This window comes from Anomaloglossus baeobatrachus, chromosome 7 (genome assembly GCF_048569485.1).
Source record: "Anomaloglossus baeobatrachus isolate aAnoBae1 chromosome 7, aAnoBae1.hap1, whole genome shotgun sequence".
In the NCBI taxonomy this organism is placed as follows: Eukaryota; Metazoa; Chordata; class Amphibia; order Anura; family Aromobatidae; genus Anomaloglossus; species Anomaloglossus baeobatrachus.
In genome coordinates this window covers 307,297,849-307,369,937 of record NC_134359.1, presented here as the reverse complement: position 1 = coordinate 307,369,937, position 72,089 = coordinate 307,297,849, and the positions used below count along the sequence as shown (strand labels likewise).

The 72,089-nt window shown below is 46.9% G+C and overlaps 2 protein-coding genes across 2 annotated transcripts; both read right to left on the bottom strand.

The window, feature by feature from the left end:
- Positions 1-25,003: 25,003 nt before the first annotated feature.
- Positions 25,004-25,879, bottom strand: LOC142246840 (taste receptor type 2 member 8-like). Its single transcript, XM_075319890.1, has one exon. It carries the CDS (start codon positions 25,877-25,879, stop codon positions 25,004-25,006), a length of 876 nt encoding a protein of 291 aa, XP_075176005.1.
- Positions 25,880-28,664: 2,785 nt separating this feature from the next.
- LOC142245716 (uncharacterized) lies at positions 28,665-48,802 on the bottom strand. Its single transcript, XM_075318662.1, has 10 exons — positions 48,759-48,802; positions 42,033-42,074; positions 41,871-41,933; positions 41,494-41,782; positions 41,124-41,342; positions 40,971-41,005; positions 39,927-39,956; positions 32,080-32,115; positions 31,484-31,522; positions 28,665-31,200 (listed from the first exon to the last, which is right to left on the bottom strand). Exons 2-10 carry the CDS (start codon positions 42,051-42,053, stop codon positions 31,186-31,188), a joined length of 747 nt encoding a protein of 248 aa, XP_075174777.1. The 5' UTR covers positions 42,054-42,074; positions 48,759-48,802; the 3' UTR covers positions 28,665-31,185.
- Between the last annotated feature and the right edge of the window lie 23,287 nt (positions 48,803-72,089).

The window sequence follows — 72,089 nt, the reverse complement described above, 5'->3', positions numbered from 1 at the left end:
CGAGGAGTTCACAGGCCTGGAGGCGGGAAAAGACAGCAGATTGTAGTAGGCAGTGAAAGTGAGAGGAGTGAAACACTGTCAGTGTCTGGGTTGGAGCCCAGGCACATTCAGCAAGGTCGGCAGACGGTGGTGGCCGTCTGCAGGAGTTGGTGGAGGTCAGCGGAACCGTAGGACCGGGGTCGGGCGGTTGCCTACCGGTACCGAACCGGGGAGCAGATTGAAGCCAAGCAGCAAGTCAGGGTACTCAGACCCCGATCAGGCTAGGAGCCACCGTAAAGGTCAAATTATCTGATTGCGGTCTGGACCTCAGGGGTTTATTCCCACCTAAGTCCCGTCAGAAGGCAACAGCCCAACCCGTCCGGATAAGTGCCACCACCAAGGGCCAGAGATCCAAGGGCCAGCGCCTGCGTGCAAACGGGCTCTCCCGTACACGCCGGGGAGCGGACTACCCGTGGGAAGCCATAGGAGTCAAATACACTTACACAGGTGCAGGAAAATGACAGCCACCATCAACCCGTCCGGGGAGAGTGAGAACACAGCAGACGGCTGTGGGCCCCGTCCATCCAGCCGTTTGGTTTACCAGAGACTCTGTCCTTCTGTGTCTGAGTGAGTACAACAGTGCCATCCGGCACCGCGCTGCACCGCAACGTTGCACCCGCGCCCACGCTGCCTCCCCGCCTCGGCACCTGCACCTATACCTCCTCCCTACCTCCCCAACAGGGGCCCTGGGACCAACAGCCCCTACCCACGGAGGGGTCAACACCTCAGCTGCTCTCCGCCATCGCGCCCGGGATCCCCCGTCACCAGCAGCGGTGGTGCCCACCATCACCACAACCCGTGGGTGGCGTCACGACCGACATCCCCCAAATACCCACCACAAACCTCCCCTTTTCACTCGTGGGCGAGGAGGCGCTGCTCGAGCCCCGGGTCCAGCCCCGTGCTCGAGCCACCGAGGATCAGAAGCATCAGACCCGAGCGCCATCGATTCCAGACGAGCGGCGTTCCGAACCCCTCCGCCCGCGACAGATACGGAGATCATCTGATATTAATGTGACCGCTCCACCATTGTGGCTCATATGATAAGAGAAGATTCAATCTCATCCATGAGTGGGTCTAACCAGTAAAAATGCCAGGGTCTTATAAGAAAATAAAGAAATGTAGTTCTCATGTAGCAGATGACGTGGTCGTGGATGGACAGAACATTCTTCAACTGCTCAAGAGCCAAATGCAGACATCTTGATCCCCCTTCCCTCCCCTACGCCCCCTCTCACACAGACTTCACCCTATACTCCCTCTCTCACACAGACTGTTCCCTCCCATATGCTCCTGTGGCACCCCAGTGGTCATGGGAGCCGCAGTGGCGTTGTTTTCCTCACCAGAGGGCAATGCTATGACTGGAAGAAGCGGGGAAATCTCTATGTCAGGTACAATCACACACTTCCTAACTCAGGCCAGAAGGGGAAGCTCAAGTCCTGGTTAGGACGAGCTTCCCTGTGCATTCTGGGCTGGGGAGGGGTTAGACAGGGAGACAGGAAGAGAGACCTCAGAACACGAGAGGCGAGAGAAGAGAAACGTCACTGTAATAGAGCTGTTGTGCAAGCTTTCCAGGACCGAGCACAAGAATCAGGACACCAGGGTCCCCGACTGTCGGGTGCTAACGGCCCAGCAGTAAACCCAGACAGCAGGAGATTCCACATCTCCTGGCTCACCAGAGACTCCCAAGGCGAAGTAGCACAATAGAGCCCGGGCCGCAGAAATACAAGCGGGCCCCTTATCCGGCTCGTGCTGCCCGCCACAAGGGGCAAGACAAATTGCATCTAAGAAGAGGGATGCTGTGCTGCTTCAGGCCACAGTGACCCATGCACAGAGTTCACTAAGAAAGGCCTCCAACGTACCTGGCAAAGAGAGATTCCCCACTGCTACAAGGCTGACCGGACCACTGTAACTTTGGGACCATAAAGACCGACCAGTAAAAGGTAAAAGAAACTACTGGCCTGTGTTTCCAGTTACTGTCGGCGTTCTCAGTCCTGCACCCCAGCACACACCACCATAGACTGCCACCACCATCATCCTCCCTGGGGCCTAGCTCTACCTGTGGGGAGCTGAACCATCCCAGCTGCGACACCATCTGCCCCATAGGACAGCACCCGCAGCGGCGGCTAATCCCTGGCTGCACACTAAAGGTGGCATCACGAGACAACTACTCTCAACTTCCTCAACCCCTTCATCCCTATCTCCCCACCATCATCGCATCTTCCATCCCTTTGTGGACACCTCGGTGTCACGAAACCGGGCAGGGCCACCCGTGACATCCCCTGACCCTCACCAACCCGTAATATTCCCAAGACCCCGTGGGGTGTTCCACTCTCTCCTCACACAGACTGCCCTACAGTCATATGAAAAAGTTTGGGCACCCCTATTAATGTTAACCTTTTTTCTTTAGAACAATTTGGGTTTTTGCTATTTCAGTTTCATATATCTAATAACTGATGGACTGAGTAATATTTCTGGATTGAAATGAGGTTTATTGTACTAACAGAAAATGTGCAATCCTCTTTTAAACAAAATTTGACAGGTGCAAAAGTATGGGCACCTCAACATAAAAGTGACATTAATATTTTGTAGATCCTCCTTTTGCAGAAATCCCAGCCTCTAGTCGATTCCTGTAGCTTTTAATGAGTTCCTGGATAAGGGATGAAGGTAGATTTGACCATTCCTGTTTATAAAACAATTCCAGTTCAGTTAAGTTTGATGGTCGCCGAGCATGGACAGCCGCTTCACATCATCCCACAGATGTTCAATGATATTCAGGTCTGGGGACTGGGATGGCCATTCCAGAACATTGTAATTGTTCCTCTGCATGAATGCCTGAGTAGATTTGGAGCGGTGTTTTGGATCATTGTCTTGCTGAAATATCCATCCCCTGCGTAACTTCAACTTCGTCACTGATTCCTGCACATTATTGTCAAGAATCTGCTGATACTGAGTTGAATCCATGCGACCCTCAACTTTAACAAGATTCCCGGTGCCGGCATTGGCCACACAGCCCCAAAGCATGATGGAACCTCCAGCAAATTTTACTGTGGGTAGCAAGTGCTTTTCTTGGAATTCCGTGTTTTTTTGCCTCCATGCATAACGCCTTTTTGTATTACCAAACAACTCAATCTTTGTTTCATCAGTCCACAGGACCTTCTTCCAGAATGTAACTGGCTTGTCCAAATGTGCTTTTGCATACCTCAGGCAACTGTTTGTGGCGTGCTTGCAGAAACGGCTTCTTTCTCATCACTCTCCCATACAGCTTCTCCTTGTACAACGTGCGCTGTATTATTGACCGATGCACATTGACACCATCTGCAGCAAGATGATGCTGCAGGTCTTTGGAGGTGGTCTGTGGATTGTCCTTGACTGTTCTCACCATTCTTATTCTCTGCCTTTCTGATATTTTTCTTGGCCTGCCACTTCTGGGCGTAACAAGAACTGTACCTGTGTTCTTCCATTTCCTTACTATGTTCCTCACAGTGGAAACTGACAGGTTAAATCTCTGAGACAACTTTTTGTACCTTCCCCTGAACAACTATGTTGAATAATCTTTATTTTCAGATCATTTGAGAGTTGTTTTGAGGAGCCCATGATGCCACTCTTCATAGGAGATTCAAATAGGAGAACAACTTGCAAGTGGCCACCTTAAATACCTTTTCTCATGATTGGATACACCTGCCTATGAAGCTCAAAGCTCAATGAGGTTACAAAACCAATTTAGTGCTTCAGTAAGTCAGTAAAAAGTAGTTCAGAGTGTTCAAATTAAGAAATTGATAAGGGATATATTCCACAGAGGAATATAATTAGAAAATAAAGCAATTCCTCCCGTACTTGGAGGGTGTGTGGAATGGTCTCTGTTAATGATCACAGAGACAAAAGCAGTGAGTGGGAAATGGCACCTACCTAGGTCCGTTCCTCTAGCGGTGCCAGGAGACGGACAGCAGCGTAAGCCGCACAAAGCTCCTACCTGCGTTCGCTCCACTAGTGTGCGAGGACACGAACCACTAGATATGGCACCTGTCTAGGTCCGCTCCGCTAGTGGTGCAAAAGAGACGAACAGCAGCGTAAGCCGAACAAAGCTCCTACCTGCGTTCGCTCCACTAGTGTGCGAGGACACGAACCACTAGATATGGCACCTGCCTAGGTCCGCTCTTCTAGTGGTGCAAAAGAGACGGGCAGCAGCGTAAGCCGCACAAAGCTCCTACCTGCGTTCGCTCCACTAGTGTGCGAGGACACGAACCACTAGATATGGCACCTGCCTAGGTCCGCTCTTCTAGTGGTGCAAAAGAGACGAACAGCAGCGTAAGCCGCACAAAGCTCCTACCTGCGTTCGCTCCACTAGTGTGCGAGGATACGAACAACTGCCAGACGCAGTGTAAGGAACGTTACCCTAGCGGCAACGTCCACCTACGAGTAGAATCACAAGGCCCAGCCGGACCATGTGCCTCAGGCACCTGCCTATGTCCGCTCCACTAAGATGTAAGGATACTGACCGCAGTCGAAGCTGTAAGGTATAAGAACGCTACCCTGCCGGTAGCGCTCACCTAGCATAGATAGAGAGATGCCTAGAGAGACGTGCACAGAGCGTCTACTCTCATGCATGAACCAAGAGGACTGAGCGCCGGGCGGCATGCGTCAGGGTCTTACATAGACTCTGTGCCTCATCCAAGATGGAGGACACCAGAGCCAATCCGCTGCCAGAATGACAGCAATGACGTCATGCTGGCCTATCACCGAGCAAAGCGTCACAAGCACATGACCAGCGACCAATCGGTATAGAAGGTGTCAGAGACATGTGACCACGTGTCACAAGCACATGACCAGCGGCCAATCAGCTTAGAAAGTGTCAGAGACATGTGACCTCGTGTCAGCGATGATGTCACCCGCACATGTGCAATGGCTCCAAGATAGGACTTAGTCTCCAGCACTTGCACATGTGCAGTAGGAAGAAATCCGAACATAGTCTCCAGTGCTCGCACATGTGCAGTAGCAAGAAAGCTGAACATAGTCTCCAGTGCCACAGCAACCGTAACAGTACCTCCCCCTCAAGGGCCCCCCTCCCGGCGACGCAGGTAATCGGCAACTAAGTCGGGAGCATGGACAGCCTCCTCAGGCTCCCAAGAGCGATGTTCCGGGCCGTAACCCTCCCAATCTATCAAGAAGAACCTGCGCCCTCTAACCATCTTAGAACCAACTATGGCTCGTACCTCATAGCTAGAGCGAGAGGAATCAGAGGCAGGAGAGTGCACTTCACGAGCGTGAGGTAAAATAGCCGGCTTTAACAGTGAAACATGGAATTTTTCATGGATCCTAAGATGGACGGGTAACTTCAATTGGTAGACTACAGGATTTACCTGTCGAAGAACCTCATAAGGACCCAGGAAGCGAGGAGCAAATTTGACAGAGCTCACTCTAAGTTTCACGTGTTTTGCAGAGAACCACACAAAGTCCCCCGGAGAAAGGACAGGAGCCGGGCGACGAAACCGATCGGACACCGTCTTCATACGGTCCTTAGCTGCTTGGATCGACTCTTGAGTCCGATCCCAAACCTCTCTGGCATTAGTTGCCCAGTCGGCTACAAGAGGAGGAGGTGCAGCAGCGGGAAACGGTACCGGTAACCTAGGGTGTTGCCCATTATTGAGTACGAACGGTGTTTGCCCAGTGGCCTCAGCCACCGAATTGTTAAGGGCGAATTCTGCCCAGGGTAGGAGGGAGGACCAGTTATCGTGGTTCTCAGCAACAAAGTGTCAAAGGTATATAATCATGGATTGATTGGTACACTCAACCAAACCATTGGTCTCCGGATGGTATGCCGAAGAAAAATTCAACTCAATTTGCAGAAGGCTACAAAGATCTCGCCAGAAACAGGAAGCAAATTGCGGACCTCTATCACAAATGATACGATCTGGCATAACGTGAAGCCTAAAGACATGCTTGAGGAATAGTTTAGCTAGTACCCTGGAAGATGGGATTCTCGATAACGGTACGAGATGAACCATCCGGGAGAAATGGTCCGTAATGACCCACACAAATCTATGTCCCTGTGAACACGGAAGATCACCCACAAAGTCCATGCCTATCACCTCCCATGGTCTATCTGGCACTGGTAAAGAATGCAAGAGCCCAGCCGGTCTCTGCCGTAACGGGCGGTTGCGAGCACACGAGTAGCAGGAACCGACATATCTCTTGACGTGGCTGGCTAAGTGTGGCCACCAATACCACCTCTCGAGTAACTCTCGTGTCCGCCTAATACCAAAATGCCCACCCACCTTTGAGGTGTGGGCCCACGACAGTATATCATTCTGTCGATCAGGCGGAACAAAGGTATTGCCCGGTGGGATTTGGTCTAACGTCACAGGGGAGAGCGTATGAAAAACCCTGGAGGGAAGGATAAGACAAGGTTCGTCAATCTCTTCCTGGGTAGAAACCATAGAGCGAGACAGGGCGTCTGCCTTGTTATTCTTACTCCCAGACAAATAGTTGATGGAGAAGTGAAAGCGGGAGAAAAACAAGGACCAGCGGGCTTGGCGAGGATTCAGACGCTGAGTGGTTTGTAAGTACGTCAGATTCTTATAGTCTGTATAGACCTGGAAAGGATGTTTCGCTCCTTCCAGCAAGTGACGCCACTCCTCCAAGGCTAATCTCAGGGCGAGCAGTTCCCTATCCCCAATGGTATAGTTTCTCTCTGCCGGTGAAAAGGTTTTAGCAAAGAAGAAACACGGCCTTTTTCTACCTGCACCGTTCTTTTGATACAAGACCGCACCAGCACCCACTGAAGAGGCATCAACCTCCAAGAGGAAGGGCTTAATCTCATCGGGTCTTTGAAGAACGGGAGCAGTTGAAAAGTGTCTTTTTACTGCCTCAAAAGCCTGGGATGTCTCAGTAGACCAGACTTTTGGATTAGCACCTTTCTTAGTCAAGGCCACCAAAGGGGCCACCAAAGTAGAGAAATGGGGTATGAACTGCCTGTAATAATTTATGAATCCTAAGAATCGTTGCACCGCCTTCAAGGAAAGCAGAGTGAAGGCAGATAGCCGTAACGTACATGACTGAGGCAGTGATAGATCCAGGAAAGGGTTAAGGAATAAGGGATGGGGTTTTTACCTAAGGAATGTGGTGGGGGGTCAGCGAGCAGGAGGAGAGATGGGGGGCAGGGGCCATATAAGAAATAGGTCCCATGTTAAGGTGTCATTCCTTTGTCCTGGACTCAAAGACTGAACCAGCAGTATGGATGCCTTGCTGAAGACTGTTCAGACTGCGGCTTTGACGTGTAGGCCCGAATGGATTCAGGCCCAGCTAGACGAATTGCTGAAGAATGCCCGGGATACAGCATCTGTCCCTTCTGAACTTTCTGAACATCAAACTCTAAGAAGATCAAGACCTCCTGAGAGACTAACTTCTGAAATGGCCAATAGGACTCACAATAGGATCATAAGTCCTTCTGTTACTTCTAGGAAAAGAGCAAAGCGCAGCACGGCCTCTGATCCTGCTTACAAACCAGGAAGGAAACTACAGTACAAGAATAACAAGGGACAGAGAAAAGAGCCAGATCATCTAACCAGAGAGACGCCAAGAAGTGCAAGGAGAAAGTCCAGCTCTACTGAGGTGCCAGCCAGAGAAGCAGCCACACAAGCTACAACTGACGTGACGACAGCCCACCATGAATCCTTAGAACTTCCTCAACAATCTTTGCATCATTCTAGAGGACATCATACGCCCTCACCCCAGGAACTGAACCAACACGGGGGGATGGGCTTAGGACACACAACATTTCCGGATCCGGGTTCTCATTACACGAGGAGTGGTAGGAATCCAAAAAGACAACTGCGCAAAAGTACTTTAACCAGACAAAGACTTCATCGGCCGGCTCAGGATGTGAGTCAGGCAATAAATCTACAGCTACAAGACTCAGAAGAGATTCCAGACAATGACTATGACACAGATAACGACTCCCCACTGGAGGGCAGCAGCACGCAGCACTTCAATAATGAAGGGGCTGTAGAGACTATAACTAATACGTCACGGACGGCTGGTCAACCTAGGACGCAGCCAGGTATTGGTGAGAACACTTTTTCTTGTCCTATATCTAGTGTAACAACACCTGTAATGAGTCCAGTGGGCGCAGTTGGGGGTGCAGTTCCCGGCAATGTAGGATGGGATCTTAATTCAGTAGTACAGCAATTAGTGTCAGGGGTTAAGGAGGCTTTGAGTCAGTCTAGCTTACCCATAACTTCTTCTCCTATTGCTGCATGGTGTGGGAATGGTCGCCGGACATCGGAGGTGGTAAGTCAGGCGTGTGCTGACCCAGAGACACAGGAGGACGCAGTAATTTCACAAGGGGTTACATTATCTGATGCAGCAAAAGGAGAATTATATGTATGTTTTGAGGGTCCTCTAGGAATTCATTTGAAACAGGAGGTTAGGGAGAAGATTTGGGCCGACGAATATGTGGAAATATTTTCATTATTGCCCTTAGAAAAATATAACTTGGATAGAGTTAGGTTTGATGAGAGAAAAAGAGAGGAACAAGAAGGACGCTATCGTCTCATCCCCCAAACATTTGCCAATTGGTTCCAGGCTTTTGCCATATTAGCAAGTGTAATAGGCCAAAAAACTCCTGAACATTGCTCTGCCTTATTTTGTTACATGAATTCTATCGGGGAGGCGCACCGTGTGTATGGAGGTTTAGCATGGCTGCGCTATGATGAGCAGTTTCGCCAACGAAAGGCTGGTCGCCAAGGGATTCGTTGGGATCACAAAGATATTGGTTTATGGATGCGTCTCATGACAGCGCCACGTGGGGTTAATCAGCCCTTTCAGGGCTATGTCGGCAGATCATCAGCAATCGGATTGTCGGCAGCAAACAGAAAAGGTTGCTGCTGGCAGTTCAATGATAGCCAGTGCAGATTCGGAAACACATGCAGGTACAGACATGAATGCACCTTCTGTAGTGGAAACCATAGCCTATCAAAATGCTTTAAACGAAATAAAACCCCAACAGCAGAGATTAACCAAAAAGGGGGAAACCCCAATTAGACTCGGGGAGATGGTGGGCTATCTAAGCAGGTACCCAGATAGAAAAGCAGCACAATTGCTGGGGGAGGGCTTCTCAGAAGGTTTTAAGATCCCATCTACTTCAGGCCCATTAACCTGTTCTCGTAACCTTGCTTCAGCTTATACATATTCTCACATTGTCTCCACAAAACTAAACAAAGAAATTGACCTGGGCCGCATGGCAGGCCCATTCACCAAAATGCCAATAGAAAACTTAAGAGTCTCTCCATTGGGAGTGGTCCCAAAGAAGGAACCCAATAAGTTTAGGCTGATCCATCATCTGTCCTTCCCTCATGGAAGCTCAGTTAATGATGGAATCGATCAGGAACTTTGCACAGTCTCGTATACTTCATTTGATACAGCGATTGCATGGGTACAGAAGTACGGCAGAGGAGCTTTAATGGCAAAAACAGACATTGAAGCTGCCTTTAGACTCCTACCAGTCCATCCAGAAAGCTTCCATCTCTTGGGTTGTCAGTGGCAGGGAAGGTTTTATGTAGACTTGTGTTTACCGATGGGCTGCTCCATCTCATGCTCCTTGTTTGAATCATTTAGCACATTTTTGGAGTGGGTAGTAAAGAAGGAAGCCGGCGTGCGTTCTGTCCTGCATTATCTAGATGATTTCCTATGTATAGGTCCACCAAAGTCATTTGTTTGTGCTTCATTATTGTCAGCGATTCAGTCGGTTTTTAAGCGTTTCGGAGTACCGTTAGCATCAGATAAAACAGAAGGCCCGTCTACACTTATCAAGTTTTTAGGAATTTTGATTGACAGTGAAGCAATGGAGTGCAGATTACCGGATGACAAGGTCAGTGATCTGCTGGAGGCAGTCAGAGAAGCTAGATCTCACGTAAGATCAGATTAAAGGATCTACAATCGCTGTTAGGAAAAATGAACTTTGCGTGTCGCATTATTCCAATGGGTAGAGTTTTTTGTAGGCGCCTAGCTGCAGCTACCTCAGGCATAACCTTTCCACATCACTTTGCGCGGCTGGCTAGAACATTAAAGGACGATCTGGCGGTATGGGAACAGTTCTTAATGGAGTTTAATGGGAGGTCATTGTGGATCAGACCACCGGTTTCAAATTTTGATCTAGACATCCACACTGATGCAGCGGGGTCAACTGGTTTTGGTGCATATTGTTCTGGACAGTGGTGTGCAGATAGGTGGCCAGAGAGTTGGAGAAACAATGGGTTAACACGAAACTTAGTACTCCTTGAATTGTTCCCCATAGTGGTTGCTTGTGAAATTTGGTGCAATATTTTCCAAAACCGAAAAGTGAGATTTCATTGTGATAACTTGGGAGTTGTAGAAGTCATCAACAAACAATCAGCTTCTTCCCTGCCTGTTGTTACGTTGCTGCGTCATCTAGTGCTGCGCTGTTTAAAGTCAAATTGTCAGATTACAGCTGTGCATGTCCCCGGTGTTTGCAATTCTGTGGCTGATGCTCGGGCTCGTTTTCAGTGGGACAGATTCCGTTCGTTAGCCCCGATGGCAGAGGTACAAGGCAAGAAGTGTCCGGATTTTCTGTGGTCACTGCCAGTGACACCGCATACGCTCTGATAGAACGGTCTGTGGGTGTAAGCACATGGCAGAGGTACCAGTCAGCATGGAGGGAATGGGAAGACTTGTGTGCTCTAGTGGCACATGATGCCAGTGTACATGACAATGTTTCCTTGTTGTTATTTTACATTAGCAGGGCCTTTGTGGATGGTACTTCATTGTCCAGTATTGATAGTAAAATGTCTGGATTAGCTTTTTGGTTTAAGTTGCACGACTTCACTGATTACACAAAGCATTTTTTAGTTAAGCAGGCCCTAAAGGGTTACAGGAAAAGTTGTAAGAAGACCAGAGATAAACGGCGTCCGATTTCTTTCCAGTTATTGCAGCAGATACTGAGTGTACTAGGCTGAGTCTGGAGCAGTCCGTTTGAAGTGTTACTCTTTAGTTGTGCATTCACACTGGCCTTCTTTGGAGCTTTTAGAATCAGCGAGTTAGTGTCGAGTAGCTCCATCAGACGTGGGGGTCTACAAGCTGAGGACATGCATCAGTACACAGACAGAGGGGGTCTACAAGCCGAGGACGTGCATCAGTACACAGACAGAGGGGGTCTACAAGCTGAGGACATGCATTAGTACACAGACAGAGGGGGTCTACAAGCCGAGGACGTGCATCAGTACACAGACAGAGGGGGTCTACAAGCCGAGGACATGCATCAGTACACAGACAGACGGGGTCTACAAGCTGAGGACATGCATCAGTACACAGACAGAGGGGGTCTATAAGCCGAGGACGTGCATCAGTACACAGACAGAGGGGGTCTACAAGCCGAGGACATGCATCAGTACACAGACAGAGGGGGTCTACAAGCTGAGGACATGCATCAGTACACAGACAGACTGGGTCTACAAGCTGAGGACATGCATCAGTACACAGACAGAGGGGGTCTACAAGCTGAGGACATGCATCAGTACACAGACAGAGGGGGTCTACAAGCTGAGGACATGCATCAGTACACAGACAGATGGGTCTACAAGCTGAGGACATGCATCAGTACACAGACAGATGGGTCTACAAGCTGAGGACATGCATCAGTACACAGACAGATGGGTCTACAAGCTGAGGACATGCATCAGTACACAGACAGACTGGGTCTACAAGCCGAGGACATGCATCAGTACACAGACAGAGGGGGTCTACAAGCTGAGGACGTGCATCAGTACACAGACAGAGGGGGTCTACAAGCTGAGGACATGCATCAGTACACAGACAGACGGGGTCTACAAGCTGAGGACATGCATCAGTACACAGACAGATGGGTCTACAAGCTGAGGACATGCATCAGTACACAGACAGAGGGGGTCTACAAGCTGAGGACATGCATCAGTACACAGACAGACGGGGTCTACAAGCTGAGGACATGCATCAGTACACAGACAGAGGGGGTCTACAAGCTGAGGACATGCATCAGTACACAGACAGATGGGTCTACAAGCTGAGGACATGCATCAGTACACAGACAGATGGGTCTACAAGCTGAGGACATGCATCAGTACACAGACAGACGGGGTCTACAAGCCGAGGACATGCATCAGTACACAGACAGAGGGGGTCTACAAGCCGAGGACGTGCATCAGTACACAGACAGAGGGGGTCTACAAGCTGAGGACGTGCATCAGTACACAGACAGACGGGGTCTACAAGCTGAGGACGTGCATCAGTACACAGACAGAGGGGGTCTACAAGCCGAGGACATGCATCAGTACACAGACAGATGGGGTCTACAAGCTGAGGACATGCATCAGTACACAGACAGAGGGGGTCTACAAGCTGAGGACGTGCATCAGTACACAGACAGAGGGGGTCTACAAGCCGAGGACGTGCATCAGTACACAGACAGAGGGGGTCTACAAGCCGAGGACATGCATCAGTACACAGACAGATGGGGTCTACAAGCTGAGGACATGCATCAGTACACAGACAGAGGGGGTCTACAAGCCTGAGGACATGCATCAGTACACAGACAGATTGGAATGTTTTCTGGCAAAGTCAAAAACTGATCAACAGGGTAGAGGAAAATGGATCACATTGTTTCCTTTAAGCGGTTCCAGGGCCTGCCCGGTCATCTGTTTTAGAAACTATGTCTCAATAAGGCCAAATATCCAAGGTTCATTACTAATTCATGAGGATTGTAAGTCATTGTCACAATTTCAATCCACAGCAGTTCTTAAAAAATGCCTGACAATATTGGGAGAGTCTCCAAATGCATTCACTTCACACTCATTTAGGATAGGAGCAGCCACAGAAGCTGCTAGATGGGGCTTAGAGCCTGACATAGTTAAAAAAATCGGGAGATGGGAATCGAGCAGATTTAAGAGTTACATTAGATTACATTTATTATAAATGGCGTACATGTATATATATGTGTACATTGTGGTAATCCTATAGTAGTTGTGTCTTCATTTAGATAATTGTGTGATAATTGTGTTTTTGTTTTTTGTTTTAGCTGAACAGCAATGCCTGGTTTGGATCATGGGACATTCAATTGTTTTTTGGGGGGCCTTACGTGCAGCAGTCAGGCCTAATGGCAAACAGTTGGGGTTGCCCAGTTCCTTGGCACGGGTGACATGGATAGGAAAGAGGGGAATGCAGTGGCATCAGCTGTTGAAAGAAATCCAGTATCATGTGGAGTTCTACCGCCCCCCGGACGTCTTACTTATCCATTTAGGTGGTAATGATTTAGCAATAAGAACATCAAGACATTTAGTTAGGAACATAAAGCTTGATATGTTGAATTTATGGAGGTCTTACCCAGAAACAGTGGTGGTCTGGTCGGATATAGTAGCTAGACAAATGTGGAGAACAGCGCGATCAGTGGCTCGCATCAATAATACAAGGATAAAGGTTAATAAAAAAATAACAAAATTTGTGTTGGAAAACGGAGGGGTGGCCATACGTCACCAGATGCTGGAAAATACAAAGGAACAATTTTGGAGAGATGATAAGGTACATCTTAATGACATTGGCATTGATATATGGATGTTGGGAATACAAGAAGGAGTAGAACGAGCCATTAAGTTGTGGAGGAACTCACTCTTGTAAGGTGTCACAAGAGCGAGTCTTGGCGGGATGTGGTTGTTTAAACCCCCTCTTTGTTGGTTGGAGAATTATGTTTTTAATGGGGTCCCTGGGCCAGAGCTCAGCGGACAGTGGAATATGGGTCCCTGGGGAGGAGCTCAGTGGACAGTGGAATAGATGGGTCCCTGGGGAGGAGCTCAGCGGACACAAGGAAAATGATCAAGGGGTATACCCAGATTCCCCCTTGAGCTAGGTGTACACGGCGGAGGGGGATATGGGGCTGGGATTTATAACAACCACATCTCTGGGCCGATAATCTTGTTTTTCTTGTTGATGTTTTTTCTTATAAAATATAAAGGGCTGCTGTGGCCAAAATTTTAATCCATGTCACGCAGTGTGTGGTGTCTTATTTATTAGGTTACCAGGAGCGCAATTCACTAGTCCATCAGTCAAGCAGAGTGAAGGCAGATAGCCGTAACGTACATGACTGAGGCAGTGATAGATCCAGGAAAGGGTTAAGGAATAAGGGATGGGGTTTTTACCTAAGGAATGTGGTGGGGGGTCAGCGAGCAGGAGGAGAGATGGGGGGCAGGGGCCATATAAGAAATAGGTCCCATGTTAAGGTGTCATTCCTTTGTCCTGGACTCAAAGACTGAACCAGCAGTTGTCCCACCCACCCTCTCTATAATAAAGGGAAATGTATCAATATCAGGACATTGCAACACTGTCAATATTCTAACAATGTTTTGGTATTCAACATCATCGGTATTTTATCAACATTATTAGTATTGTATCAATTGTTATCAGTAATGTATCCAAATTGACAATGTCATATCAACATATTAATATTGTATTAACATTTTAATATTGTATGTTACAGCAGCATTTGGCGGCGGGATGTGGTTGTTTAAACCCCCTCTTTGTTGGTTGGAGAATTATGTTTTTAATGGGGTCCCTGGGCCAGAGCTCAGCGGACAGTGGAATATGGGTCCCTGGGGAGGAGCTCAGCGGACACAAGGAAAATGATCAAGGGGTATACCCAGATTCCCCCTTGAGCTAGGTGTACACGGCGGAGGGGGATATGGGGCTGGGATTTATAACAACCACATCTCTGGGCCGATAATCTTGTTTTTCTTGTTGATGTTTTTTCTTATAAAAAATAAAGGGCTGCTGTGGCCAAAATTTTAATCCATGTCACGCAGTGTGTGGTGTCTTATTTATTAGGTTACCAGGAGCGCAATTCACTAGTCCATCAGTCATGAGGTTCGGACCATTCCAGGACAACAGAGAGCTTTGCAGGATCCATAGCCAGACCCTCTTGTGAGATAATGTAGCCCAAAAAAGGCAATGAGGACTGCTCGAATACACACTTTTCGAGTTTAGCAAACAAGGAGTGCTCCCTTAAACGGGAAAGGACACGAACGACATCCTGGCGATGAGTCTCCAGATCAGGAGAAAAAATCAGGATGTCGTCCAGATACACCACGACGGAGGATAACAGTAAATCCCTGAACACATCGTTTACGAAGTCCTGAAATACTGCGGGTGCATTACATAAACCAAAAGGCATGACGAGGTATTCATAGTGACCGTCTCGGGTGTTAAAAGCGGTCTTCTATTTGTCACCCTCTCGAATTCGTACCAAGTTATACGCACACCGCAGATCCAACTTCGTAAAAACCTGAGCTCCACTCAGTCTGTCAAAGAGCTCCGAAATTAAAGGTAACGGGTATTTGTTCTTTATTGTGATTGCGTTGAGACCCCTGTAATCTATGCAGGGACGCAAATCACCCTCTTTCTTCCGAACAAAGAAAAACCCAGCTCCCGCGGGAGAGACAGACTTACGAATGAACCCCTTCTCTAAACTCTCTCTTATATAGGTCGACATGGCCTCCGACTCAGGTATCGACAGGGGGTAAACCCTGCTCTTAGGTGGAACCGAACCTGGGATAAGGTCTATGGCACAGTCATACGGCCTATGGGGTGGAAGAACCTCAGCACCCTGTTTGGAGAACACGTCAGCGAAATCCAGATAGGGTGTAGGTATGGGAGAGAGATCAGTTGATGCAACCGCAACGACCTTAGGTGGTAAGGGAAGACATCGGGACTGACATTTCGAACCCCAACTAATAATGCTGTCAGACTCCCAGTCAATGTGAGGAGCATGAGTCCGAAGCCATGGAAGACCCAGAAGGACGTCGTCTATACCCTCAGGTAAAACAAGAAAAGAAATCTCCTCTATGTGACCCTGAGACAGGGAAAGGTGCAAGGGAACTGTCCTCAATGTAATGGAGTCAGACAACATAGTTCCATTAACAACACGGACAGGAATAGGCGCCTCTAACATGATAGAGGGAATATTGTGTCTCTTTACAAATCCTGAGGACACAAAAGTCCCGTCAGCTTCGGAATCCACAAAAGCCATAATAGGCCATGTATTCTCAGATAACGAGAGCTGACCTGGGATACAACACTTAGAGGGTGCAGAAGACGTCTCTAGTAACCCCCCTCTAATGGTTACTAGGCCTGGGAGTTTCCCTAACGGCTAGGACACTTGTTGGCATAGTGCCCAGCCAGACGACATACGTAACATATAGGAGGACCAGACTTGCGTAGTCTGGAGGACGTATGACCTAACTCCATAGGAGTGGGAGATGTTTCAGATAGATGCTGAGGAAGATGGTGGGGGACCCTCAACAACTGGAATAGCCCGATGCTTAGAGCGTGAGGAAGAGACCTCGAGTCTACGTTCCTCACGCCCTAAGCATTCACTCGGCGTTCATTGATCCTCGTTGCTACTGTGATCAAGTCCTCCAGAGAAGCAGGGACCTCACGAGTAGCAAGGGCATCCTTGACATAGCCTGCCAACCCTCTCCAGAAGATAGGAATCAACACCTTCTCTGGCCAATCTAGTTCTGCCACCAGAGTTCTAAAAGCAATGGCATAAGAACTAGTGGATAACGAACCCTGAGATAGATCTAACAGTCTCAGGGCCGCATCATGGGTAACCTGCGGACCCATGAATACCGCTTTAAGAGCTTCAAGAAAGTCCTGATGTCTCAGAGTAACCACATCAGAGCGCTAACATAAGGGAGTCGCCTATTCTAAGGCTTTGTCCTGAAGTAAGGAGATGATAAAGCCTACTCTGGACCTCTCCGTAGAGAAGCGAGAAGAGTTGACCTCTAGGTGTATCTGACACCGACTAATGAAACCACGACATGATCTGGCATCGCCAGAATATCTGTTTGCAAGTCGAGGATGATGTCCAGATGTCACCATGGTCTGAGGTTTATCCTCTATACTCTTGAGCCGTGACTCAAGTACTTGTATGTAACGGTGTAACTGCTGATATTCTGCCATAACTGCCAGACCCTTGGCTCAGTCCTAATGTTACGGGGGGCTGTCTGATAATAACTGAAAGGAGTATCAGACAGTCAGGGTCCACCGTGCAAAGACTTTGCTGCAGACTATGGCAGAGGATAAGGGGTATATAAGGGTACCACTGTAAAAAATAATAGCACAAGTGCAGAGTGCAATACCTCTGTTATACTCACAGAGGAATATAATTAGAAAATAAAGCAATTCCTCCCTTACTTGGAGGGTGTGTGGAATGGTCTCTGTTAAAGATCAGAGAGACAAAAGCAGTGAGTGTGAAATGGCACCTACCTAGGTCCGTTCCTCTAGTGGTGCCAGGAGACGGACAGCAGCGTAAGCCGCACAAAGCTCCTACCTGCGTTCGCTCCACTAGTGTGCGAGGACACGAACCACTAGATATGGCACCTGCCTAGGTCCGCTCTTCTAGTGGTGCAAAAGAGACGAACAGCAGCGTAAGCCGCACAAAGCTCCTACCTGCGTTCGCTCCACTAGTGTGCGAGGACACGAACCACTAGATATGGCACCTGCCTAGGTCCGCTCTTCTAGTGGTGCAAAAGAGACGGACAGCAGCGTAAGCCGCACAAAGCTCCTACCTCTGTTCGCTCCACTAGTGTGCGAGGATACGAACAACTGCCAGACGCAGTATAAGGAACGTTACCCTAGCGGCAACGTCCACCTACGAGTAGAATCACAAGGCCCAGCCGAACCATGTGCTTCGGGCACCTGCCTATGTCCGCTCCACTAAGATGTAAGGATATGGACCGCAACCGAAGCTGTAAGGTACAAGAACGCTACCCTGCCGGTAGCGCTCACCTAACATAGACAGAGAGATGCCTGGAGGAACGTGCACAGAGCGTCTACTCTCATGCATGAACCAAGAGGACTGAGCGCCGGGCGGCATGCGTCAGGGTCTTATATAGACTCTGTGCCTTATCCAAGATGGAGGACACCAGAGCCAATCCGCTGCCAGAATGACAGCAATGACGTCATGCTGGCCTATCACCGAGCAAAGCGTCACAAGTACATGACCAGCGACCAATCGGTATAGAAGGTGTCAGAGACATGTGACCACGTGTCAAAAGCACATGACCAGCGGCCAATCAGCTTAGAAGGTGTCAGAGACATGTGACCTCGTGTCAGCGATGATGTCACCCGCACATGTGCAATGGCTCCAAGATAGAACTTAGTCTCCAGCGCTTGCACATGTGCAGTAGTAAGAAATCTGGACATAGACTCCAGTGCTCGCACATGTGCAGTAGCAAGAAAGCTGAACATAGTCTCCAGTGCCACAGCAACTGTAACAATAATCCCCCTCTCACACAGACTGCTCCTTATAATTCCCCTCTCACACACACTGCCCCCTATAATCCCCCTCTCACACAGACTGCCCCCTATAATCCCCCCCTCTCACACAGACTGCTCCCTATAATCCCCCCTCTCACACAGACTGCTCCCTATAATCCCCCCTCTCACACAGACTGATTCCCCTCCATCTCTCACAGACTGCTCCACGTGGCCCTCAATCTCTCACAGACTGCTCCACGTGGCCCTCCATCTCTTACAGACTGCTCCACGTGGTCCTCCATCTCTCACAGACTGCTCCACATGGCCCTCCATCTCTCACAGACTGCTCCACGTGGCCCTCCATCTGTCACAGACTGCTCCACGTGGCCCTCCATCTGCCACAGACTGCTCCACGTGACCCTCCATCTCTCACAGATTACTCCACGTGGCCCTCCATCTGTCAGACTGCTCCACGTGGCCCTCCATCTGTCACAGACTGCTCCACGTGGCCCTCAATCTCTCACAGACTGCTCCACGTGGCCCTCCATCTCTCACAGACTGCTCCACGTGGCCCTCCGCCCTCCGTCTCTCACAGACTGCTCCACGTGGCCCTCCATCTGTCACAGACTGCTCCACGTGGCCCCTCCATCTGTCACAGACTGCTCCACATGGCCCCTCCATCTCTCACAGACTGCTCCACGTGGCCCTCCATCTCTCACAGACTGCTCCACGTGGCCCTCCATCTGTCACAGACTGCTCCACGTGGCCCTCCATCTCTCACAGACTGCTCCACGTGGCCCTCCATCTCTCACAGACTGCTCCTGTGGCGCCCTGGACAAGCCAGGGGCCACAGGTAACAACACACACACCCAGCAGTTCATTGTAGTCCTCCCCAGTGAGACCTGATTTCTTCCTCGGGTTCAGACAGACACACCAGGTGGGCGGAGTCAGGCAGATGGGTACGCCCACAGAGGAGTTTAGCTGGCCTGAGGCAGGAAACAAGCCCAGACAAGTCCAGGCAGAGGAAGAGAGAGGAGGTGTGCAGAGTGGCAGAAGCAGACAGGGGCCTAGGTTGGAGCCTAAGTCCCTCGTGTAGCAGTCAGGCAGGCGGTAGTGGCCGTCTGCGAGGGCCGGGAAGACAGTCTTGTGGAACCGTAGGTAGCCGGGGCTGGGCGTTGGCCCACCGGTACCGAACCGGGGAGCTAGCTGGAAACCGGAGTGCAGGAGGAGCATACGGAAGGTGCGCGGAAAGGACTTACATTACCAACCTGGGGTCAGGGGAAAACAACAGCAGCCGTCTGTGGGACCCGTCCATCCAGCCGTTTGTTTGACAGGAGACTCTGTGTGAATTAGGCTGCTTTCACACCTCCGGTTTCTGCAATGCGGCACAATCCGGCACTTTGCAGGAAAATCGCAACCGGTTTTTTTTGCTGCCGGTTGCGTTTTTTCTGCATAGACTTTAATTAGTGCCGCTTTGTGCCGCAAGGCCTTGCGTTCCATCCGGTTTTTGCCGCATGCGGCAGACTTAGCCGATGCGGCGGCCGGATGGAACGTTGCCTGGCACGTTTTTTCGTGCGGCAAAAAAAACCGCATTGCGCCGCATTCGGCTGATGCGGCGCATTTTACAATGCATGCCTATGGCGGCCGGATGCTGCGCGATGCGGCAATAACCGCATCCGGCCGCCGCATGCAGTTTTTGCCACTGCGCATGCTCAGTAGCATGCCGCAAGCGGCAAAAACCGGACTGGCCGCAAAGGAAAAACTTATGCAAAGGATGCGGTGTTTTTACCGCATCCGTTGCATAGCTTGCACAGCCGGATTGAGCCGCAGAGCTCAAGCCGGATGTGTGAAAGCAGCCTTACTGGCTGAGTGAGTACCACCGTGCCGTGCGGCACAGCGCTGCCCCCGCGACCCAGCACCTCACCAGGCCCCGTAACCCGCCTGCCATCCATCCCTACTCCATCACCGGGCCCCGGGACAACCAACCCCCCTACCCACGGAGGAGAGAACTAACATCCAGGCTGCTCCCTATCATTGCTCCCGAGATCCCCGTCCAGAGCAGCGGTGTCACCAATCTCACCACAACCGTGGGTGGCGTCACGGACAATATCAAATCCCCACAATCAAAACCCCCTTTTCACTCACAGGCGAGGAACGCCGCTCGAGTCCCTGGGATCCGGGCCACCGCTCGAGCCACCACCGAGCCGCAGCAGCAGCGGCTGGACCCGAGCAGTGGGAGAGCGCAGCGTTTCCTCCTCCGCCCGCGACAACTTGGCATCACGAACAGTATCTTACCGCTCTGCCGTCTGGTAGAGGTGCGCCTTGTGACCGCCGGAGGTGTCCGGCCTAAAAATTTGCGAAGCCGCCATCTTGGGCGCGAAAAGTTCCCGCTCGAGCGTCTCCTCGACCAGTGGAGGCGCGAAAGCCAAAACCCCGCCCCTGTAGAGGAGGTGCCAGAGAGACACTAAGGGGGGGGGGCAGATGGCAACTCTGGACGGACTCTGCAACTATTTGGTTCCTGGAACACCGCTGCGCGAGATGTCCCGTCCGTCCGGCATCGCTGATGACAACGGCCCCGGCAGTCCACCCGGCCGCGACGGAGATGACGACGGCTCCGGCAGTCCGCCCGGCCGCAACGGTAGCGAAGCACCCATCCCGTTAAGGAATCTGGGCCCATTCCTGGACTGGGATCAAGTGGTGCTGCCCACTTCTTAGGGGCAGCATCAGGGCCAGGTTATTTGGGTGGGTGACTGAAGGACCCGTTCCATTGCCGTTATTAAAAGTGTTTTATTGCTGTTGCAACGGTTGAAGTGTTATGCCTCCCGTAAGGGAAGTTTTATGAAAAATGCATGTGTGAAAATGTTTAAAAAATGTTTTATTCTTTTTCAGTTCGTGAAAAATAAAACCGGTGATCGACGGGCAGCCCGCGGACGGTCTGCATTTTACTAAGGGGGAATGTGGCGCCCTGGACAAGCCAGGGGCCACAGGTAACAACACACACAAACCCCCACCCCCAGCAGTTCACAGCAGTCCTCCCCAGTGAGACCTGATTTCTTCCTCGGGTTCAGACAGACACACCAGGTGGGCGGAGTCAGGCAGATGGGCACGCCCACCGAGGAGTTTAGCTGGCCTGAGGCAGGAAACAAGCCCAGACAAGTCCAGGCAGAGGAAGAGAGAGGAGGTGTGCAGAGTGGCAGAAGCAGACAGGGGCCTAGGTTGGAGCCTAGGTCCCTCGTGTAGCATTCAGGCAGATGGTAGTGGCCGTCTGCGAGGGCCGGGAAGACAGTCTGGTGGAACCATAGGTAGCCGGGGCTGGGCGTTGGCCCACCGGTACCGAACCGGGGTGCCAGCTGGAAACCGGAGCGCAGGAGGAGTGTACGGAAGGTGCCGGAAAGGACTTACATTACCAACCTGGGGTCAGGGGAAAAACAACAGCAGCCGTCTGTGGGACCCATCCATCCAGCCGTTTGTTTCATCAGAGACTCTGTGTACATCATTGGGCTGAGGGAGTACCACCGTGCCGTGCGGCACAGCGCTGCCCCCGCGACCCTGCACCTCGCCAGGCCCCTTAACCCGCCTGCCATCCATCCCTACTCCATCACCGGGCCCCGGGACAACCAACCCCCTACCCACGGAGGGGAGAACTAACATCAAAGTTGCTCGCTGTCACCGCTCCCGGGATCCCCGTCCAGAGCAGCGGTGGTGTCACCAATCTCACCACAACCGTGGGTGGCGTCACGGACAATATCACATCCCCACAATCAAAACCCCCCCTTTTCACTCACGGGCGAGGAACGCCGCTTGAGTCCCCGGGATCCGGCCCACCGCTCGAGCCACCGCCGAGCAGCAGCAGCCGCCGGACCCGAGCAGTGGGAGAGCGCAGCGTCCCCTCCTCCGTCCGCGACACTCCACGTGGCCCTCCATCTCTCACAGAATGCTCCACGTGGCCCTCTATCTGTCACAGACTGCTCCACGTGGCCCCTGCCTCCATCTCTCACAGAATGCTCTCTGTTATATAGATTGTTCTGGAGTCCTCCACATGGTCCCCCAGGAATGATTGTTAGGCTGTGTGTTGCCCCCCATCACAGCTCAGCAATGGGCTAAGTGCTAATAATTCCAGCCAAAAGCTGAGATTTATATATTTTTTCCCTAATGGACACTTACACATTCATGTTAAAAGGAAGAAGTGACAAACACACTAATAACGTCCTGACGCGCAGCACACGTGATACAAGAAGCACAGAATATCAGGCGCTCTGTGGACCTCCAATATTACATGTTACGCTGCCCCCGTCCCTAAAGTGTATCATCAGACATGAGGCAGGAGATGTGTAGTCATCCTCAGTAACTGCGATAGGAGTTTGCCTTCCCTCGTCTAGATCCTGCGTGGTCATAGCCAGACATTGCTGCCATCTACAAGAGATCATCATCTTAGAAAAGAGAAGCTACAAGTATGAAAGAAAATGATCCGAAGAGTCTGAAAATAAAAATCGCCAACAATTGTCACACACTTTGGATTGTTTTAACGAATGATTTTATCTTCACTCTTTCTTTTCCTGCCTCTCAATGAGGAGTAACCATGTAGCTTCATGTAGAATCTGATTATTTTATGTCTGTTTTCTATTTCTTTTGATATTTTAATAAAAAAAGCATTATGATGCCATATCCAGGCAACATACAGGGCGCTGCTATGAATCCCGACTAATCATCATCAGTACCTGCGATAAAAGATTCAGTCTCACTCTGTGGGACAATCAATGAGATCACATAACCCGAGTGGGCAGAAGAATCCATGCAATGTTAGATAGAAAGAAATATTTTATATATATATATATATATATATATACTGTATACCGCAGAACTAATTACCAGATTAATTAAAAATATGTTACTATAGCGTGATTTAGTTATTTCCAATAATGCTGCATTTTCTCTTTCTCGGACAAGGTGCTGAACACTTATCTCACTATGATATGGGCCCCGTGAATTCTAGTGACACCTCAATGGATCCTCCTTTTCTTCTCCTGCTTCATGGAATTTTCTATAGTAATCAGGGATTTATTCCCACTCCTCCAGAGCTAGGTAGGATGAAGACCATGGCCCCGATTTATAAAGACGGCGTCTAGTACACCAAACTCAATGTCAGGAGCACTGGAGTAAGAAGCGCCAAATTCACTAAGAGGCAGCTCCTTGATTAATGAATATGGCGCATCATGCAGCTGCCGGGTGTCATGTTTATTTCATAGTTCACACCACTGTAAGACATAAATTATAAACATGTGGTCAGACTCCCGGCCAAGCGCTATGATGCTGATATTACACCCACTTTTCTAATAATTGGCAAAGCGGGCCAGGACGGTTGTACATTTGGTGAAAGACAAACAGTGAAAAGGAAAAACAATTTATGTTGTGCACCTTCGAGCTGTAACACTTTAAATAGATATATACCTGAATTCTGGTCAAAACTGCTGAATCCGAGGCTCATACAGCAAGAAAAGAAACAAAATCAAGAAGAACACCAATAACATCAAGAAGAAGAAGAACAAGGAGAAGATCAAAAAGAAGAAAAACATCAAGAACAAAAAATCAAGAAGATCAAAAGGAAGAAAATGAAGAAGAAAAAGATCAAGAACAAAAAGAGCAAAAAGAAAAAGATAAAGAGCAAGAAGAAAAAGATGAAGAACAAAAAGAACAAAAAGAAAAAGATCAAGAACAAAAAGAGCAAGAAGAAAAAGATCAAGAACAAAAAGAGCAAGAAGAAAAAGATCAAGAACAAAAAGAGCAAAAAGAAAAAGATCAAGGACAAAAAGAGCAAGAAGAAAAAGATCAAGAACAAAAAGAGCAAGAAGAAAAAGATCAAGAAGAAAAAGAACAAGAACAAGAAGAAGATCAAAAAGAAAAAGATCAAGAAGAAAAACATCAAGAAGAAAAAGATCAAGAAAAAGAACAAAAAGAATATCAAAAAGAAGAAAAACAAGAAGTTCAATAAAATAAATGAACAAGAAAAACAACAAATAAACCCCCCCAGAAGAACGAGAGCAAGAAAATCAAAAAAAGAACAAGCAGAGGAACAAGATGAAGAGCAATAAGAACAAGAACAACAAGAAACGTAGAACAGGAGCAAGAAAAAGAGGAACATCAAGGACAAGAAGAGCAACCCGAAAAAAAACAGAAGAAGAATAAGAGCTAGAAGAACAACAATAACAAGAAGTACAAAAGGAACAAGAAGAAAAACAACAACAAGAGAATGAAGAACAAGAAGGAAAAGAACAAAAATTACAAGGACAAGAGGAAGAAGAAGAAGAAGAAACGAAAACAGAGTCTTTCTAAATGCTCTTGAAACAGAAGAAATATTCGTCTAAACAACAATTTATTGATAATTTATTATTCAATGTGTGAAATCATTAATAAAACTTTTACATTTTTGTTGTTGTTTTTCATACTTTCTACGATCACTTTTATTTTTCTGGTTCCTGGGTTGATAAAATATTGACCATTCCAGATGCTTGATGGCCCGGCACTAGTTTCAGTGACAGATGATATACACTTAGGACCAGGGATGTCAGCCTCCGGGATACATGACGGATGATCAGATCTCCGGTGAGGAGATGTTGCCGCTCTCCTCTTCTATGGTGGATGTTGCTTTGCAGAGGAAGATCTTCATCCAGGCTTTCTACAGTTTAGTGTTTGAAAAAATCAGAAGAGTTGATTGAACGGGAGCATATAAAAATATCACCATCAGAAACATCCAAAACCCAGTGGTGTATGAAGCAAATAGGTTAAAGTAAAAAAGGAACAAGGTGACATAAAAGATCCCATAAAAGATCAGAAGTCGTATCATGTTGAGGATGGTATTTTCGTAAGCTTTCACGCTGACAGAAGATTTTGTTTGTTTTTTCTCCATCTTTTTGCTGTGTTTATTCAAGGACCATACTGTGGCCGTTGTGGTGACTACACTGATGAGAAAAGGAAAGCAGCTGCTCACAAACGAGATGTACAAGTTATTGGGGAAAACCCCATTGGATGATGCCTTCATCTTGGCCAACTGGACCAGCAAGATGTTCTTGGGAGATTCACTATGTTCAAGAATCTCTAGTATGTGCAGTGAGGCAGTGACCACAGATAGAAGCTCGGCCATCAGGATCATCCATGGAATAGCAATGTTGACCTTCATCTTTATCCAGGATAGGAAGCCAGACCGAAATGTTTGGATCTTCATGAAGTAGAAGAAGCATAAGCAGGCAGTAAGCCAGGATGAGGATGTGATCATGAATGAGGCAAAGACGTAGACGGATGGAGTAATAAGGGTTTTCAGAAAAACTAAGGGATTGCAATAGAGCAGTAACACATTCACATATGACACACAGGCATAGAGGACATTGGAGACGCTCAAAGCCAAGATGATGACATTACTGACACTCCGGTCCAGTCCATGAACATAATAATAGGAAAGGAGCGAGATGATGAAGGCGTTAGTAGATACTCCATAAATGGTCTCCAGACTAAGGATAGCAATGTACATAGAGATTATGGGGTCGTGGTAGACCATGACTATCCCAATATAGAAGGTCGCCTATAACGAAAACCATGAAGACATCTGCAGTTCTCAAGGAGCAGATATTAGTCAATGAAAACGTCTAGAGGAGGACAATGTCTCTTCATGTAATGTGTCACTCTCAGGAGCTAAATCTTGTCCTGGCTTTTTATCTGCTCATCATTGCTCTTGAGATTGGTCAAGCCTTGTCCTAGTTTACAAGGATTGGTCACCTGGATTCATGCCCAATTGTCAACAATCCAAAACTGAAGGCAAAATGTCCTCCATAAATGACTTCTGGGACCTGAATATATGAGCAAGTCTGAGTTCAGAATTCATGGCACCATGCAAAACCCGAGCGCAGGTTGCATAGAGCTAGAGTAGTGCCGTTGTGTCAACAGCTTCTGTCTACACCGCATATTTGCATTTATTAACTCAACTAATAGATCATTCAAATCAGGGCTATACCCAAGGCTATATCCAATAAGCCTGATCAACAACCAAGTCTAGGACCAACAGTAACATAAACCTGCACCAGAAGGTACAAGCAGGGCAGCGGCCGCTCCTGGAAGACACAATCCAAAGATCTGGGCAGGAGTGAAGGGGGCAATGGATTCATTCATTTGTTTCTGTGGTCAGGATGCTTAAAACAGATTAGTCCTTCTGGCAGAATTTGCACCTGATTTCCCTGAAGCTCGTCACCTTCCATGTAACTGATATACGATGATTATCTGCTACTTATCCTAGGGGATAAACATATGAGCCCCCGTGACACAGAGACAGGGGTTTAGACTGCACAACTCTGAACCCTTGTCCCTGGGTGTAGTCTGGTGCCGAAAACCAGACGTGAAGATGCGGCCAGCGCTGTCTTCTTATCAGAACGAACTTCATGCCTTCATGTGGGGTAGGACTCAGACGTGAAGGTGCGGCCAACGCTGTCTCCTTATTAGAACTGACTTCACACTTTCAGGTGGGGTATGCCTCAGATGTGAAGATGTGGCCAGTGCTGTCTCCTTATCAGAACGGACTTCATGCCTTCAAGTGGGGTAGGACTCAGACATGAAGATGCGGCCAGCGCTGTCTCCTTATCAGACCTGACTTCACACTTTCAGGTGGGGTAGGACTCAGACGTGAAGGTGCGGCCAGCGCTGTCTCCTTATTAGAACTGACTTCACGCTTTCAGGTGGGGTAGGACTCAGACATGAAGATGCGGCCAGTGCTGTCTCCTTATCAGAACTGATTTCATGCTTTCGGGTGGGGTAGGCCTCAGATGTGAAGATGTGGCCAGCGCTGTCTCCTTATCAGAACTGATTTCATGCTTTCGGGTGGGGTAGGCCTCAGATGTGAAGATGTGGCCAGCGCTGTCTCCTTATCAGAACTGATTTCATGCTTTCGGGTGGGGTAGGCCTCAGATGTGAAGATGTGGCCAGCACTGTCTCCTTATCAGACCTGACTTCATGCCTTCAGGTGGGGTAGGCCTCATGTGAAGATGCGGCCAGTGCTGTCTCCTTATCAGATCTGACTTAATGCCTTCAGGTGGGGTAGGCCTCAGATGTGAAGATGGGGCCAGTGCTGTTTCCTTATCAGATCTGACTTCATGCCTTCAGGTGGGGTAGGACTCAGACATGAAGATGCGGCCAGCGTGGTCTCCTTATTAGACCTGACTTCATACCTTCATGTGCGGTAGGACTCAGACGTGAAGATGTGGCCAGTGCTGTCTCCTTATCAGACCTGACTTCATGTCTTCAGGTGGGATAGGCCTCAGACATGAAGATGCAGGATATGCTGAGAGCGTCGGCTGTTTCCCGTAGGTTTTCAGGACCTGAGCCTCTAGTGATCCAAACTTCTAAACATCTGACAACAACATATAACAACATTATGTTAAGTAAACTTCAAGACTCAAGACTTAATACAAGCCAAATGGGTACCATAGTGGGTAAGACATGGGATGATCTATGGGAAACCCATCCCCCGGCAATGTTGATCCCTCATGACCCCCCACATTAGGACACAATTTACTTCTTGACTCCAAATCCACTAAGCAGAATAAGTCAGTGGAGGACTGTCACATCCTCAGTAACCGGCTGTGATAAGGGCTATTACTACACTGCGACATGTCCACCCTTAGCAGCTCACTGGTATCCAGTCCATATGTCTACAGAATCAATAAAGACCTCAAATATTGGCCAATTTAGGGACATTAAGACCCTAGAATATGGAGGATGTGACCTGAGGTGAGGCCGGGATAGAGACAAGTGTCTCATGCTTGGTACCCAAGACTCATAGTATCATCATAGTATCATAGTATCATAGTTTTTAAGGTTAAAGGGAGACTCTAAGTCCATCTAGTTCACCCCGTAGCCTAACATGTTGATCCAGAGGAAGGCAAAAAAAACCCCAATGTGGCAAACAAGTTCCAATGGGGAAAACATTTCCTTCCTTCGTCCACATCCGGCAATCAGACTAGTTCCCTGGATCAATACCCTGTCATAAAATCTAATATACATAACTGGTAATATTAAATTTTTCAAGAAAGGCGTCCAGGCTCTGCACTCTGCAGACTCAGTACATGGACAGACGGCCGATATAGAAGGTATTTCCATACAGAGCATTATTTCCATGGAATTGATACAAGAAGGAATGATTTCCTTCTGGACTCTCCAGACGTTCATCCTCCAGTGATCGGAGGACGTCTTCACCGCAGAAGAGAAAAGGCTGTAATGGCGGGAAAATCCTAAAATATTACAATGTGTGAGAAGGATCTTGGAGCCAATGACCGCACATGGCTGAGTGATTACAGAGCGTTTTATTAATTAGCCTGATTGTATCAGCAGTTACATAAAATCATCCCGGCCCGGACCTTCATTCATAGACACACAACATTACCAGAAGCCTTCAAAACCGAAGGAAACAGTAGACACGAGCTCCACCTGCGATACGTCTCCTCCAATATCCACTCCATAAAGAAGACGTGATCAATTACGAGAGGTCAACCAGAAGTCCTAAAAGTGTGAGAGTGATGGCAGCAGTGAGAGCGACGGAGACGCAGGGCGGCCGGGAGGGCAACAGAGACGCTGGGCTGCCGTGAGGGCGATGGAGACGCAGGCAACCGTGATGGCGACGGAGATGCAGGGCGGCCATGAGGGCAACGGAGACACTGGGCGGCCATGAGGGTGACGGAGATGCTGAGCAGCCATGAGGGTGAAGGAGACGCAGGGCGGCTGTGATGGCGACGGAGACGCAGGGCGGCTGTGAGTGGAGACGCCGGAAGGCTGCGAGAGGAGACGCTGGGAGACTGTGAGCTGGGAGGCTGTGAGGGGAGACACTGGGCGGCTGTGAGGGGGGATGCCGGGAGACTGTGAGCCGGGAGGCTGTGAGGGGAGACGCCGGGAGGCTGTGAGGGGGGATGCCGGGATTCTGTGAGCCGGGAGGCTGTGAGGGGAGACATCGGGAGGCTGTGAGGGGAGACGCCGGGAGGCTGTGAGGGGAGACACTGGGCGGCTGTGAGGGGGGATGGCGGGAGACTGTGAGCCGGGAGGCTGTGAGAGGAGACATCGGGAGGCTGTGAGGGGAGACGTCGGGAGGCTGTGAGGGGAGACACCGGGAGGCTGTAAGGGGAGACGCCGGGAGGCTGTGAGGGGAGACATCGGGAGGCTGTGAGGGGAGACACTGGGCGGCTGTGAGGGGAGACGCCGGGAGGCTGTGAGGGGAGACGCCGGGAGGTTGTGAGGGGAGACACTGGGCGGCTGTTAGGGGGGATGGCGGGAGACTGTGAGCCGGCAGGCTGTGAGGGGAGACGCCGGGAGGCTGTGAGGGGAGACATCGGGAGGCTGTGAGGGGAGACATCGGGAGGCTGTGAGGGGAGACACTGGGCAGCTGTGAGGGGAGACATCGGGAGGCTGTGAGGGGAGACATCGGGAAGCTGTGAGGGGAGACACTGGGCGGCTGTGAGGGGAGACACTGGGCGGCTGTGAGGGGGGATGCCGGGAGACTGTGAGCTGGGAGGCTGTGAGGGGAGACACTGGGCAGCTGTGAGGGGAGACATCGGGAGGCTGTGAGGGGAGACACTGGGCGGCTGTGAGGGGGGACGCCGGGAGGCTGTGAGGGGAGACACTGGGCGGCTGTGAGGGGAGACACTGGGAGGCTGTGAGGGGAGACACTGGGCAGCTGTGAGGGGAGACATCGGGAGGCTGTGAGGGGAGACGCCGGGAGGCTGTGAGGGGAGACACTGGGCGGCTGTGAGGGGGGACGCCGGGAGGCTGTGAGGGGAGACATAGGGCGGCTTGTCTTCTCTGAAGTTACAATGTATCAGTCCAATGTCTCGTCTCGTGATTTCTCTCTTGGGCTGAGTCTTCCTTTGATGGATGAGCAGATGTGATGTCACAACGTCTGCGGGGGGCGCCACTTCCCCGTGGACTTTTTGTTTTTATATTTCCCAGTTACAATGTTGGGATCCGTAGTAATTATGACGAGTCCCGGCATTCGCTTTCTCTGTGATTCCTGAACGTTTCAGCTCCTCCCGAGCAGGGAAGATTCTCACACATTGCACCAGAAATCCGGAAATCCGGTTATTTACATACCCATATAAACAAATCTAGATTTAACAATACAAAGAATAACAATCACCCACATAATATACAAGAAAAAAATATACATGTCTCATCATTAATAATTTAATCACATTTTCTTCTAGCCGAGATCCGCGTCTTCCCATAATCCATATTTATATTGTTCTATTCTAGAAGATTCATATCAAATCCTTACAAAAACCTAGCGCAGGGCAATCCAATATAAATGATAAATTCACCACAAAATGACCAAAAATTGTTCTGGTCGATACATTTTATATATTTATTTCCTATTTGCTACATCTTAATATTTAGAACCTTATTTCATCTTATTAATTTAATGATAAATACATGAACGCACTTTACTATTCACAAGCGAAACTTTAGTATTTATTGTGTGGATGATTTGTGATTCTTTGTATCGTTACATCTCGATCTGTGTGAGTATCTCCGATGACCCCAGTGATCCCCTGGATTTCCGGATTTCTGGTGTAATGTAGGAGGATCTTCACTGCTCGGTTGGAGCTGAAACGTTCAGGAACGGGTTTACCAGCAATGTGAGTGCCGGGACTCTACGACATTACTGGATCCTTCTCCACGTGCCGATCGTTCCTTATACAGTGATGGGGGAGTCTTGGACAAAATCCTTGATCAATAGATTCCAGGATTCCTCATTCCTCACAGCCGGGGAGAGATTCAAGGAAGGTGATCACGAGAGAAGGCGACAGAACCGGCCAAAAGATCTGCTCAGGGTCAGTCAAGTAACGGCTGAAAACCAAAGAGAAGCAGATTATAGCACCTGTCATGGTCTGTGTGATGGCTGAGGACGCCTCGGAGCCAGCAAGCGGACGATACGTCACATATGATGTCATCACACCTGAACGAGGCAGCAGTGATGTCACAAGTCATGGCACTGATTGGATGCAGCAATCACGTGACATCTCTGCACTACGGAGCAGCAGAGACTGGAGCCTCGAGCATATATATCACAGGCTTCCTCTGGACTTGGGGAACATGGGTCTGATAGTATAAGAAATCACACTGACGTTACCTGGTCCAGCTCTCCACCTCCTCCTCCTCTTCTAAAACTCTAGAAAGAATAAAGAACGTCACAATCAGGTCTGAGATCCGCCCATCAGAGGCCGCACTGTCCTTCACCATCCTCCGTTGTCAGCCATTGTGTATTATGTTTTGCACATTTTCATACATTTTTTTTGCCAGAAGATGCAGATTTTGTGCAGAAAATTGGTGTATAAATTTCAGCACCAAATCTGCATCTCTTGGCAAAAACAAAACACGGCCAGGAGCTGCAGAACTGACTGAACTCAGTTCACCTGAGGTGAGGTCACTGAGTTCAATGAGGTGAGTTTACCTGTGTCATAGATGGGGCACCATGGCAACCTCCAGCTGTGACCGCAGATAAACTGAGTATGTCATATGATGTCATCACACCTGAATGACGCAGCAGTGATGTCACAAGTCACAAGTCATGGCGCTGATTGGCTACAGCAGTCACATGACATCTCTGCACTATGGAGAAGCAGAGACTGGAGCCTGAAGCACATATAAATACAAGGCTTCTTTTGGATTTGGGGAACATGGGTCTGATATTATAAGAAATCACACTGACTCCAACTCCGACGTTACCTGGTTCAGCTCTCCACCTCTTCCTCGTCTGAAAATCTAGAAAGACGAAAGAGAATGTCATGATCAGGTCTGAGATTCGCACATCCGCACATAGTTTTTCACCAGGACATGCAGGTTTGATTGAACTCAGTTCACCAGAGGTGAGGTCACGGAATTCAATGAGTTTACCTGAGGTGAGTTTACCTGCAGTCACAGATGAGGCACTGTGGGAACCTCCAGCTGTGACCACCGATATACTGAGCACCGTCACCTCACAGCTGTGGCTCAGTTAGTCTCAGCCTGAAACCACAGCATGCTGTCATGTTCTGTGCCCGCACACTGCAACTTCAGGATGTAGCAGAGCCAGAATTTCAGAACTTCAGAGCCAGAATTGTTGTGAGACCTCGTGTGGATTACATCGGAACTGAGTGGGAGGACGGTGGGTGGATAAATTGGAGAAAGAGGGTGGAGTTTTTTTGGGGATTTTATTTCTAATAAAAGTATTTTTCAGCATTTGTGTTTATTTCTTTTCACTCACAGTATTAATAATGGGGGATCTCATAGATGCCTCCCATTACCAATCTAGAGCTTAGTGGCAGCTTTGAGCAGTTATTAACCTATTACCACAATTGCCACCACAATAAAATAAAGTCCTAGGATCGTCACATATAATGGATACAACAATTCTGGGTGGCTGTAGGCTGCTATTTTTAGGCTGGGGGGCCCCAATAACCATCGGCCAACCCAGCCTGAGAATACAAGAACCCAGATGTCTACTTTATCATGGCCGGGTATCAAAATTGGACGGGACCGCACACCGTTTTTTTTTTTTAATTATTTAAATAAATTTAAACAAAAAAAAGCCATATGTGGTTCTTCTTATTTTGATACACAGGAAGTAGTATTGCAGCCACGTGGGGACTGGTAAGTATGTCCTGTTTTAACCAATTTTTTTTTTTACAGCAATTTCCCTGGCGAATCACAGCTATACCAATACTTGACATGGCTGTGATGGGACCTGAGGAGGGTTTTTGCAATGGTGTAAATGCAAACAGTTACTGCACAAAACTAAACTTTGCCGATTTTTGAGAAAAGTGTCTGTGAATCTGATTCCGTCCGAGCCAAGGCTTGTGCCGAATTTGAGAGTGGCGAACAAGTGCGCTCATCTCTAGTGATGAAACTTCCAGATGCCTCCTGTATGGAGACACTAGTCTCCTGCATTGCTCAGGTGGATTTTGTCCCCTTCTTCCGCACACACTCCTCACATCCTGTATGGAGACACTAGTCCCTGCATTGCTCAGGTGGATTTTGTCCCCTTCTTCCGCACACACTCCTCACATCCTGTATGGAGACACTGGTCACCTGCATTGCTCAGGTGGATTTTGGCCATTCTTCCGCACACACTCCTCACATCCTGTATGGAGACACTAGTCGCCTGCATTGCTCAGGTGGATTTTGGCCCATTCTTCCGCACACACTCCTCACATCCTGTATGGAGACACTAGTCACCTGCATTGCTCAGGTGGATTTTGGTCCATTCTTCCGCACACATTCCTCACATCCTGTATGGAGACACTAGTCACCTGCATTGCTCAGGTGGATTTTGTCCCCTTCTTCCGCACACACTCCTCACATCCTGTATGGAGACACTAGTCTCCTGCATTGCTCAGGTGGATTTTGTCCCCTTCTTCCGCACACACTCCTCACATCCTGTATGGAGACACTAGTCGCCTGCATTGCTCAGGTGGATTTTGTCCCCTTCTTCCGCACACACACACTCCTCACATCCTGTATGGAGACACTAGTCACCTGCATTGCTCAGGTGGATTTTGTCCCCTTCTTCCGCACACAGACACTCCTCACATCCTGTATGGAGACACTAGTCGCCTGCATTGCTCAGGTGGATTTTGGGCCATTCTTCCACACACACTCCTCACATCCTGTATGGAGACACTAGTCACCTGCATTGCTCAGGTAGATTTTGGCCCATTCTTCCGCACACACTCCTCACATCCTGTATGGAGACACTAGTCACCTGCATTGCTCAGGTGGATTTTGGTCCATTCTTCCGTACACACTCCTCACATCCTGTATGGAGACACTAGTCGTCTGCATTGCTCAGGTGGATTTTGGTCCATTCTTCCGTACACACTCCTCACATCCTGTATGGAGACACTAGTCGTCTGCATTGCTCAGGTGGATTTTGGCCCATTCTTCCGCACACACTCCTCACATCCTGTATGGAGACACTAGTCACCTGCATTGCTCAGGTGGATTTTGGCCCATTCTTCCGCACACACTCCTCACATCCTGTATGGAGACACTAGTCGCCTGCATTGCTCAGGTGGATTTTGGCCCATTCTTCTGCACACACTCCTCACATCCTGTATGGAGACACTAGTCACCTGCATTGCTCAGGTGGATTTTGGTCCATTCTTCCGCACACACTCCTCACATCCTGTATGGAGACACTAGTCGCTGCATTGCTCAGGTGGATTTTGGCCCATTCTTCCGCACACACACTCCTCACATCCTGTATGGAGACACTGGTCACCTGCATTGCTCAGGTGGATTTTGGCCCATTCTCCCGCACACACTCCTCACATCCTGTATGGAGACACTAGTCACCTGCATTGCTCAGGTGGATTTTGGCCCATTCTTCCACACACACTCCTCACATCCTGTATGGAGACACTAGTCACCTGCATTGCTCAGGTGGATTTTGTCCCATTCTTCCGCACACACTCCTCACATCCTGTATGGAGACACTAGTCGCCTGCATTGCTCAGGTGGATTTTGGTCCATTCTTCCGCACACACTCCTCACATCCTGTATGGAGACACTAGTCGCCTGCATTGCTCAGGTGGATTTTGACCCATTCTTCCGCACACACTCTTCACATCCTGTATGGAGACACTAGTCACCTGCATTGCTCAGGTGGATTTTGGCCCATTCTTCCGCACACACTCCTCACATCCTGTATGGAGACACTAGTCGCCTGCATTGCTCAGGTGGATTTTGGCCCATTCTTCCGCACACACTCCTCACATTCTGTATGGAGACACTAGTCGTCTGCATTGCTCAGGTGGATTTTGTCCATTCTTCCGCACACACTCCTCACATCCTGTATGGGGACACTAGTCACCTGCATTGCTCAGGTGGATTTTGGCCCATTCTTCCGCACACACTCCTCACATCCTGTATGGAGTCACTAGTCGCCTGCATTGCTCAGGTGGATTTTGGCCCATTCTTCCGCACACACTCCTCACATTCTGTATGGAGACACTAGTCGTCTGCATTGCTCAGGTGGATTTTGTCCATTCTTCCGCACACACTCCTCACATCCTGTATGGGGACACTAGTCACCTGCATTGCTCAGGTGGATTTTGGCCCATTCTTCTGCACACACTCCTCACATCCTGTATGGAGACACTAGTCGCCTGCATTGCTCAGGTGGATTTTGGCCCATTCTTCCGCACACACTCCTCACATCCTGTATGGAGACACTAGTCACCTGCATTGCTCAGGTGGATTTTGGCCCATTCTTCCGCACACACTCCTCACATCCTGTATGGAGACACTGGTCGCCTGCATTGCTCAGGTGGATTTTGTCCATTCTTCCACACACTCTCCTCACATCCTGTATGGAGACACTAGTCCCCTGCATTGCTCAGGTGGATTTTGTCCATTCTTCCACACACTCTCCTCACATCCTGTATGGAGACACTAGTCCCTGCATTGCTCAGGTGGATTTTGGCCCATTCTTCCGCACACACTCCTCACATCCTGTATGGAGACACTAGTCCCTGCATTGCTCAGGTGGATTTTGGCCCATTCTTCTGCACACACTCCTCACATTCTGTATGGAGACACTAGTCACCTGCATTGCTCAGGTAGATTTTGGCCCATTCTTCCGCACACACTCCTCACATCCTGTATGGAGACACTAGTCTCCTGCATTGCTCAGGTGGATTTTGGTCCATTCTTCCGCACACACTCCTCCCATCCTGTATGGAGACACTAGTCGCCTGCATTGCTCAGGTGGATTTTGGCCCATTCTTCCGCACACACTCCTCACATTCTGTATGGAGACACTAGTCACCTGCATTGCTCAGGTGGATTTTGGTCCATTCTTCCGCACACACTCCTCCCATCCTGTATGGAGACACTAGTCGCCTGCATTGCTCAGGTGGATTTTGGCCCATTCTTCCGCACACACTCCTCACATGCTGCAGGTCCCGGCTCCTTCTACGATCTCTGAGCTTTAGTTCCTTCCATATATTTTCTATTGGATTCAGCTCCGGTGATCAGCTCGGCCATTATAGCAGATTTATTTTCTTTCTCTGAACCCATATAGAGTTTCCTTGGCCGTGTGTTTGGGATCACTGTCTTGGTGAAATGTCCTCCCTCGTTTCATCTTCATCATCCTGGTAGATGGCAGCAGATTTTTATCAGGAATGTCTCGCTACATTTGTCCATTCATCCTTCCTTCAATTATATCAAGTTTGCCAGTGCCGTCTGCTGAAGAACAGTCCCACACCATGAAGTTCCCATCTCCACACTTCACTGGTGTTGGTGTTTTTGGAGTGATTTGCCTTTTGGCCTCCAAACAATTCTTTCTGTAGATCTCAACAGGTGATCTTGGCTCTTGGACAACTCTTCTAATAATTATTTTTTCTCCTCTGCGTGCAATCTTGTGGGAAACACCTGGACGTGGATGGTTTATGGTGAAATTATCTTTTTTTCCATTCCGGGATAATGGCCTCAACAGTCACTGGAACCTTCAGTAGTTTAGAAGTTCTTCTGTAACCAGTGCCATCAGTATGATTTACAACAATAAGGTTGTGAAGGTCTTGAGACAGCTCACTGGTTTTACCCATCATGAGATGTTTATTGTGTGAGAGAGCAGATTTAGCAGAGGAGAAGAACCATAGAGTAGAGATAGAGAAGAGGAGCCAGAGAGCAGAGATAGCAGAGGAGTGAATCACAGAGCAGAGATGCAGAAGAGGAACCAAAGAGCAGATGCAGCAGAGGATCCAGAGAGATATAGGAGAGGATAGGCACCACAGAGCAGAGATATAGAAGAGGAGCCAGAGAGAAGAGGAGAGGAGCCACAGAGCAGAAGAGCCACCGAGCAGAGACAGCAGAGGAGTGTGCCATAAAGCAGAGACAGAGGAGAGGAGCCACACCAGAGATAGCAGAAGAGGGAGTCACATAGCAGAGATAGAGGAGGGGAGCTACAGGACAGAGGAGAGGAGTTAGGAGAGCCACAGAACAGAGATAATAGAGCAGTCATGATAGTCATTGACTTCCCTTGGAAGAAGGCACAGCGCCGAAATGCGCGTCGGGAAGCTTATTTGATTCCATGTGGGCACAGGTAACACATGGCCATTGTGACTACTAGGATCTTTATTGTAGTTAATATGTCCCTGTAATGTTTCCTAGTAGTGCACAGGTAATTTAAATGCCCAATATATCAGTGTCCAGATTATGTGCTGACGTTAATTTTGACTCAGTACACACTCACTTTGATTTCTATATAGATCATTAGGACAACGTTCAAATCTCATGCTGATGGTTTGAGATTATACACATGCTCACTTTGACTCTAGATTTACTGATGGTTTAAGTATTTATTTACTGCGTATGGGTTATAATTCATTACTATTATTTATTTATTTTTTTATGAACTGGTGTCTCTTATTGTATATTACAATTTGGTAAATTATTAAATTATTAATCCTTGAGAGTCTGTGATTATATATTTTATTCTATATTATATATTTATATTAATCTGGAGAATTTTGTATATATATTAATTATTCCTTATGTATTTACACAGATATATACAGCTATTTCTTTATTAAAGGGCACGGTGCATAATAATTTTTATTTGGGGAACATTATTTATTATTATTGGTGCATGTTTTGTACGGAATTATTCATAAAAAAAATTCTTTGTTCAATAGTGTTGAGTCAAAAAAGTGGTTTTTTTGCAGTTAATATTGAAGTATATATATTTTTTTCAATAATGTTTTAATAAATTCTAATAAAATATATTTTATTAAATATATTGGTTTTGAGTGCACTCTTTTTTTGTTATATATTTAATAATTGGTGCTTCATCCTTAATGTGGTCCATATAAATAAATTTTACTTATTTAATATATTATTTTTTGCGTTACAAAAAAAGTAGAATCATGGAATCATAGAATGGTAGAGTTGGAATGGACCTCCGGGGTCATCTGGTCCAACCCCCTGCTCAAAGCAGGATTCACTAAATCATCCCAGACAGATGTCTGTCCAACCTCTTTTTAAAGACTTCCATTGAAGGAGACCTCACCACCTCTCGTGGTCGCCTGTTCCACTCATTGATCACTCACAGTTTTTTCTAATATCTAATCTGTGTCTCCTCCCATTAGTTTCATCCCATTGCTTCTAGTCTTTCCTTGTGAAAATGAGAATATAACTGATCCCTCTACAGTGTGACCGCCTGTAAGATATCTGTAGACCGCTATTAGGTCTCCTCTCAGTCTTCTCTTTTGCAGCTAAACAATCCTAAATCCTGTAACCGTTCCTCATAGGACATGGTTTGCAGACCAGCACCATTCTGGTCACTCTTCTCTGAACTTGCTCCAGTTTGTTGATGTATTTTTTAAAATGTGGTTCCCAGAACTGGACACAGTATTCCAGATGAGGTCTGACCAAAGAGGAGTAAAGGGGGACAATGACTTCACGTGATCTAGACTGTATGCTTCTGTTATTACATCCTAGAATGGGGTTTTCCTTTTTTGCTGCTGCGTCACCCTGCTGACTCCTGTGCAGTCTGTGATCTATTAGTATACCTAAGTCTTTTTCACACATGCTGTTGGATAGCTCTATTCCTCCCATGCTGTATATGCTCTTTTCATTATTCTTGCCGAGATGTATGACTTTGCATTTCTCCCGGTTATAAACCATTCTCTTAGTTGCTGCCCACTGTTCCAGCTTGTTTAAATCTTGTTGAATCCTCTCCCTTTTCTTTAGTATTATTTATTCCTCCTAGCTTTGTGTCATCAGCAAATTTAATCAGTTTACCCTTAGTTCCTTCATCTAAATCATTGATAAAGATGTTGAACAACACGGGGCCCAGGACAGAGCCCTGTGGTACCCCACTTGAGATATTCTTCCACCTGGACGTGCAGCCATTTATGACCACTCTTTGACTCCGATCACTAAGCCAGTTACAAATCCATCTAACAGTTGCCTTCTCCATTCCACACTCGGTCACTTTTTCAATAAGGATTGTGTGAGATACTTTGTCAAATGCTTTACTGAAGTCAAGATATAGTATATCTACTGCATTTTCCTGATCCACCCAGTCAGTGATTCTGACATAGAAGGAAATTAAGTTAGTCTGACATGACTTATTAGTTACAAACCCATGCTGGCTCTGGTTAATCACTTCATTCTCATCCAGGTACGTGCATAAATGTTGTTTAATAATTTGTTCAAAGATCTTTCCTGGTATGGAAGTCAGGCTCACAGGCCTGTAGATCCCTGGGTCCAGGTATTGTATATATTTTTTATATGCAGTAAACATAAATACAGGATAGTCACAGAGCAGAGATAAAGGAGAGGAGTCACAGAGCAGAGAAAAAGGAGAGGAGTCACAGAGCAGAGACAGAGAAGAGGCGCTAGAGAGCAGAGATAAAGAAGATGAGAGGAGTCACAGAGCAGAGATAAAAGGAGATGAGAGGAGTCACAGAGCAGAGATAAAGGAGAGGAGTCACAGAGCAGAGATAAAGAAGATGAGAGGAGTCACAGAGCAGAGGCAGCAGAAGAGCCAGAGGAGACGTCACAGACAATACTATACATCTATGACTCACATTACTCCAGACCCAAACAGCCATAGATTCCTGGAAAGAAGAAGAAGACAGTCAGACTGCGATCTGGCAATAGAGATGGCCGGTACACCCTGTAGATTGTGCAGGTATCACATTAAGTGCCCGATCCTTTATGCTGGAATATGGCTGGCCCATCGTGAGGCCCAGAACGGTGAGACAGGAGCCAATGTCAGTGTGGACCCCGAGACAGAAATGGGGACAGAGCTACGTGTAACCAGACCAGGGCGGGTTAGTGATAGAGTACTGGGTAACCTGTACAGGAGCCTGCCCGCCTGTGGATGAACGGGAGGGTCCGCCCACCTGTGGACGAACGGGAGGATCCGCCCGCCTGTGGTAATGCAGGTCTGGGAAAGAATAGGAGAGTCCGCCGTAATCGGCAGCGGCCACCACATAGTTATCAAATGTTCAGTGCTTTCCCTCAGTCAGACTCTTCCTCAGTTACCGCTGTCTCTACTGACAGCAGCACATGAAGGGTTAAACTGCTCGGATCGGTGAGGTCGCAGGCCACTGCAGTACCTTTGCTGTGAGTTATAGTCTGGCTCCGGTACAGGGGGTCAGCATGACGTGTAAACCCCCCATGGAGCTCATGATGCGTCTCAGTCTGGACCTCAGTACAGAAGATTCGGCACTTTCAGACCTGTGATCCGCTGCACAAATATTCCAGCAAGTTCCACAGTTAAACCGGATTCATTACTGCGCGGAGGATGGACTCTTCCTCATCTGTCTTGAGAGTCTGGGGTTCTGGTGGCATCTACAACTAGGGAGCCTGAAGACGGAGACACCTAGAGAGGAGACCAGTGCACACTCCGAGGAATCCAGTGCACTGATGTCTGGGAATATAATGAAACCCCCCGACCCGTGCGGCCCCGACACCCCTGAGATGGAAGCGCATCAGCAATAGATGACTGATTGCACTCTGGGCCAACAGCATAGACAGAAATGAATCATCCCTGGGGCCGAAACAAATGTTCCAACGAAGAAGACCGGTAAATAAAGTGCAGAAATTACAGCGATTTATTTTCTTACCAAATAATTCCACAAATTCACTGAAGTCCAAGACCCTGTAAGAGATGAAGACGAGTCAGAGACGATGCGCTTCCTCTGCAGCTCACCCTGAAGGTATCTCCAGGAGCCTCATGATACTACAAAGTTATATAAGAGTAGTCATAGTCTACAAACCGTCAGACCCCCGGGATGACCGCGTACCGGCAGAGATGCTGGCCCTGATGTCCTGCAGCTTTCTGTCCAGTAACTGCGGCTGCCTCTTGTCGTTGCTGCTGACCAGTACCAGGTCTCGGGCGTATATGGTGATGTCCGGCTGGCCTTCCAGGATGCGGCTCCTCTCTTGGTAGTCACTCTTCTCCAGGTCGTCCACCAGCACAATCACATTTTCTCTACCTAAAAGTAAAAGAAGTGTTCCGGTTATATCCAATAGAGTGAAATCTTCTGGATGAGGTTCCCGATCAGAGTCGGAAGCCATAGATCACCAGATACATTCATTCCAACTACCCAGTGACCATGAACAATGGCAGCCGGCAACAGACCCCACCTATAGAAGAAGCCATGGACGTCAGCTCCTCGTCATAGAGGGAGTCCGTCACGTTGATGATGTTGATCCTCCCGCGGTTCTTGGTGTGATACAGAATGGCAAAGTCACAATCTCGGAGGGCGTCTCGAAAGGGACGATCGTCTCTGTTGGATATGGACACGGGCCAAGGCTCTGCCACAAGGCCACTAAACATTGGGGATCTCAGGCCCGTCATCAGCCACTCATAGTCATCAGCAGCCGAACGTGAGAAAATCGCAACCATACGACGGGAGGAAAAACAGACGCCAAACTGTGCAGGATGGAGAGATAGAGGACATGTCATTATATCATGGCGGTAATAATAATGACTAGAAAGAAATATGACACCACGCCCTTACCAGAGACAATGAGTAACGTATTAACACCCCTAAAACCGCAAAGGGGAAGAAAATGACGGAGACCTGAGGAGAGAAGACCACTGTAAGATGAGTAATGATGACCCCCGGAGACTGAACACCATGTGACAAAAGATGGGGAACATACACAGGACCACATCTTACCAGGCAGGAGAAGAAGGACATGATGACCACCGGCCCGGAGATCTACAGGGAGAGAAAAGAAAGGTGTAACTAGGATGACCGACAACTCAGGATAAGCCCCCGACTTCTCACCGGAGACCGATAATCCAGAACTTCTCCAGAGCTGCTCGTGGGTCTTATGAACAAGTGCAAGAACTATATGCTGGCACCGGAGATGAAATCATAGGAAAGAATCCAGAACCTCTCTACAGCGGCCCCTCTGGGCCATAGAATAATGGTGGAATCATATCTTTGTACCGATATCACTGCAGAATGAGGAGTGACGGGAGAGGCACAAGCAGGGACATCTGGATCAGAGGTTGGATTCCTCATCTTCAGCTAAAAATTCAAGAACAAAATAGGCAAAAAACACAAATCCGACCTGAAGAAGGACCGTGGACTGCCCTCAGCTGTACACCGCACCCCTGGGAAGAACATACAAACTGCACAGCAGCAGTGCTAACCCCAGAAGCCACCACACTCAGGGCCAGCCCCAGAAGCCACCACACTCAGGGCCAGCCCCTGAAGCCTCCACACTCAGGGCCAGCCCCAGAAGCCACCACACTCAGGGCCAGCCCCAGAAGCCACCACACTCAGGGCCAGCCCCTGAAGCCTCCACACTCAGGGCCAGCCCCTGAAGCCTCCACACTCAGGGCCAGCCCCTGAAGCCTCCACACTCAGGGCCAGCCCCTGAAGCCACCACACTCAGGGCCAACCCCAGAAGCCACCACACTCAGGGCCAGCCCCAGAAGCCACCACACTCAGGGCCAGCCCCAGAAGCCACCACACTCAGGGACAGCCCCAGAAGCCACCACACTCAGGGCCAGCCCCTGAAGCCTCCACACTCAGGGCCAGCCCCAGAAGCCACCACACTCAGGGCCAGCCCCAGAAGCCACCACACTCAGGGCCAGCCCCTGAAGCCTCCACTCTCAGGGCCAGCCCCTGAAGCCTCCACACTCAGGGCCAGCCCCTGAAGCCTCCACACTCAGGGCCAGCCCCAGAAACCACCACACTCAGGGCCAACCCCAGAAGCCACCACACTCAGGGCCAGCCCCAGAAGCCACCACACTCAGGGCCAGCCCCAGAAGCCACCACACTCAGGGCCAGCCCCAGAAGCCACCACACTCAGGGCCAGCCCCAGAAGCCACCACACTCAGGGCTAACCCCAGAAGCCACCACACTCAGGGCCAGCCCCAGAAGCCACCACACTCATGGCCAGCCCCAGAAGCCACCACACTCAGGGCCAGCCCCAGAAACCACCACACTCAGGGCCAGCCCCAGAAGCCACCACACTCAGGGCTAACCCCAGAAGCCACCACACTCAGGGCTAACCCCAGAAGCCACCACACTCAGGGCCACCCCCAGAAGCCACCACACTCAGGGCTAACCCCAGAAGCCACCACACTCAGGGCTAACCCCAGAAGCCACCACACCCAGGGCCAGCCCCAGAAGCCACCACACTCAGGGCCAGCCCCAGAAGCCACCACACTCAGGACCAACCCCAGAAGTCACCACACTCAGGGCCACCCCCAGAAGCCACCACACTCAGGGCTAGCCCCAGAAACCACCACACGCATGGCCAGCTTCAGAAGCCACCACACTCAGGGCTAGCCCCAGAAACCACCACACTCAGGGCCAGCCCCAGAAGCCACCACACTCAGGGCCAGCCCCAGAAGCCACCACACTCAGTGCCAGCCCCAGAAGCCACCACACTCAGGGCCAGCCCCAGAAGCCACCACACTCAGGGCCAGCCCCAGAAGCCACCACACTCAGGGCCAGCCCCAGAAGCCACCACACTCAGGGCCAGCTCCAGAAGTCACCACACTCAGGGCCAGCCCCAGAAGCCACCACACTCAGTGCCAGCCCCAGAAGCCACCACACTCAGGGCCAGCCCCAGAAGCCACCACACTCAGGGCCAGCCCCAGAAGCCACCACACTCAGGGCTAGGCCCAGAAGCCACCACACTCAGGGCCAGCCCCAGAAGCCACCACACTCAGGGCTAGGCCCAGAAGCCACCACACACAGGGCCAGCCCCAGAAGCCACCACACTCAGGGCCAGCCCCAGAAGCCACCACACTCAGGGCCAGCCCCAGAAGCCACCACACTCAGGGCCAGCCCCAGAAGCCACCACACTCAGGGCCAGCCCCAGAAGCCACCACACTCAGGGCCAGCCCCAGAAGCCACCACACTCAGGGCCAGCCCCAGAAGCCACCACACTCAGGGCCAGCCCCAGAAGCCACCACACTCAGGGCCAGCCCCAGAAGCCACCACACTCAGGGCCAGCCCCAGAAGCCACCACACTCAGAGCCAGCCCCAGAAGCCACCACACTCAGGACCAACCCCAGAAGTCACCACACTCAGGGCCACCCCCAGAAGCCACCACACTCAGGGCTAGCCCCAGAAACCACCACACGCATGGCCAGCTTCAGAAGCCACCACACTCAGGGCTAGCCCCAGAAACCACCACACACAGGGCCAGCCCCAGAAGCCACCACACTCAGTGCCAGCCCCAGAAGCCACCACACTCAGGGCTAGCCCCAGAAAACACCACACACAGTGCCAGCCACAGAAGCCACCACACTCAGGGCCAGCCCCAGAAGCCACCACACTCAGGGCAAGCCCCAGAAACCACCACACACAGGGCCAGCCCCAGAATCCACCACACTCAGGGCCAGCCCCAGAAGCCACCACACTCAGGGCCAGCCCCAGAAGCCACCACACTCAGGGCCAGCCCCAGAAGCCACCACACTCAGGGCCAGCCCCAGAAGCCACCACACTCAGGGCCAGCCCCAGAAGCCACCACACTCAGGGCTAGCCCCAGAAGCCACCACACTCAGGGCTAGCCCCAGAAGCCACCACACTCAGTGCCAGCCCCAGAAGCCACCACACTCAGGGCCAGCCCCAGAAGCCACCACACTCAGGGCCAGCCCCAGAAGCCACCACACCCAGGGCCAGCCCCAGAAACCACCACACTCAGGGCCAGCCCCAGAAGCCACCACACTCAGGGCCAGCCCCAGAAGCCACCACACTCCGGGCCAGCCCCAGAAGCCACCACACTCCGGGCCAGCCCCAGAAGCCACCACACTCAGGGCCAACCCCAGAAGCCACCACACTCAGGGCCAGCCCCAGAAGCCACCACACTCAGGGCCAGCCCCAGAAGCCACCACACTCAGTGCCAGCCCCAGAAGCCACCACACTCAGGGCCAGCCCCAGAAGCCACCACACTCAGTGCCAGCCCCAGAAGCCACCACACTCAGGGCCAGCCCCAGAAGCCACCACACTCAGGGCCAGCCCCAGAAGCCACCACACTCAGGGCCAGCCCCAGAAGCCACCACACTCAGGGCCAGCCCCAGAAGCCACCACACTCAGGGCCAACCCCTGTTAAAAATGGGAGGAGCTCAATGCGGTAAAACAAGTGACGGTGAGGCTGTTAGTGATGTTCTGCTTATAAGGTATGCTCACACGAGTGTATAAATTGGACGAGTGCAGTGAGTAAATCTGGCATTGCACTCGGGCCCATGTTAGACAATGCTGCAGCTCAGATCTGTGATTTTTTTCTCAGTTCTAGATGGACTGAGGAAAAAATCCCAACATGCTGCGATTTTCTTCTAGAGCCGTATGCCTCGCACCCATTCAAGTGCATGGGTGCGAGAGATACATCGGACCGCACCCAGATGTTATCCCAGTGCAGTGTGATATACGCACAGGCTGACAGTGGAGGAGATGGGAGGATTAACCCCTCCCTCTCCTCTGCAGCGCCCGCCCTGAGGTCCTGGGCAGCTAGGGACACTGGTTGGGTCGCAAGCGGTGATTCCGGTCCAGAGGAGTCGAGGACCGGTTGCAGGGACGTTGGACAGGGGTGTTATGGACGTAATCTTGAAGGGACTGTCGGCACCAGAAGGCCCAAAAGAACTGACCAGTACCGAGCACGACGGGGTACAGGACCCTAGGTCAGAAGCCGATTCAATGTCCTGACAATTCACCTGTTAGGGAGAGGACCTCCAAGGACTTCCCTACGAGCTCAGAGACTGAGGGCATCAGCACAACGAGGGGGACAGGGGTGTATCCACACACAGTAACCCACTAAACTCCCGCGTGCCAGCCCTCGAGAGCACGGCTACACTACACATAGTGAGCAGAGACCCCCAACAGCTTCAAGCCACGGGGACCACCAACAGACCACAAATTGTGCATGGAGGCAGGCTCCGGATCACTAAGTGACATCGGTGGGACCGGGTACCTGCACGGGCTCCCGGCAGCGGCACACAGAGACTTTGGTTTACCTGCAGTGTGTGTGTGTCTCGTTTCTCCACCTCATCCACCACCACGACTACCCGCAGTGACTACCCTGGTCCCTGCACCCCGTCCTCCCAAATCACCAACCCCCTGAGCCCGGGGCCTCCCTACCTGCGGAGGGACTGACACCTTGCTGCTTCACACCATCTGCCCCGGTCCTCCCTCCAGCAGCGGAGGTACTCCCATTACCACAACCCGCAGGTGGCGTCACCAACACCCTGAGCCCGGGGCCTTCCCTACCTGCGGAGGGACTGACACCTTGCTGCTTCCCACCACCTGCCCCGGTCCTCCCTCCAGCAGCGCCGGTACTCCCATTACCACAACCCGCAGGTGGCGTCACCAACTAATCCCCTGTAAATACCCCCTTTCACGGATCAGAGTGTCCGCCAAGCCGGGTCCAGACCCCTCGAGCCACCACGATCCCGGATCCGAGCAGCCCGACCAACACCGGGGCGGCACAGAACGATATTCTATAATATCAGATTATAGGCTGCAAAATATTTAGTGACAAAAATAATGCGGTAAACTACACCTGATGAAGGCTTTTGTTAGCTGAAACGCGTTGTCCGTAATTGTCCGTTTTTTATTGAACCCTTAATAAACTCTTGTTCTTGAAGTTGTTGCAAACTTGCACTGATAATCCATTTATCCTCCGGAAGCGCCGAAAGGGATTTTGTCTTTACTCCAAATATTACAGGATAGTATGTGGCAGCATGGAGGCTCAGTGGTTAGCACTGTACTGTATACAGTATATAGGGCAGCACAGCGGCTCAGTGGTTAGCACTGTACTGTATACAGTAAATAGGGCAGCACAGTGGCTCAGTGGTTAGCAGTGTACTGTATACAGTAAATAGGGCAGCACAGCGGCTCAGTGGTTAGCATTGTACTAACTATATATATATATATATATGGTAACACAGTGGCTAAGTGGTTAGCACTGTACTATATACAGTATATAAGGCAGCACAGTGGCTCAGTGGTTAGCATTGTACTAATTATATATATATATATATATATATATATATATAGTAACACAGTGGCTCAGTGGTTAGCACTGTACTATATACAGTATATAGGGCAGCACAGTGGCTCAGTGGTTAGCATTGTACTAATTATATATATATATATATATATAGTAACACAGTGGCTCAGTGGTTGGCACTGTACTATATACAGTATATAGGGCAGCACAGTGGCTCAGTGGTTAGCATTGTACTAATTTTATATATATATATATATATAGTAACACAGTGGCTCAGTGGTTAGCACTGTACTATATACAGTATATAGGGCAGTAAATCATCACGGGGGGGGGGGCAGCACTGCTTGAGAATGGCATGTAACAAATAAAAAATGTAAATTTACAATTATTCCAACTGTACTATAATGCAAATTGGGATTTTTAGCAAAAAATTGATCAATAATTTGAGCCCCCCCTGCCACGTCATGGCAAATCTCAATAGGGGGTCCTACTCTATACAATATAATTTACCTTTGTGCCATATGGCCTCCTAAATATTTTAATAAGCAGAATCATATAAACACAACACGTATACCTGTGGCAGGGGGGGCTCAAATTATTGATCAATTGTTGGCTAAAAATCTGATTTTGCATTATAGTGCAGTAGGAATGAATTTGTGAATTTACACTTTTTATTTGTTGCTTGCCATTCATAGGCAGTGCTGGCTCCCCCCTCTCTGTGAGTATATAGGGCAGCACGGTGGCTCAGTGGTTAGCACTGTACTATATATAGGGCAGCACGGTGACTCAGTGGTTAGCACTGTACTATATATAGGGCAGCACGGTGGCTCAGTGGTTAGCACTGTACTATATATAGGGCAGCACGGTGGCTCAGTGGTTAGCACTGTACTATATATAGGGCAGCACGGTGGCTCAGTGGTTAGCACTGTACTATATATAGGGCAGCACGGTGGCTCAGTGGTTAGCACTGTACTATATATAGGGCAGCACAGTGGCTCAGTGGTTAGCACTGTACTATATATAGGGCAGCACGGTGGCTCAGTGGTTAGCACTGTACTATATATAGGGCAGCACGGTGGCTCAGTGGTTAGCACTGTACTATATATAGGGCAGCACGGTGGCTCAGTGGTTAGCACTGTACTATATATAGGGCAGCACGGTGGCTCAGTGGTTAGTACTGTTGCTTTACAGCGCTGGGGTGTAGAGTACAAATGCCACCAGAGAAACCTCTGCAGGGGTTTGTATGTTCTCCCCATATTTCTTCCTGTATCATGACAGTCCCATGTGTGAGACCAGACACAGATAGACACCCCCCACCCTGGAGATAACGTGTCCTCCCCTCCCCCACACACAGCAGCATTACAGGCTGGGGGTCCTCATCACCCCCCATCCAGCTCCACAACACCCTGGAAAATCATCTGTATACTCACACAAAGGGGCACAAAGAGGCAACGTCCAAAAAGGGAGACGAGAGAGAAAGTGAAAGAACAGAAAGAGAGGAGGAGCAGGAAAGGGTTAATGACCGAGCAGCGGAAACCGACACATTCTATAAACACCCGACACATTCCACATCCTATAAACACCCGACCCATTCCACATCCTATAAACACCCGACACATTCCACATCCTATAAACACCCGACACATTCCACATCCTATAAACACCCGACACATTCCACATCCTATAAACACCCGACACATTGTATATCCTATAAACACCCGACACATTCTATATCCTATAAACACCCGACACATTCCACATCCTATAAACACCCGACACATTCTATATCCTATAAACACCCGACACATTCCACATCCTATAAACACCCGACACATTCCACATCCTATAAACACCCGACACATTCCACATCCTATAAACACCCGACACATTCCACATCCTATAAACACCCGACACATTGTATATCCTATAAACACCCGACACATTCTATATCCTATAAACACCCGACACATTCCACATCCTATAAACACCCGACACATTGTATATCCTATAAACACCTGACACATTGTATATCCTATAAACACCCGACACATTCCACATCCTATAAACACCCGACACATTCTATATCCTATAAACACCCGACACATTCCACATCCTATAAACACCCGACACATTCTATATCCTATAAACACCCGACACATTCTATATCCTATAAACACCCGACACATTCCACATCCTATAAACACCCAACACATTGTATATCCTATAAACACCCAACACATTGTATATCCTATAAACACCTAACACATTGTATATCCTATAAACACCCGACACATTCCACATCCTATAAACACCCGACACATTCTATATCCTATAAACACCCAACACATTCCACATCCTATAAACACCCGACACATTCCACATCCTATAAACACCAGACACATTCTATATCCTATAAACACCCGACACATTCCACATCCTATAAACACCCGACACATTCCACATCCTATAAACACCCGACACATTCCACATCCTATAAACACCTGACACATTCCACATCCTATAAACACCCGACACATTGTATATCCTATAAACACCCGACACATTCTATATCCTATAAACACCCGACACATTCCACATCCTATAAACACCCGACACATTGTATATCCTATAAACACCTGACACATTGTATATCCTATAAACACCCGACACATTCCACATCCTATAAACACCCGACACATTCTATATCCTATAAACACCCGACACATTCCACATCCTATAAACACCCGACACATTCTATATCCTATAAACACCCGACACATTCCACATCCTATAAACACCCGACACATTCTACATCCTATAAACACCCGACACATTCTATATCCTATAAACACCCGACACATTCCACATCCTATAAACACCCGACACATTCTATATCCTATAAACACCCGACACATTCCACATCCTATAAACACCCGACACATTCTACAGTGCTGGCCAAAAGTATTGGCACCCCTGCAATTCTGTCAGATAATACTCTGTTTCTTCCTGAAAATGATTGCAATCACAAATTCTTTGGTATTATTATCTTCATTTATTTTGCTTGCAATGAAAAAACACAAAAGAAAATGAAACAAAAATCAAATCATTGATCATTTCACACAAAACTCCGAAAATGGGCCAGACAAAAGTATTGGCACCCTCAGCCTAATACTTGGTTGCACAACCTTTAGCCACAATCACTGCGCACAACCGCTTCCGGTCCCATCAATGACCTTCTTACAAGGCTCTGCTGGAATTTTAGACCACTCTTCTTTGGCAAACTGCTCCAGATCCCTGAGATGTGAAGGTGCCTTTTCCAAACTGCCATTGTGAGATCTCTCCACAGGTCTTCTATGGGGTTCAGGTCTGGACTCATTGCTGGCCACTTTAGTAGTCTCCAGTGCTTTCTCTCAAACCATTTTCTAGTGCTTTTTGAAGTGTGTTTTGGGTCATTGTCTTGCTGGAAGACCCATGACCTCTGAGGGAGACCCAGCTTTCTCACACTGGGCCCTACATTATGCTGCAAAATGTGTTGGTAGTCTTCAGACTTCATAATGCCATGCACACGGTCAAGCAGTCCAGTGCCAGAGGCAGCAAAGCAACCCCAAAACATCAGGGAACCTCCGCCATGTTTGACTGTAGGGACCGTGTTCTTTTCTTTGAATGCCTCTTTTTTTTCCTGTAATCTCTATGTTGATGGCTTTTCCCAAAAAGCTCTACTGTTGTCTCATCTGACCAGAGAACATTCTTCCAAAACGTTTTAGGCTTTCTCAGGTAAGTGTTGGCAAACTCCAGCCTGGAGCCTTTTTTATGTCTCGGGGTAAGAAGCGGGGTCTTCCTGGGTCTCCTACCATACAGACCCTTTTCATTCAGACGCTGACGGATAGTGCGGGGTGACACTGTTGTACCCTCGGACTGCAGGGCAGCTGGAACTTGTTTGGATGTTAGTCGAGGATCTTTATCCACCATCCGCACAATCTTGCGGTGAAATCTCTCGGCAGTGTTTCTTTTCCTTCCACATCTAGGGAGGTTGCCACAGTGCCATGGGCTTTACACTTCTGGATGACACTGCGCACCGTAGACACAGGAACAGTCAGGTCTTTGGAGATGGACTTGTAGCCTTGAGATTGCTCATGCTTCCTCACAATCTGGAGTCTCAGGTCCTCAGACAGTTATTTGGTCTTTCTTTTCTCCATGCTCAATGTGGTCACACAAGGACACAGGACAGAGGCGGAGGCAACTTTACTCCATGTCACCGGCTGCAAGTGTGATTTATTATTGCCACAAGCTGTTAGGTGCCACAGGTAAGTTACAGGCGCTGTTATTACACAAATTACAGAAGCAGCACAGGATTATTCACACAGCGCCAAGACTTTTATCCACCCCCTTTTTATGTTTGGTGTGGAATTATCTCCAATTTGGCTTTGTGAAAAAAAAAAATTATTTTTTCATTGAAGACAAATTAAATGAAGATAATAAATGCAAAGAATTTGTGATTGCAATCATTGTCAGGATGAAACTGAGTATTCTCTGACAGAATTGCAGGGTGCCAATACTTTTGGCCAGCACTGTATATCCTATAAACACCCAACACATTCCACATCCTATACACACCCGACACATTCCACATCCTATAAACACCCGACACATTCCACATCCTATAAACACCCGACACATTCCACATCCTATAAACACCCGACACATTCCACATCCTATAAACACCCGACACATTCCACATCCTATAAACACCCGACACATTCCACATCCTATAAACACCCGACACATTCCACATCCTATAAACACCCGACACATTCCACATCCTATAAACACCCGACACATTCCACATCCTATAAACACCCAACACATTCCACATCCTATAAACACCCGACACATTCCACATCCTATAAACACCCGACACATTCCACATCCTATAAACACCCGACACATTGTATATCCTATAAACACCTGACACATTCCACATCCTATAAACACCCGACACATTCTATATCCTATAAACACCCGACACATTCCACATCCTATAAACACCCGACACATTGTATATCCTATAAACACCCGACACATTGTATATCCTATAAACACCCGACACATTCCACATCCTATAAACACCCGACACATTCTATATCCTATAAACACCCGACACATTCTATATCCTATAAACACCCGACACATTGTATATCCTATAAACACCCGACACATTCCACATACTATAAATACCCGACACATTCCACATCCTATAAACACCCGACACATTCTATATCCTATAAACACCCGACACATTCCACATCCTATAAACACCCGACACATTCCACATCCTATAAACACCTGACACATTCCACATCCTAAAAACACCCGACACATTCCACATCCTATAAACACCCGACACATTCCATATCCTATAAACACCCGACACATTCTATATCCTATAAACACCCGACACATTCCACATCCTATAAACACCCGACACATTCCACATCCTATAAACACCCGACACATTCTATATCCTATAAACACCCGACACATTCCACATCCTATAAACACCCGACACATTCTATATCCTATAAACACCCGACACATTCTATATCCTATAAACACCCGACACATTCTATATCCTATAAACACCCGACACATTCTATATCCTATAAACACCCGACACATTCTATATCCTATAAACACCCGACACATTCCACATCCTATAAACACCCGACACATTCCACATCCTATAAACACCCGACACATTCTATATCCTATAAACACCTGACACATTCCACATCCTATAAACACCCGACACATTCTATATCCTATAAACACCCGACACATTCTATATCCTATAAACACCAGACACATTCCACATCCTATAAACACCCGACACATTCTATATCCTATAAACACCCGACACATTCTATGTCCTATAAACACCTGACACATTCCACATCCTATAAACACCCAACACATTCTATATCCTATAAACACCTGACACATTCCACATCCTATAAACACCCGACACATTCTATATCCTATAAACACCCGACACATTCTATATCCTATAAACACCTGACACATTCTATATCCTATAAACACCTGACACATTCTATATCCTATAAACACCCGACACATTCTATATCCTATAAACACCTGACACATTCCACATCCTATAAACACCCGACACATTCTATATCCTATAAACACCCGACACATTCTATATCCTATAAACACCTGACACATTCTATATCCTATAAACACCTGACACATTCCACATCCTATAAACACCCGACACATTCTATATCCTATAAACACCTGACACATTCCACATCCTATAAACACCCGACACATTCTATATCCTATAAACACCCGACACATTCCACATCCTATAAACACCCGACACATTCTATATCCTATAAACACCCGACACATTCCACATCCTATAAACACCCGACACATTCTGTATCCTATAAACACCTGACACATTCTATATCTTCTAAACATCCGACACATTCCACATCCTATAAACACCCGACACATTCCACATCCTATAAACACCCGACACATTCTATATCCTATAAACACCCGACACATTCTATATCCTATAAACACCCGACACATTCTATATCCTATAAACACCCGACAAATTCCACATCCTATAAACACCCGACACATTCTATATCCTATAAACACCCGACACATTCTATATCCTATAAACACCCGACACATTCTATATCCTATAAACACCTGACACATTCCACATCCTATAAACACCCGACACATTCTATATCCTATAAACACCTGACACATTCCACATCCTATAAACACCCGACACATTCTATATCTTATAAACACCCGACACATTCCACATCCTATAAACACCCGACACATTCTATATCTTATAAACACCCGACACATTCCACATCCTATAAACACCCGACACATTCCACACCCTATAAACACCTGACACATTCCACATCCTATAAACACCCGACACATTCCACATCCTATAAACACCCGACACATTCTATATCCTATAAACACCCGACACATTCTATATCCTATAAACACCCGACACATTCCACATCCTATAAACACCTGACACATTCCACATCCTATAAACACCCGACACATTCTATATCCTATAAACACCCGACACATTCTATATCCTATAAACACCCGACACATTCTATATCCTATAAACACCAGAGACATTCCACATCCTATAAACACCCAACACATTCCACATCCTATAAACACCCGACACATTCTATATCCTATAAACACCCGACCCATTCCACATCCTATAAACACCCGACACATTCTATATCCTATAAACACCCGACACATTCTATATCCTATAAACACCCGACACATTCTATATCCTATAAACACCTGACACATTCCACATCCTATAAACACCCGACACATTCTTTATCCTATAAACACCTGACACATTCCACATCCTATAAACACCCGACACATTCTATATCCTATAAACACCCGACACATTCTATATCCTATAAACACCCAACACATTCCACATCCTATAAACACCCGACACATTCTATATCCTATAAACACCCGACACATTCCACATCCTATAAACACCCGACACATTCTATATCCTATAAACACCCGACACATTCCACATCCTATAAACACCCGACACATTCTGTATCCTATAAACACCCGACACATTCTATATCTTATAAACATCCGACACATTCCACATCCTATAAACACCCGACACATTCCACATCCTATAAACACCCGACACATTCTATATCTTATAAACACCCGACACATTCCACATCCTATAAACACCCGACACATTCTATATCCTATAAACACCCAACACATTCCACATCCTATAAACACCCGACACATTTTGTATCCTATAAACACCCGACACATTCTATATCTTATAAACATCCGACACATTCCACATCCTATAAACACCCGACACATTCCACATCCTATAAACACCCGACACATTCCACATCCTATAAACACCCGACACATTCCACATCCTATAAACACCCGAAACATTCTATATCTTATAAACACCCGACACATTCCACATCCTATAAACACCTGACACATTCCACATCCTATAAACACCCGACACATTCCACATCCTATAAACACCCGACACATTCTATATCCTATAAACACCCGACACATTCTATATCCTATAAACACCCGACACATTCTATATCCTATAAACACCCGACACATTCCACATCCTATAAACACCTGACACATTCCACATCCTATAAACACCCGACACATTCTATATCCTATAAACACCCGACACATTCTATATCCTATAAACACCCGACACATTCTATATCCTATAAACACCAGAGACATTCCACATCCTATAAACACCCAACACATTCCACATCCTATAAACACCCGACACATTCTATATCCTATAAACACCCGACCCATTCCACATCCTATAAACACCCGACACATTCTATATCCTATAAACACCCGACACATTCTATATCCTATAAACACCCGACACATTCCACATCCTATAAACATCGGACACATTCCACATCCTATAAACACCCGACACATTCCACATCCTATAAACACCCGACACATTCTGTATCCTATAAACACCCGACACATTCTATATCCTATAAACACCTGACACATTCCACATCCTATAAACACCCGACACATTCTATATCCTATAAACACCTGACACATTCCACATCCTATAAACACCCGACACATTCTATATCCTATAAACACCCGACACATTCCACATCCTATAAACACCCGACACATTCTATATCCTATAAACACCCGACACATTCCACATCCTATAAACACCCGACACATTCTGTATCCTATAAACACCCGACACATTCTATATCTTATAAACATCCGACACATTCCACATCCTATAAACACCCGACACATTCCACATCTTATAAACACCCGACACATTCTATATCTTATAAACACCCGACACATTCCACATCCTATAAACACCCGACACATTCTATATCCTATAAACACCCAACACATTCCACATCCTATAAACACCCGACACATTCTGTATCCTATAAACACCCGACACATTCTATATCTTATAAACATCCGACACATTCCACATCCTATAAACACCCGACACATTCTACATCCTATAAACACCCGACACATTCTATATCCTATAAACACCCGACACATTCTATATCTTATAAACACCCGACACATTCCACATCCTATAAACACCCGACACATTCTATATCTTATAAACACCCGACACATTCCACATCCTATAAACACCCGACACATTCTATATCTTATAAACATCCGACACATTCTATATCCTATAAACACCCGACACATTCCACATCCTATAAACACCCGACACATTCCACATCCTATAAACACCTGACACATTCTATATCATATAAACACCCGACACATTCCACATCCTATAAACACCCGACACATTCTGTATCCTATAAACACCCGACACATTCCACATCCTATAAACACCCGACACATTCTATATCCTATAAACACCCAACACATTCCACATCCTATAAACACCCGACACATTCCACATCCTATAAACACCCGACACATTCTATATCCTATAAACACCCGACACATTCCACATCCTATAAACACCCGACACATTCTGTATCCTATAAACACCCGACACATTCTATATCTTATAAACATCCGACACATTTCACATCGTATAAACACCCGACACATTCCACATCCTATAAACACCCGACACATTCTATATCTTATAAACACCCGACACATTCCACATCCTATAAACACCCGACACATTCTATATCCTATAAACACCCGACACATTCCACATCCTATAAACACCCGACACATTCTGTATCCTATAAACACCCGACACATTCTATATCTTATAAACATCCGACACATTCCACATCCTATAAACACCCGACACATTCCACATCCTATAAACACCCGACACATTCTATATCCTATAAACACCCGACACATTCTATATCTTATAAACACCCAACACATTCCACATCCTATAAACACCCGACACATTCTATATCTTATAAACACCCGACACATTCCACATCCTATAAACACCCGACACATTCTATATCTTATAAACATCCGACACATTCTATATCCTATAAACACCCGACACATTCTATATCTTATAAACACCCGACACATTCCACATCCTATAAACACCTGACACATTCTATATCTTATAAACACCCGACACATTCCACATCCTATAAACACCCGACACATTCTATATCCTATAAACACCCGACACATTCCACATCCTATAAACACCCGACACATTCCACATCCTATAAACACCCGACACATTCTATATCCTATAAACACCCGACACATTCCACGTCCTATAAACACCTGACACATTCTGTATCCTATAAACACCCGACACATTCCACATCCTATAAACACCTGACACATTCTATAGCCTATAAACACCCGACACATTCCACATCCTATAAACACCCGACACATTCCACATCCTATAAACACCCGACACATTCTATATCTTATAAACACCCAACACATTCCACATCCTATAAACACCCGACACATTCTATATCCTATAAACACCCGACACATTCCACATCCTATAAACACCTGACACATTCTGTATCCTATAAACACCCGACACATTCTATATCTTATAAACATCCGACACATTTCACATCCTATAAACACCCGACACATTCCACATCCTATAAACACCCGACACATTCTATATCTTATAAACACCCGACACATTCCACATCCTATAAACACCCGACACATTCTATATCCTATAAACACCCGACACATTCCACATCCTATAAACACCCGACACATTCTGTATCCTATAAACACCCGACACATTCTATATCTTATAAACATCCGACACATTCCACATCCTATAAACACCCGACACATTCCACATCCTATAAACACCCGACACATTCTATATCCTATAAACACCCGACACATTTTATATCTTATAAACACCCGACACATTCCACATCCTATAAACACCCGACACATTCTATATCCTATAAACACCCGACACATTCCACATCCTATAAACACCCGACACATTCTGTATCCTATAAACACCCGACACATTCTATATCTTATAAACATCCGACACATTCCACATCCTATAAACACCCGACACATTCTATATCTTATAAACACCCGACACATTCCACATCCTATAAACACCCGACACATTCTATATCTTATAAACATCCGACACATTCTATATCCTATAAACACCCGACACATTCGATATCTTATAAACACCCGACACATTCCACATCCTATAAACACCTGACACATTCTATATCTTATAAACACCCGACACATTCCACATCCTATAAACACCCGACACATTCCACATCCTATAAACACCCGACACATTCCACATCCTATAAACACCCGACACATTCCACATCCTATAAACACCCGACACATTCTATATCTTATAAACACCCAACACATTCCACATCCTATAAACACCCGACACATTCTATATCCTATAAACACCCGACACATTCCACATCCTATAAACACCTGACACATTCTGTATCCTATAAACACCCGACACATTCTATATCTTATAAACATCCGACACATTTCACATCATATAAACACCCGACACATTCCACATCCTATAAACACCCGACACATTCTATATCTTATAAACACCCGACACATTCCACATCCTATAAACACCCGACACATTCTATATCCTATAAACACCCGACACATTCCACATCCTATAAACACCCGACACATTCTGTATCCTATAAACACCCGACACATTCTATATCTTATAAACATCCGACACATTCCACATCCTATAAACACCCGACACATTCCACATCCTATAAACACCCGACACATTCCACATCCTATAAACACCCGACACATTCTATATCCTATAAACACCCGACACATTCTATATCTTATAAACACCCAACACATTCCACATCCTATAAACACCCGACACATTCTATATCTTATAAACACCCGACACATTCCACATCCTATAAACACCCGACACATTCTATATCTTATAAACATCCGACACATTCTATATCCTATAAACACCCGACACATTCGATATCTTATAAACACCCGACACATTCCACATCCTATAAACACCTGACACATTCTATATCTTATAAACACCCGACACATTCCACATCCTATAAACACCCGACACATTCCACATCCTATAAACACCCGACACATTCCACATCCTATAAACACCGGACACATTCCACATCCTATAAACACCGGACACATTCCACATCCTATAAACACCCAACACATTCTATATCCTATAAACACCCAACACATTCCACATCCTATAAACATCCGACACATTCTATATCCTATAAACACCCAACACATTCCACATCCTATAAACACCCGACACATTCCACATCCTATAAACACCCGACACATTCTATATCTTATAAACACCCGACACATTCCACATCCTATAAACACCCCACACATTCTATAGCCTATAAACACCCGACACATTCCACATCCTATAAACACCCGACACATTCCACATCCTATAAACATCCGACACATTCTATATCTTATAAACACCCGACACATTCTATATCCTATGAACACCCGACACATTCTATATCTTATAAACACCCGACACATTCTATATCCTATGAACACCCGACACATTCTATATCCTATGAACACCCGACACATTCCACATCCTATAAACACCCGACACATTCTATATCTTATAAACACCCGACACATTCTATATCCTATAAACACCCGACACATTCTATATCTTATAAACACCCGACACATTCCACATCCTATAAACACCCGACACATTCTATATCCTATAAACACCCGACACATTCCACATCCTATAAACACCCGACACATTCCACATCCTATAAACACCCGACACATTCCACATCCTATAAACACCCGACACATTCTATATCTTATAAACACCCAACACATTCCACATCCTATAAACACCCGACACATTCTATATCCTATAAACACCCGACACATTCCACATCCTATAAACACCTGACACATTCTGTATCCTATAAACACCCGACACATTCTATATCTTATAAACACCCGACACATTCCACATCCTATAAACACCCACATTCTATATCTTATAAACACCCGACACATTCCACATCCTATAAACACCCGACACATTCTATATCCTATAAACACCCGACACATTGTATATCCTATAAACACCCAACACATTCCACATCCTATAAACACCCGACACATTCTATATCTTATAAACATCCGACACATTCTATATCCTATAAACACCCGACACATTCTATATCTTATAAACACCCGACACATTCCACATCCTATAAACACCCGACACATTCTATATCTTATAAACACCCGACACATTCCACATCCTATAAACACCCGACACATTCTATATCCTATAAACACCCGACACATTCCACATCCTATAAACACCCGACACATTCTGTATCCTATAAACACCCGACACATTCCACATCCTATAAACACCCCACACATTCTATAGCCTATAAACACCCGACACATTCCACATCCTATAAACACCCGACACATTCCACATCCTATAAACATCCGACACATTCTATATCTTATAAACACCCGACACATTCCACATCCTATAAACACCCGACACATTCTATATCCTATAAACACCCAACACATTCCACATCCTATAAACACCCGACACATTCCACATCCTATAAACACCCGACACATTCTATATCTTATAAACACCCAACACATTCCACATCCTATAAACACCCGACACATTCTATATCCTATAAACACCCGACACATTCCACATCCTATAAACACCCGACACATTCTGTATCCTATAAACACCCGACACATTCTATATCTTATAAACATCCGACACATTTCACATCCTATAAACACCCGACACATTCCACATCCTATAAACACCCGACACATTCTATATTTTATAAACACCCGACACATTCCACATCCTATAAACACCCGACACATTCTATATCCTATAAACACCCGACACATTCCACATCCTATAAACACCCGACACATTCTGAATCCTATAAACACCCGACACATTCTATATCTTATAAACATCTGACACATTCCACATCCTATAAACACCCGACACATTCTATATCTTATAAACATCCGACACATTCTATATCCTATAAACACCCGACACATTCTATATCTTATAAACACCCGACACATTCCACATCCTATAAACACCCGACACATTCTATATCCTATAAACACCCAACACATTCCACATCCTATAAACACCCGACACATTCTATATCTTATAAACACCCGACACATTCCACATCCTATAAACACCCGACACATTCTATATCTTATAAACACCCGACACATTCCACATCCTATAAACACCCGACACATTCTATATCCTATAAACACCCAACACATTCCACATCCTATAAACACCCGACACATTCTATATCTTATAAACACCCGACACATTCCACATCCTATAAACACCCGACACATTCTATATCTTATAAACACCCGACACATTCCACATCCTGGTGTCTCCTATTGGATGAAGTGATGAATGATGACCCTGTAAGAAGCCTGTAATGATCTCTGGTGCCTCCTATTGGATGTAGTGATCAATGATGACCCTGTAAGAAGCCTGTAACGATCTCTGGTGCCTCCTATTGGATGTAGCGATCAATGATGACCCTGTAAGGAGCCTGTAATGATCTCTGGTGCCTCCTATTGGATGTAGTGATGAATGATGACCCTGTAAGGAGCCTGTAATGATCTCTGGTGCCTCCTATTGGATGTAGTGATCAATGATGACCCTGTAAGAAGCCTGTAACGATCTCTGGTGCCTCCTATTGGATGTAGCGATCAATGATGACCCTGTAAGGAGCCTGTAATGATCTCTGGTGCCTCCTATTGGATGTAGTGATGAATGATGACTGTGTAAGGAGCCTGTAACGATCTCTGGTGCCTCCTATTGGATGTAGCGATCAATGATGACCCTGTAAGGAGCCTGTAATGATCTCTGGTTCCTCCTATTGGATGTAGCGATCAATGATGACCCTGTAAGGAGCCTGTAATGATCTCTGGTGCCTCCTATTGGATGTAGTGATCAATGAAGACCCTGTAAGAAGCCTGTAATGATCTCTGGTGCCTCCTATTGGATGTAGTGATGAATGATGACTGTGTAAGAAGCCTGTAATGATCTCTGGTGCCTCCTATTGGATAAGTGAGGAATGACGACTGTGTAAGCAGCCTGTAATGATCTCTGGTGCCTCCTATTGGATGTAGTGATCAATGATGACCCTGTAAGGAGCCTGTAACGATCTCTGGTGCCTCCTATTGGATGTAGCGATCAATGATGACCCTGTTAGAAGCCTGTAATGATCTCTGGTGCCTCCTATTGGATGTAGCGATCAATGATGACCCTGTAAGAAGCCTGTAATGATCTCTGGTGCCTCCTATTGGATGTAGCGATCAATGATGACCCTGTTAGAAGCCTGTAATGATCTCTGGTGCCTCCTATTGGATGTAGCGATCAATGATGACCCTGTTAGAAGCCTGTAATGATCTCTGGTGCCTCCTATTGGATGTAGCGATCAATGACGACCCTGTAAGGAGCCTGTAACGATCTCTGGTGCCTCCTATTGGATGAAGTGATCAATGATGACCCTGTAAGAAGCCTGTAATGATCTCTGGTGCCTCCTATTGGATGAAGTGATGAATGATGACCCTGTAAGAAGCCTGTAACGATCTCTGGTGCCTCCTATTGGATGCAGTGATGAATGATGACCCTGTAAGAAGCCTGTAATGATCTCTGGTGCCTCCTATTGGATGAAGTGATGAATGATGACCCTGTAAGAATCCTGTAATGATCTCTGGTGCCTCCTATTGGATGAAGTGATGAATGAAGACCCTGTAAGAAGCCTGTAACGATCTCTGGTGCCTCCTATTGGATGTAGCGATCAATGATGACCCTGTAAGAATCCTGTAATGATCTCTGGTGCCTCCTATTGGATGAAGTGATCAATGACGACCCTGTAAGAAGCCTGTAATGATCTCTGGTGCCTCCTATTGGATGAAGTGATGAATGATGACCCTGTAAGAAGCCTGTAATGATCTCTGGTGCCTCCTATTGGATGTAGTGATCAATGAAGACCCTGTAAGAAGCCTGTAATGATCTCTGGTGCCTCCTATTGGATGTAGTGATGAATGATGACCCTGTAAGAAGCCTGTAATGATCTCTGGTGCCTCCTATTGGATGTAGTGATGAATGATGACCCTGTAAGAAGCCTGTAATGATCTCTGGTGCCTCCTATTGGATGTAGTGATGAATGATGACCCTATAAGAAGCCTGTAACGATCTCTGGTGCCTCCTATTGGATGTAGTGATGAATGATGACCCTGTAAGAAGCCTGTAACGATCTCTGGTGTCTCCTATTGGATGAAGTGATGAATGACGACCCTGTAAGAAGCTTGTAATGATCTCTGGTGCCTCCTATTGGATGAAGTGATCAATGATGACCCTGTAAGGAGCCTGTAATGATCTCTGGTGTCTCCTATTGGATGTAGTGATCAATGAAGACCCTGTAAGAAGCCTGTAATGATCTCTGGTGCCTCCTATTGGATGTAGTGATGAATGATGACCCTGTAAGAAGCCTGTAATGATCTCTGGTGCCTCCTATTGGATGTAGTGATGAATGATGACCCTGTAAGAAGCTTGTAATGATCTCTGGTGCCTCCTATTGGATGAAGTGATCAATGATGACCCTGTAAGGAGCCTGTAATGATCTCTGGTGTCTCCTATTGGATGTAGTGATCAATGTCGACCCTGTAAGAAGCCTGTAAGGATCTCTGTCATTTGTCACAGGACTCTGGATAAGAAGCAAAATAAGACCCTCCATTGGCGGAGACCCGTCACCTCCTCAGGGCAAAGGGAGAGGTCCGACTCAGCTGTATGAGAGGCCTCTAACTTTTAGGATTATTACACCTAATTGATGGTGTAAGATATAACGTTCTCTTCTGACTAATCTGGCAATTTGGATATTTCATTTCCCAGAGAAGCATTGTGTGGCCTATAAGTCTCCTTACACCAACTTGTCAGATGTGTCAGTCTCCACAGCGAGAAACATCCGACCTCAGAACATCTCCATAACATAAAATGCCAAAAGATCGCATGACTGGTTCCTTTATAGCTCAGCATCTGCAGAATGAGCATGTGACCGTGCGGGGACTATCATCGCTGAGCTTACTCTTACTGCTTTTTCTACCGTTTCTGATCAAATAAATGGTGGAAATGTGTGAATCCCCTCCGGCTCCAGTAATGGCTGATAACAGGGAGTAATAGATTGTAGTCACCTGTCCTACAGTCTCCTCCTCCAGTAATGGCTGATAACAGGGAGTAATAGATTGTACTCACCTGTCCTACAGTCTCCTCCCCCAGTAATGGCTGATATCAGGGAGTAATAGATTGTAGTCACCTGTCCTACAGTCTCCTCCTCCAGTAATGGCTGATAACAGGGAGTAATAGATTGTACTCACCTGTCCTACAGTCTCCTCCTCCAGTAATGGCTGATAACAGGGAGTAATAGATTGTACTCACCTGTCCTACAGTCTCCTCCTCCAGTAATGGCTGATAACAGGGAGTAATAGATTGTACTCACCTGTACTCACCTGTTATCAGGTGAGTGTTATGGGCGGCACGGTGGCTCAGTGGTTAGCACTGCAGCCTTGCAGCGCTGGGGTCCTGGGTTCAAATCCCACCAAGGACACCATCTGCAAGGAGTTTGTATGTTCTCCCCGTGTTTGCGTGGGTTTCCTCCGGGTACTCCGGTTTCCTCCCACACTCCAAAGACATACAGATAGGGACTCTAGATTGTGAGCCCCAATGGGGACAGTGTTGCAAATGTATGTAAAAGCGCTGTGGAATTAATAGCGCTATATAAATGAATAAAATTATTATTATTATTATTATTATTACCTGTCCTACAGTCTCCTCCCCCAGTAATGGCTGATAACAGGGAGTAATAGATTGTACTCACCTGTCCTACAGTCTCCTCCTCCAATAATGGCTGATAACAGGGAGTAATAGATTGTAGTCACCTGTCCTACAGTCTCCTCCTCCAGTAATGGCTGATAACAGGGAGTAATAGATTGTAGTTGTGAAGATGTAATTTACCCTCTCACTGTATATGCTGTACAGATTCCTATTTCAAGCTGGGTTCATTGTCTTATTTGAACTACTTCTGTGTCCATTTCTATTGTTGTAGGTAATCACCCCCCTAAAATGCAAGGTTATATCCTCTTGAGGCACTTCCATCCCTGGGAGTAGGGGGAGGTGGGCCTAGAGTCCAACTAGTGTAAACTCTGCTTACCTGGGAGATTCAGGCAGAGTGAGCTGAAACTTGAAGGGAGCAGGAGCTCCAGCCTGTGTGGCTGTGGACACGGACGGAGCTAGGCCTGTGTGGCGGCCCGTGGGATTGTGTGGAACTCTTTGGACTACTGTAAGGACGATTGCTTTGTAATCCGGTCCGAGGATTGTCGGGAAGGGCCCCCGAATCTGTTTTACGTGGACTTATCGTGTGCTGTTCTTGCATTCCTGTTAATAAACCTGTTGGATCATCCTCGGCCTCGTCCATCCTTTGCTCTGTTGTACACCCCCGTCACAGTAGTCACCTGTCCTACAGTCTCCTCCCCCAGTAATGGCTGATAACAGGGAGTAATAGATTGCACTCACCTGTCCTACAGTCTCCTCCTCCAGTAATGGCTGATAACAGGGAGTAATAGATTGTACTCACCTGTCCTACAGTCTCCTCCTCCAGTAATGGCTGATAACTGGGAGTAATAGATTGTAGTCACGTGTCCTACAGTCTCCTCCCCCAGTAATGGCTGATAACAGAGAGTAATAGATTGTAGTCACCTGTCCTACAGTCTCCTCCCCCAGTAATGGCTGATAACAGGGAGTAATAGATTGCACTCACCTGTCCTACAGTCTCCTCCTCCAGTAATAGGTAATAACAGGGAGTAATAGATTGTACTCACCTGTCCTACAGTCTCCTCCTCCAGTAATGGCTGATAACAGAGAGTAATAGATTGTACTCACCTGTCCTACAGTCTCCTCCTCCAGTAATGGCTGATAACAGGGAGTAATAGATTGTACTCACCTGTCCTACAGTCTCCTCCTCCAGTAATGGCTGATAACAGGGAGTAATAGATTGCACTCACCTGTCCTACAGTCTCCTCCTCCAGTAATGGCTGATAACAGGGAGTAATAGATTGTACTCACCTGTCCTACAGTTTCCTCCCCCAGTAATGGCTGATAACAGGGAGTAATAGATTGTAGTCACCTGTGCTACAGTCTCCTCCTCCAGTAGAGGCTGATAACAGGGAGTAATAGATTGTAGTTACCTGTCCTACAGACTCCTTCCCCAGTAATGGCTGATAACAGGGAGTAATAGATTGTGCTCACCTGTCCTACAGTCTCCTCCCCCAGTAATGGCTGATAACAGGGAGTAATAGATTGTACTCACCTGTCCTACAGTGTCCTCCCCAGTAATGACTGATAACAGGGAGTAATAGATTGTACTCACCTGTCCTACAGTGTCCTCCCCAGTAATGACTGATAACAGGGAGTAATAGATTGTACTCCCCTGTCCTATAGTCTCCTCCCCCAGTAATGGCTGGTAACAGGGAGTAATAGATTGCACTCACCTGTCCTACAGAATAGAATGTGTCGGGTGTTTATAGGATATAGAATGTGTCGGGTGTTTATAGGATGTGGAATGTGTCGGGTGTTTATAGGATGTGGAATGGGTCGGGTGTTTATAGGATGTGGAATGTGTCGGGTGTTTATAGGATGTGGAATGTGTCGGGTGTTTATAGGATGTGGAATGTGTCGGGTATTTATAGGATATAGAATGTGTCGGGTGTTTATATGATGTGGAATGTGTCGGGTGTTTATAGGATGTGGAATGTGTCGGGTGTTTATAGGATATAGAATGTGTCAGGTGTTTATAGGATATAGAATGTGTCGGGTGTTTATAGGATATAGAATGTGTCGGGTGTTTATAGGATGTGGAATGTGTCGGGCGTTTATAGGATGTGGAATGTGTCGGGTGTTTATAGGATGTGGAATGTGTCGGGTGTTTATAGGATATAGAATGTGTCGGGTGTTTATAGGATATAGAATGTGTCGGGTGTTTATAGGATGTGGAATGTGTCGGGTGTTTATAGGATGTGGAATGTCAGGTGTTTATAGGATATAGAATGTGTCGGGTGTTTATAGGATAAAGTATGTGTCGGGTGTTTATAGGATATAGAATGTGTCGGGTGTTTATAGGATGTGGAATGTGTCGGGTGTTTATAGGATATAGAATGTGTCGGGTGTTTATAGGATGTGGAATGTGTCGGGTGTTTATAGGATGTGGAATGTGTCGGGTGTTTATAGGATGTGGAATGTGTCGGGTGTTTATAGGATGTGGAATGTGTCGGGTGTTTATAGGATGTGGAATGTGTCGGGTCTTTATAGGATGTGGAATGTGTCGGGTCTTTATAGGATGTGGAATGTGTCGGGTGTTTATAAGATATAGAATGTGTCGGGTGTTTTTAGGATGTGGAATGTGTCGGGTGTTTATAGGATGTGGAATGTGTCGGGTGTTTATAGGATGTGGAATGTGTCGGGTGTTTATAGGATATAGAATGTGTCGGGTGTTTATAGGATATAGAATGTGTCGGGTGTTTATAGGATATAGAATGTGTCGGGTGTTTATAGGATGTGGAATGTGTTGGGTGTTTATAGGATATAGAATGTGTCGGGTGTTTATAGGATATAGAATGTGTCGGGTGTTTATAGGATATAGAATGTGTCGGGTCTTTATAGGATGTGGAATGTGTCGGGTGTTTATAAGATATAGAATGTGTCGGGTGTTTTTAGGATGTGGAATGTGTCGGGTGTTTATAGGATATAGAATAAGTCGGGTGTTTATAGGATATAGAATGTGTCGGGTGTTTATAAGATATAGAATGTGTCGGGTGTTTATAGGATGTGGAATGTGTCGGATGTTTATAAGATATAGAATGTGTCGGGTGTTTATAGGATGTGGAATGTGTCGGGTGTTTATAGGATGTGGAATGTGTCGGGTGTTTATAGGATGTGGAATGTGTCGGGTGTTTATAGGATATAGAATGTGTCGGGTGTTTATAGGATATAGAATGTGTCGGGTGTTTATAGGATGTGGAATGTGTCGGGTGTTTATAAGATATAGAATGTGTCGGGAGTTTATAGGATATAGAATGTGTTGGGTGTTTATAAGATATAGAATGTGTCGGGTGTTTATAGGATGTGGAATGTGTCGGGTGTTTATAGGATGTGGAATGTGTCGGGTGTTTATAGGATATAGAATGTGTCGGGTGTTTATAGGATACAGAATGTGTCGGGTGTTTATAGGATGTGGAATGTGTCGGGTGTTTATAGGATATAGAATGTGTCGGGTGTTTATAGGATGTGGAATGTGTCGGGTGTTTATAAGATATAGAATGTGTTGGGTGTTTATAGGATATAGAATGTGTCGGATGTTTATAAGATATGGAATGTGTCGGGTGTTTATAGGATGTGGAATGTGTCGGGTGTTTATAGGATGTGGAATGTGTTGGGTGTTTATAGGATATAGAATGTGTCGGGTGTTTATAGGATATAGAATGTGTCGGGTGTTTATAGGATGTGGAATGTGTCGGGTGTTTATAAGATATAGAATGTGTTGGGTGTTTATAGGATGTGGAATGTGTCGGGTGTTTATAAGATCTAGAATGTGTCGGGTGTTTATAGGATATAGAATGTGTCGGGTGTTTATAAGATATAGAATGTGTCGGGTGTTTATAGGATGTGGAATGTGTCGGGTGTTTATAGGATGTGGAATGTGTCGGGTGTTTATAGGATATAGAATGTGTCGGGTGTTTATAGGATGTGGAATGTGTCGGGTGTTTATAAGATATAGAATGTGTCGGGTGTTTATAGGATATAGAATGTGTCGGGTGTTTATAAGATATAGAATGTGTCGGGGGGTTTATAGGATATAGAATGTGTCGGGTGTTTATAGGATGTGGAATGTGTCGGGTGTTTATAAGATATAGAATGTGTCAGGTGTTCATAGGATATAAAATGTGTCGGATGTTTATAAGATATGGAATGTGTCGGGTGTTTATAGGATGTGGAATGTGTCGGGTGTTTATAGGATGTGGAATGTGTTGGGTGTTTATAGGATATAGAATGTGTCGGGTGTTTATAGGATATAGAATGTGTCGGGTGTTTATAGGATGTGGAATGTGTCGGGTGTTTATAAGATATAGAATGTGTTGGGTGTTTATAGGATGTGGAATGTGTCGGGTGTTTATAAGATCTAAAATGTGTCGGGTGTTTATAGGATATAGAATGTGTCGGGTGTTTATAAGATATAGAATGTGTCGGGTGTTTATAGGATGTGGAATGTGTCGGGTGTTTATAGGATGTGGAATGTGTTGGGTGTTCATAGGATATAGAATGTGTCGGGTGTTTATAGGATATAGAATGTGTCGGGTGTTTATAAGATATAGAATGTGTCGGGGGGTTTATAGGATATAGAATGTGTCGGGTGTTTATAGGATGTGGAATGTGTCGGGTGTTTATAAGATATAGAATGTGTCGGTGTTCATAGGATATAGAATGTGTCGGGTGTTTATAAGATATAGAATGTGTCGGGTGTTCATAGGATATAGAATGTGTCGGGTGTTTATAAGATATAGAATGTGTCGGATGTTTATAGGATGTGGAATGTGTCGGGTGTTTATAGGATGTGGAATGTGTCGGGTGTTTATAGGCTATAGAATGTGTCGGGTGTTTATAGGATGTGGAATGTGTCGGGTGTTTATAGGATATAGAATGTGTCGGGTGTTTATAGGATGTGGAATGTGTCGGGTGTTTATAGGATGTGGAATGTGTTGGGTGTTTATAGGATATAGAATGTGTCGGGTGTTTATAGGATGTGGAATGTGTCCGGTGTTTATAGGATGTGGAATGTGTCGGGTGTTTATAGGATGTGGAATGTGTCCGATGTTTATAGGATGTGGAATGTGTCGGGTGTTTATAGGATATAGAATGTGTCGGGTGTTTATAGGATGTGGAATGTGTCGGGTGTTTATAAGATATAGAATGTGTCGGGTGTTTATAGGATGTGGAATGTGTCGGGTGTTTATAAGATATAGAATGTGTCGGGTGTTTATAGGATATAGAATGTGTCGGATGTTTATAAGATATAGAATGTGTCGGGTGTTTATAGGATGTGGAATGTGTCGGGTGTTTATAAGATATAGAATGTGTCGGGTGTTTATAGGATGTGGAATGTGCCGGGTGTTTATAAGATATAGAATGTGTCGGGTGTTTATAGGATATAGAATGTGTCGGGTGTTTATAGGATGTGGAATGTGTCGGGTGTTTATAGGATGTGGAATGTGTCAGATGTTTATAAGATATAGAATGTGTCGGGTGTTTATAGGATACAGAATGTGTCGGGTATTTATAGGATGTGGAATGTGTCGGGTGTTTATAGGATATAGAATGTGTCGGGTGTTTATAGGATGTGGAATGTGTCGGGTGTTTATAAGATATAGAATGTGTCGGGTGTTTATAGGATGTGGAATGTGTCGGGTGTTTATAGGATGTGGAATGTGTCGGATGTTTATAAGATATAGAATGTGTCGGGTGTTTATAGGATACAGAATGTGTCGGGTGTTTATAGGATGTGGAATGTGTCGGGTGTTTATAGGATATAGAATGTGTCGGGTGTTTATAGGATGTAGAATGTGTCGGGTGTTTATAAGATATAGAATGTGTCGGGTGTTTATAGGATGTGGAATTTGTCGGGTGTTTATAGGATGTGGAATGTGTTGGGTGTTTATAGGATATAGAATGTGTCGGGTGTTTATAGGATGTGGAATGTGTCGGGTGTTTATAAGATATAGAATGTGTCGGATGTTTATAGGATGTGGAATGTGTCGGGTGTTTATAGGATGTGGAATGTGTCGGGTGTTTATAGGCTATAGAATGTGTCGGGTGTTTATAGGATGTGGAATGTGTCGGGTGTTTATAAGATATAGAATGTGTCGGGTGTTTATAGGATTTGGAATGTGTCGGGTGTTTATAGGATGTGGAATGTGTTGGGTGTTTATAGGATATAGAATGTGTCGGGTGTTTATAGGATGTGGAATGTGTCCGGTGTTTATAGGATGTGGAATGTGTCGGGTGTTTATAGGATGTGGAATGTGTCCGGTGTTTATAAGATGTGGAATGTGTCGGGTGTTTATAGGATATAGAATGTGTCGGGTGTTTATAGGATGTGGAATGTGTCGGGTGTTTATAAGATATAGAATGTGTCGGGTGTTTATAGGATGTGGAATGTGTCGGGTGTTTATAAGATATAAAATGTGTCGGGTGTTTATAGGATATAGAATGTGTCGGGTGTTTATAGGATGTGGAATGTGTCGGGTGTTTATAGGATGTGGAATGTGTCGGATGTTTATAAGATATAGAATGTGTCGGGTGTTTATAGGATACAGAATGTGTCGGGTGTTTATAGGATGTGGAATGTGTCGGGTGTTTATAGGATATAGAATGTGTCGGGTGT

What these genes read in the sequence shown, in the direction of transcription:
- LOC142246840 (XM_075319890.1), bottom strand. Translation starts at nt 25,879, where the DNA reads ATGGTCTACCACGACCCCATAATCTCTATGTACATTGCTATCCTTAGT.
- LOC142245716 (XM_075318662.1), bottom strand. Translation starts at nt 42,053, where the DNA reads ATGTCCTTCTTCTCCTGCCTG. An exon ending in TACGTTACTCATTGTCTCTG is followed by an intron (nt 41,783 to 41,870) that starts GTAAGGGCGTGG and finishes CATCCTGCACAG; the next exon opens with TTTGGCGTCTGTTTTTCCTC. An exon ending in CTGTTTGGGTCTGGAGTAAT is followed by an intron (nt 32,116 to 39,926) that starts GTGAGTCATAGA and finishes TCGTCTTTCTAG; the next exon opens with ATTTTCAGACGAGGAAGAGG.